The 72089-nt window shown below is 40.2% G+C and overlaps 2 protein-coding genes across 3 annotated transcripts; both read left to right on the plus strand.

The window, feature by feature from the left end:
* Positions 1–19890: 19890 nt before the first annotated feature.
* Positions 19891–20397, plus strand: LOC149206306 (uncharacterized). Its single transcript, XM_089397652.1, has one exon. It carries the CDS (start codon positions 19891–19893, stop codon positions 20395–20397), a length of 507 nt encoding a protein of 168 aa, XP_089253778.1.
* Positions 20398–39905: 19508 nt separating this feature from the next.
* LOC149206307 (cysteine-rich receptor-like protein kinase 2) lies at positions 39906–43442 on the plus strand. Of its 2 annotated transcripts, none has more exons than XM_089393668.1 (7): positions 39906–40923; positions 41437–41574; positions 41814–41956; positions 42042–42252; positions 42368–42602; positions 42759–42909; positions 43002–43442. In XM_089393668.1, the coding sequence occupies exons 1-7, from the start codon at positions 40140–40142 to the stop codon at positions 43365–43367; spliced, it is 2028 nt and encodes a 675-aa protein (XP_089249794.1). In that variant the 5' UTR covers positions 39906–40139; the 3' UTR covers positions 43368–43442. The 2 variants fall into 2 exon arrangements, with proteins under 2 accessions (XP_089249794.1, XP_089249795.1); XM_089393669.1 differs by having other exon boundaries at positions 39906–40896.
* The last annotated feature ends 28647 nt before the right edge of the window (positions 43443–72089 follow it).

The raw sequence follows: 72089 nt of genomic DNA on the forward strand, positions 1-72089 counted from the left end.
CACTTTCTAGAGCAATTTATTGTTCCTCCATTTGCAACCATCACTTGACACTCTGGTGTTGGATATAAGAAGCAATTCAATTCTTTTGCTACCTTACAATGAATAAAATTGTGGGTACTTCCTGAATCAATCAACACTATTACCTTTTTCTTCTTGATTTGTCCTTCTATCTTGATGGTTTGAGGAGTGGTAATTCCCGCCAATGCATTACAAGATATGGTTGGATTCATTTCTTCTTTATCTAGGCTTTGTTCCTGGAGTATATCCTCTTCTTTTGACCTTTCTTGCTCCTTTTCTTCTTCCTCTTCACAATCTATGTAGAATAATTTCTTCTCAGCACACTTATGACCTTTAGTGTATTTGCTATCACAACTGTAACAAAGCCCTTTTGCTCTTTTTTCTTCCAATTTTTGTGGTGTCAACCTTATAGGTTGTGGAAGACTAGGGGCAACAACACTTCCATCTTTATAGTTGTGAGTGGTATGCTTCCTGGTTGCCATAATTTTGCTTTCCATTTTTCTTGCTAACCTGAATGCCTTCTCTAATGAATCAGGTTCCCAAAGGTGAACATCATGTTGGATATTATCCTTTAAAGTCCCTATGAACACATCAATCCTATGCTCCTTTGGAATATTTTTTACCCTTATGTTCAATTTTTGGAACTCCTCAATGTGCTCCATTATTGAACCCTTTTGTTTGAGACTTATCAATTGGCTAAAAAAGTGTTGCTTTTTGTATCCTCATAATGTGCTGTCAATTCTTTCGTAAAAATTGCCCAAGTGATAATTTGTTTACGAGAGCAAAGCCATTGATACCATACAAACTGATTTGGTTCCAAATATAAAGTTGCAATACGTACCTTTTGTGTGTTTTGCACATTATTGAGATCGAAAAATTGCTCCATCTGTAATATCCATGTTGCGGGATCCTTGCCATCAAACTTCCTCATATCGATTTTTGGAATATGGTGGGTCTTCGATCCCACATTAGAGTCTATGAAATCATGATTAACATTTCTTTTGTTCGCATCATGAGTTTCCTTTACTACCTTTTCACCCTTAGAAAGTATTTCTTGTAGAAAATTTGTCAAATCTGTCTTCAAATCTGCCATGTCTGTCTTCAAATCTGTCTTTAAATCTGCCATGCCTCTCTTCAAATCTATCTTCAAAGCTATCTTCAAATCATCCATCTTAGCTATTTATCTTAGCTTCTGTTAGCTTTTGTGCAAGTGACACTTGTTGCACTTGGTCTTGTAATTTTGATATATCATGTAGCATTTCTTCCTCTTCTTCATGAGTCATGCTAGAGCTTTCAGGTTGCTTACTAGGTGTTTGCATTTTCTTTCCTTGGGGCATCAGTTACCAATAATAATGCTCTACTATGCCCTTTGAATTCCTTCAAAATAAATTTTCAAACCAAGCTTAAGCAAAGATTTTAAAAAATCTACACACCTTTTTTCACTTTGTAGGAGCTTGATATTGTCTCTGATGTATCTTTGTACTTTCAGATCATCTAGTTCTAAAATTGTGATCTGCAGTAGCCCTCTCTGTCCTCTTTCCAATGCCACCAGTCTGATCCAAATTGGATTCTCCAAGGAAGAGTTATGCGAAATCTCCCATAGTGACCTGATTATAGACTAGTTCAGTAGAGCGAACTTGTATGACGTGCCACGAGTCACTATTTCAACCTTTGGCTCTAAAAAATATATACAAGAAACTACAATCCGTCCTCTTTCTATAGCTTCTTACGAAATTTCAATCTGATGCTTAGAGAGAAAGTTATGATGATTTTCCCCAAGTCACCTGTTTGGAATGTAATTCAGGAGTCAGCAAAAAGACCAACTTCCTTAGATCATATCTTCGCAAATATAGTACAAAAAGCTCTGAAATTCGGACTCGAGGTTCAGCACAATTTCTTTTCAAATGGGTTTTTTTTTAGCTTCTGAAACGTCGTAGAAAAAAGGTTATAACAAAAATGCCACGATGACCTATTTGGACAAGCGAAACCCTAGAATCCAAAGATTTGATACCAAATGTTATGAAACCAGCTCAAGAAAAAGATAGAAAAGATAGATCAACGCCTTCGAATTCAGCCTCTTCGAGGGGGAAACCTACTTTACATTACAGAAATGAACAATTCTTGGATGATTCAAATGACAAAACCTCCTTTCTATATGTAGGAGTCTAAGGAGTCACAATATAACCTAGCCGACCTAACAATAATAATATAAAGCCACAAAAATAACAATAGAGGGATTCTATGGGGCACAGTAATAACAATATGGGGACAATAGGGGCACAACAATATTAATAAGGGATAAAACTACAATAGTAATGGGGTAATCACTAGTATTATAGGGACCCAACATCTTCTTCCCTTTGTCATTCCCCTTCTCGGGTTCTGACTCAGAGTAATAACACACGTCTGATTCGGAAGCCTCCATATTAGCCACCAATGACTACTTGGCCCGACACTCACTCATGTTGTGAGTGGAGATCTTATGGAAATCACATCATTTTCCTATGTCCTTGTTTGTATTTTTCGTGTTGTTCTTTGCTTACGACTTTGACAAGTTGTCTTGGGTCACTTTACCTTGGCTTTGTCCTTTTCTCTATGGTTTAGGGGTGATTTTCCCTACTTCAAATTTGTAGATCCAAGGTATCGCTTCTTTTGTTTAGACTTCTGCTCAATCTTAACGGTGTATCGGTACATTGTGCCGAGTGAGGAGATATCCAGGAACTCCATCTCATCCTAGATGTACTTGTATAGATAGTTGTAATACTTGAGTACCAAATGTTGCTCATAATCCTTGATACCCAACTTCATGTGAAGGGCATGAAAAACATTGGTAACCTCTGGTACGTCTTAGTCCCTTCCCTACCATGACATGGTCCACTTTATGTATTTATCGTCATATCTCTCGCTAGGGTAGTACTAATCCTTGATGGCATCTTAGAATGAATTCCAAGTGGGTGTGGCTGAAAATAGTGAGGGTTTACTTTCATCCTTCTTCTCACAGTAGGTTTCCCACTAGTCCTTGACGTGGGGGGCATCTTTGAGAAGTGAAAAATTAATATTTTCCCAGCTGGAAAAATCATGAACAAAAAATATCCTTTTAGAAGATTTAACCATTTATCTACAGCATCCTCGTCTATCTAACCTTCGAATATTGGGATGTAAAAGTTAACTTATACCTTAAAGGGTGTGGTGCTTTCAAAATAGATGTTGGAAGGAGATGCGTTGCCTTTGGGTAGCTGCTAAAGGATCTGGGAAAAGTTATACATCATCGCATTCCTCTGTCGCTCGAGGACATCTTTGAGCAATATTTTGAAAGGATCTCATGCCCCCTCATCTTTCTTCTCTTCCGACATGGGAGGCCATCAAGATTTGCGAGGCTGGTCTTGCAAAGGTTTGACTAGTTCGAGCCCTAACTCCTTATATCCTGACCTTGTTGGGGACATGTAAAGAAAAATAGAGAAAGAGCATACCTCTCTAATACCATTGATCTGAAATTAAACATGATTGCAACAAATTACAAATATAACCATAAATACAAATATGTAACAGAAATAATACTTCATTTCATTAGTATAATATACTGAAATATGCTTACAAAAAGAAAGGAATAAAACTAGCTTAGGCGATAGTAGCTTATCTCTGAGGAGATATGTGGTAGCTACATGCCTCTAAAGTGTTTTACAATGAGGCTCGAAGGGCTATTTATTATTGAGAAACAATGGAAAACCCTAAACATCAAAAATCCTAACCCTAGGAGATGAAGCAGCAAAATTATGGGCCTCGTTTGGGTAAATTGGTACATCAACTTCCTGAGGTCGTGACTTTGGCATACGATATTTGTTTTGTGCAAATAATTACTCATTAGAAACATCTATCCGAGGACTACAACTTTCAAATGCAAACATAATCAAACACTTGTTTTTTCCTAGTTTTTCCAAAAAATGTCGTTTAGGGCCTAAAAATGGCTTCAGAAGTTCAGGACCCAAAAAACTGCCAAAAATAGTAAATTGTGCTACAATTAAGGAAACCGAAAAACAATAAGAGGAAATGTGGGGGTCCAAGTGGAATAGGCAGGTGGACACCAATATCCACCTAGATCAAAAGAGTAGTTGAGAGTGGATAGAGAGAGGGTAGAACATAGAGGGTTTGTGTTATATAAAATCCCATGAGCTACATGTCTCGCTCCTTTTTATTTTCACCATTTCTGATTTAAATAAAGAGATAGCTAAGTAGCCTCACCTTCCATTTGGATTTTCTCTGAAAAGGGTTTCCTGGATCATATCTTGGTGTCTTATGGTTTGTGAGTGTTTGTTTTATATGATTTCTATTTTCTATTTTTCTATATTATGCATGCATAAGCTAAACACTAAACTTAATAATCCATAAATCTAATGAAAAATTATCCCTCATATTATAGATTTTGGATTTGAGAAAATTTATATCAGATCTATTGTGATGATTTGTCCATTGTAATATCCATGGATGTTTATGGGTCATATTAGTATTAGAGAAGGTTTCATTAGGTATATTATGGGGATTTTCAAGGGATCCATATCATTTAAGTTGAAAGTCATAAAATGCTATCCATGGTCGAAAAATCAATTAATAACCCTTAAAATCATGTGGAGGAGAGATATCCAAGTTTGTAAGAGTAGGTCATGGATACTAGCTATAATATGAACCTTCTCATGAAAGATCTAGGAAATACTATTGGAATCACAGAATATGGAGGTTCCAACTTGTTAATTTGGAAGCTCAGGTACAAATTCCCTCCTTTAGACAGCCTTCATCATCGAGAAAGACCCATCCTAGCCCTTGGAAGAATTTAATTTGGTTAAGGAAAAATGTGTTTTTAATATGGAAATCCACATGTGCACAAAAGTATAGGTCGGACTTAAGGAGAAATTGGGCACCTTTGGAAGCATATAAATGCAATTCAATTGACCCTCATTTGGACACCATCGTCAAGCATTTTCTTCTTCTCTTTTCTTCAATTTCACTTACACATGTTTGAGATTGTTTCAAGAATTTGGTTCGTATAGGTCTAAAATTGCAGGGTTCGAGATCGCACGTGTGAAATAAAAATTTTGATCTGGGGCCACAGGGTTGGGACAAGAAAATATTGGTTGTATCCGCATGCATACTGGGTGATTCCTGCTATTGGAGAGTTCCAGCTGCACTAATGGTTACTAGCTTTGTGCAGCGATGACCTAAGGTGTTTTTACAGATAACCACAGACTTTGATCATTGACCGCGGGCTTGGGAACTTTGATTCTTATCAGTGTTTTTGTCGAGCTCATCTCTTGGATATTGTTTGGATTTTTTTGTTGGATAGTTTTTTTATTGGAGAATTGGAACATTGTACTCTCTCCTTGCTAAATTTTTTATGAAAATCTAATAAGAAGAAGAATTTGAAAGGGTTTTCCCTGTTGTGGAGTTTTCCCCTGGTCTTTAACAAAATCCTTGTGTCTCTTGTTATTTTTCCCTATTATCTATTGTCTATTGCATGTACTATTCTATCTACAATTTCTATTGATCATTGGAAGATTAAATTGTTTTGAAAGATTCCTAATTGAAGATAAGAATTGGGCTAGAGTAATAGTAACAAAATAGAACAATGGAAAATTAACATGGTATCAGAGCTAAGGTGAAGTCAATCCCAAGGAGACAAGAGACAAGAGAAATCATTTTTGAAAGAAGTTAAAGGATCCTATTTGATTTGGTCAAGATGTCTACCTCTTACTTCAAGGATAATGAGAAGCTTGGTGACTCATCTAACTTTGCTACTTGGAATATCAGGTTGGAAGTTATATTAGATGACAATGATGTTTTAGAATATGTGCAAGGAAATTTTCTTGAGCCTTCGACGAATACTTCTGCTGCTATCAAGTCCAGGTATAAGAAAGGTGACCTTAAAGCTAAGAAAAATCTCATTGATGGTTTGCAGGATAATTTACTTGTTTATGTTGGTAATTTGAAGAGTTCTAAAGACATTTATGATAAGTTGGTTGGGATGTATCAAGTCAAAAATTTGAATCATATACTCTCCTTGAAGAATAAGCTCAAGGAATTGAAAATAAATACAAGAGAATCTATTCAATCCTATATCATGAGGGTATCTAAACTAAGGGTTCAACTACAGACTATTGGTGAGACTATATTTGATAGAGAGTTGGCGATGATCACTCTTCAAGGTATTCCTCCTATTTGGGAAACCTTCATTACTATTATAAGAAACAACAATAAACTCCCGACATTTGATGAGATCATTGGACAAATGCACTCAAGAGGAAACCAGGATGATTTCCCATGGAAGGATTCAAAAGCATGAAGAAGGACAACCCTCTACATTTATTACTGAAGACAAGAGGAAGAAAGTTAAAGGGAGACCATCCAATTCAATAAATTTATCTCCTAGATCAACAGACTCCAAAATAGTATTGAGAAGGGATATGCCTCAAGTTGAATGCTTCAACTGCCACAAGTATGGTCACTATGCCTGAGATTGTTCGAGAAAGAGAGATTCTCCAATATCCAACTAAGGCTACAACAACAAGTACAATGACAGAATAAGAGGATATCGTAGAAGAAGAAGGGATGATAGAAGGAGAAGAGATACTCTGATTGACTATGAATAAGGCCATCATCCTCAAAAGAGAACAAGAAATTTCATATATGAAAATAATGCAGCTACTAGTCAATTTGAATATATTCTTATATTTTCTCTTTCTATTTTTTCTCCTCCATATTCGTATGATAGTTGGTTGGTAGATAGTGGGGCTTCTAGGCATTTATCTTAGTAAAAGGAAGACCTCTCTACCCTGGTTGAGAGGGAGACACGTTTGACACTCATCCTTGGAGATAAATCTACTCATCTTGTGAAGGATTTTGGTTTTGTCAAATTTCATTTGAACTCTAGTGAAGTCTTTCTTCTTCATGATGTGATGTACATTCTAGGTTTAAAGAATAACATGATATCTATTTCTACTTTGGAAGACAAGGTCATGAAAGTATCTTTTATTAATGGAAAAGTCCTCACTTTGCCTAAGGAATATCGCATGACAGATGCTATTACATTGGGATCTAGAGTTTAAGGACTCTATAGAGTCAATGGAAGACCTCTTCAGAAATGGTCCATGACACTAATCATCAAAGTGAGCCATGGAACCAAAGGTTAGCACATCTACATTATGAAGCCCTACCAAAATTGAAGTTAGTCTCTATGATGCTTGATGTTAAAGCCATTCATGATGGAGCTTTCCCGAGATGTGCCAGTGGTAAGAAGACAAGGGACCATTCCCCTCTAGCATAAATAGTACCAATGATATTCTTCAACTTATTCATTCTGATCTATGCAGACCCATGCCTATGCACTCTATTGGTGGACATCTCTACTACATAATATTCATTAATTATTTCTCCAGGAAAGCATGGATATATTACTTAAAGCACAAGGATGGTGCTTTAGGATATGTTCAAAGAATTAAAGGTGCTAATAGAAAAATTGAACAAGTAAGAAGATCAAAGTCTTCTGATATAACAATGGTGGAGAGTACATTTCAAATGATTTCATTGACTTCTACAAGTATGCTGGAATCAAGAAGGAAATTATTATACCTTACAACCCCAAGAAAAATGGAGTGGTCATGTTGGCTTAGTGGGTCTTGACCCAGGTTCATAGTTAGTTTCGCCAAAAAAATCCCTACACTACTGGCCCTTTCAAAATCAGTTCGCAGAGCACGGACTGAAGTCTCACACGAAGCAGTATGGGGGAATGCTGGAACCAATTTTCTGCACCCAGAGATGAATGTGATTTCGTTTTATGCCCTAAATTTACCTTTTCTTGGATCGATAAGCCTTTACGGATTATCGATATAACTCCCCTTAATCAACTTCTATACCTCTGTGAACGTTTACGACTGTCTTTCGCAGAACTTGATTATGCGGATCAAATACTTACGCGCATCAAAGATGACTTATAACCTAGTAATTACTCTGATCGGCTTAAGTGTTCAATAACTTCAACATACAACAATATATTCTTCGCGTAAACAGTTAACAATAATTGTGTTCATGTATTAATATAAATCACATAAATTCATGCATAAATACATCATTATTTCATAAACCCATTATAACATAAGGCACATTCTTATAACAGAAGTAAAGAGATAACACAAGTATTTCTACAACAATCTTCTTTATTGATAATCAATTCAATATTATAGAATTGACACTTCCCTGTGCACTTAGCTGCAGGGGTCCGGGCACTCAGCTACAGAATCTACTCTAGACCTCTGCACACACAGCTTCAAAGCCTTCCTTCTACTCTAAGACTTCTTCGCTCTTACTCTTACTGACCCATTACATTCATCTTCATCATTCGTATTCTTATGCCTTAGACTCTCTTAGACACACCTACTTAAACAATCCCATGGTCCACGGACCATGGGTAGAACTTTAAAAGCTGACTCAACTTACATAAAAGAAGGGTAAAACCCTTTATGACACTTTAACTATCTATGTGCTCCGTGACCACAACTTGCAAAGAATTTACATTTTATACAACAAAACTTGGTCTTTTGCCCCAAAATTTACCCTAGGGGACCCCATCCCAACAGGCCCCCAACACAAAGATAATGAATCGCCCTTGAGTCACTCTACTGGCACGGATATCTTACTCCGGAGACCTCCCAACTTGGCTTGTTCCACTGCCACTTCAGCCGCACTCTGCGTGGTTTCCCGTTTGATTTCCTCCACCAGCTGCTTTGTTGCCAGTCCTGCACTATCTTCCTTGATTTTCTACTGCGTGCTCTGTAGGCTTGCTAAGTTCTCTTGAATGTTGGCGGAGATAATGTAGGCCTCATCTAGCCAAGGCCCCAATCTGGCCTTGAGGACCGCCTCTTTCTTTTGTGTTGCTTCCACCTGTAGATGCAGGCACCTAGCCTCCTGCAACTTAGCAAGATGTTGTAAGGCATCAATGCTACGCGCCATTGCTCTGACTTCATCATATTTTTTCTGGATTTTTCAAGCTTGTGTATTCAAGGCTTATTGGGTGGGATCTTCTTACAAAGTCGTGACTACCTCCATTTCTTGTTCGAAGAGTGCAGTGCAGTCTGTCACCGCAGCATCCACTGTCACAACTCCATCCTTCATAGCGCATTCGCATTGTTCCCTTATCTCTGGTAGAGTTGAAGGTTGTGACCTCAACTCTAACTCTGTGATCTTCAAGTTTAGCTCAAACTAGCCAATTTTTTCTTGGTGTTGTGCAATCTTACAACCAACTTTCTAATTTTCGCCTCCAATGACGCTTCCTCTGGTATATGAAGCTCAGGTACTATTTTGCAAGGTTTTGCCACCGCAGCTACAAGCCGGTCATTCCTAAGCCTGGACTTTCTTTTGTGCCTCTAGCACCTTTGATTTCTCAATGAACATCTATTCGTGTTGACTTTGTACTCGCTGATAAGGCTCAGTGCACGCTGCTCTCAGGCCTTAACTTTTGTTATCACACTTTCTTGCAACGTGTGAAGAAACTCACTGGGGAGTGCGGCCAAGTTGAGGCTGATGTTCTTCAGAGATTTGACAATAGCCCTGTCAGTGGCTGCCTTCATGATCAAAGATCCATCTGGAAGTGCAACTACCCAGAGATCTAGTGACCAAAACATCTATGTTGTAGATGCTTGAATGGGCCCCATTGCCAAATTGGTTGATGTAGTGTTGCTCTGTCTTACATCTGCCTAGATTCTAGTCTTCTGAATCTGTAACTTGTGTGGATCCTTCTAGATTGTGCTCAGTGCCTTCTTTTGTTACTACTCAAACTGCTGCAGAATTTCTGTGGTGGTATCCCATACCTTATCACCTATCTCATCCAGGTCATTTTCTATTAAGGTGATCAGATCCAGTGATGGCTTTGTCGCCTTTGACTTCTTCCGCGGTCCTTTCTTCCCTTGGTCTCTGTATCTTTCGATCTAGAAGGGAGTGCTATCTTGCTCCTCCTGACCACTGTCACCCTACTCGGACTACTCTTCCTCCTTCATTTGACGTGAAGGAGACTTATCACTCTACTCGTAGCCGCACTCTTCCTACTCTTCCTACTTCTTTGCGGCATGCTCCGCTTCTACCCTGGTCGTCTCTTTGGCCTCCTTCCTCCTTTTCTCAGCCAACTACTGCACCTTTTGTTTGGTTGCATCCTTCTTTCTTACTTCATTTGAGGTGAAGGACACTTATCACTCCACTTGGAGCCACGCTCTTCATACTCTGCCCGCTTCTTTGCGACATGCTATGCTTCTACCCTAGTCATCTCCTCGGCCTCCTTCCTTCTTTTCTCAGCCAACTACTACACCTTCTATTTGGTTGTGTCCTTCTTTTTCTTCTCCGCAAACTTTCTAGTCCCTATGGCCAGATCACAAGAAGAATGCCAATTTTTTGGCCAGTGCTTGATGACCTCCTTAATAGCATCATCTGTAGCAAGGTAGGGTAGGTCGAACCGCTTTTGCTCTGGATCCTTTCGTGCCTAGATGTATACGCAGTGGAAGTCAACTTTGAACTCCGTGTACCCTGAAAGCTGTCTAAACATAGTTGGTGACAATTGAGGCTTCTAGTTGATGGCCATGTGAATGATCACCTCCATCAGCATCCAAAATAATTTGGTCTATCTGACCCGTGCAACATCTTTTATGGCCCATAGAGATGCAAATTTTGCAACCTCCGAAAAATATTTCTCTACAGGAGGAAATTGGTTGTCCTCGGGCAAATCCCAGGCGACCAGCACAATCGAGAGCAACAACCATGAATAGTGGAATTTTTTACTCTCATCCTATGCCTCTCTACAATTCGCGAGGAACTCATTACACAATTAGCGCACCCAGTTGAACTGCATGCCCTCCGTGCACTGTGCAGCCAAGGAAACCACTGGCACAGAACCTCATTCACACGACATTTTCTCATAACCTTGCCAGCCAAAATTCGCGTGGCAACCTTTACCGTGGCGGGGTCAGATTGAGGTAATAGAGTACCAGCGTGACTTCTTCACAAGTTTAAACTTGTCCTTCATCTTCTCAGCAAGGTCGCGCTCGCTCGTCTTTTTGTCAAACTCCTTGGCCAGATTTAACCCTAAATGTCGCAATAGCATGATCTGATGGATCAGCATATCGGTGATGGGGATCGGTGCATTTAGCCATAAGCACCCATCATGCACCAAGCATAGCAACTGCTTGATGACGATCAGGTTTATGTTGGAGCGGTGGTAGTCGGGCAGCCATAATAGGTTCAACAAGCCCAACTGGTTCACTCCACGAATCCACTCCATATGCTCAAGCACGGTGACACCAGACTAGCAAGGTGGGGGAACCACTTGTGGTTCACCAAATCCCGATCTTCTAGCTTCAAATGTAGGATCCACACTCAAAGGTTAGGTTCTTCAGTAATAGGGGTGTGTTGAGGAGGAACTTTCATGCATCTAGGTCCTTAGGGACCTTCACTTTTCCCTTGCATAGAGGGATATACTCCAACAACTTAGATATGGGATCCACCCCCTGAGTATCTATATCTTTCACACCTTCCTCAGCCTCCAGATCCACCACTTTCCCCTTCTCTTTCGCGCTCAGGTTTTCCTTCCTCTAGGCCTGTGTAGCGGCATGCTTCCTCAGTGACTCGCACATCAGCACCAGCTTCTTTTGTTTATCTTTCTTCAGCTTGGGGACCTCTCTTACCGGTGTAGGCTTCGGCCTAGGAAACCTTAGCGTCGTAGGTACTGCAGTTGGAATCTTCATGCTCATCACCTCTGGAGCAGCCCCTTGATAGGTGATAATACCTCTAATGCTAGTGGTCTCTCTTGGTCCAGACATCTTGCTGGGAATGAAGTGTTGGGTATGCTCTGGTAACGTATTGAATATAGAACTAGTGACCAAATTAGCGTAAACCTAAGGATTCATATATTATCGGCAGCTCAACACAGAAAGTCTAAGAGTGAAAATTGTTTTCTGCTGGATAGCCACGCGTAGTTTATAGGTGAATTCGAATTCAAATCTGATCGTTCACCCCAAATTATGTCCATAAATTCTAAATTGGCAGCAAATTTTCCAAGATTTCACTCTTAAGTTTAGCCTTAAATGCCTTAAATCCCCCCCCGGTTCCTCTTAACCATATCCTTGCATTCAAATCATGAACAATGACTGTAATGGTTACTTTCTGGCTGCGCTACGCGGTCTCTCCCCTTATATTGCAGCTCCCTTCGTGCTTCGTCTGGTACTGTGACACCATCTTGTTGCGCGCAGACCCCGTATCACACAGCTCAACAAACCAGGCATTATAGTTTATAGTCCTGCGCCTCCTTGCAGCTACCTGGAGTGCTAAGATTGTGCTATTGCCATGTAGTCATTGGGTCAAATCCTTGGTGTATGGCTTTAATCATCTTCCATTTACCTTTCCCAGAAATGGATCTCCATTCAACTTCACGAGCTGAACTGCCCCACCATCTGTAATCTCCTTGATAACATATGGCTCCAGCCATTGCATCTGAAATTTTCATGAAAACTTATCAAACTTACTTTCATATAATAAAACTAAATTGTTTACCTTGAAGGTGCACAGTTTGATGTTCCAATCGTGCTAATATTTTTCACGTTCCTTTTGAACCTACTGATGGAATCCAGCCAAAAACCTATCTTCCTCAAGCTCTATTATCTTCGCGGGCCTCTCTTCTAAAGCTTTGTGATCTTCCATTCCTGTGGAAGCTTCTATTCGTGGACTAGGCACAATGTAATCCATAGGCATTACAGCTTCTACGCCATAGACCAACCTAAAAGGTGTCTGACAAGTAAGTTTCTTATAGGTAGTTCTATAAGCCCATAACACTGTCGGTACGTGCATATCCCAATCATTCCTTTTCTCATTGCAAACCTTTGTCAGCGCATTCTCCAATATCTTATTAAATGCCTCAACCATCCCACTGGCCTAAGGATGAAATGGTGTACCCTTTTGATGATAAACCTAGAACTCCTCTGTCAGTGCACTAATCATTTCATTGAGAAAATGCGTACCATGATCACTCATCAAAATCTCCGGGTAACAAAACCTAGTAAACACATATTCAAACAAGAATTTCGCTATTGTTGCCCCTATAGAATCCTTCATAGGTTGTGCCTTTGCCCACTGGGTCAAATATTCAGTCGCGGTGATGATATACCGCACACCTGTCTTCTTTCTTGGAGGCTGAATTGGCCCTACAAAATCAATTGCCCACTTCTCAAATGGCTGCAATGACACTTGCAGATTCAGAGGTAGCTCATCCCTTTGTGATGGCCTACCCGTTCTATGACATGCATCGCATGCCCTACAATATGCTTTGGAATCCTTATGCAGCGTCGGCCACCACAACCCAGCGCATAAAATATTCTGCGTTGTTACTTTTCCTACATAATTCCCTCCCGTAGCTCCTCCATGAGCTTCAGCGGGGATACTATTCCATTCAAAATCAAGCACATAACATCATAGTATTTCATCCAATCTTATCTTGTAAAAATGGCCTGCAATAACTGAAAAGTCTATCACGCGCACTACCAATTCTTTCTTCTGTTGACTCATGTATCCATCTAGCGTCGTTCCTCTAGTCAGGAAGTGGATAGCATCTGCAAAGTAATTATCCGCTATGTGCACCATGAATAGTTGCGCGTCGAGCAACCCTTCCACCAAATTGGGAGGCTCTTCTCCTGTTTTAACGCATGACAAATGGTCTAGCCCTACATTCAACCTTCTTGTTTTCACAATTACTTTGAAATCATACTCCTGAAACAACAACAACCATCTGCATATTTTCCCCCCAACATAGGCCTATTAACTAGGCATTTCAATGCAGAATGGTCTGTGTACATCTTAAAATGTCCGCCTAGTAGGTAATGTTTGAACTTCTAGAGCACATACACCATTGCCAAGCCTTCGCACTCTGTCGTCGAGTAATTATTTTCAACCTTAGACAAATTCTTGCTTGCAAACGCTATAGGGTGATCCATTTCTCCTTCATTGGCTTGCGTCAGCACTGCTCCTAATGCAATACATGAAGCATCCACATGTACATGAAATTCCTTCTTCCAGTTCGAGAAGACTAGGATCAGCACGGTGACCATTTTCTCCTTCAATACATCCAAACTTCGTTGACATTCTTTGCTCCAAAAGAATGTAGCATCCTTTTTCGATAGCTTTTCCATAGACATGGTAATCTGAGCATAACTTTTGATGAACTTTTGATAGTATCTAATATGTCCCAATGTTGCGTGCAGCTGTTTAACACTCTTTGGCACCTCCAAATTGATTATAACCACAATCTTAGCAGGGACCACCATTAATCTTTGTTTGCACACCACATGACACAAAAATATTCTTAAAGGGACACGGAACAAGCATCTCTTCAAGTTTAGTGCAATCTGATACCTTCGACATGTATTCAACATTAAGCGCAGACTGTCTACATGGTGCTTAACTAGCCCAAACACTGTCCAATCGTCAAAATATACCTCCAAAATTTTTTGAATGAACTCTTTGAACTTTGCGATGGCTACACACGAGTAGCTTGCCAACGCATTTTTAAGTCCAAAAGGAATTACCATATACTAAAAGCATCCCCACTCAGTCGCGAAGGTAGTCTTACTCCTGTCTTCTAGCGTGGTCTTTATCTGATGGTATCCAAAGAACCCATTAGTGAATGAATAAGCCTCCTACTCACCAACATTGTCCAATACTTCATCTATGAACGGAGTTGGAAAAGGTTCATGAATGCAAGCATCATTCAACTTCCTGAGATCTACGCAAATCCTTATTTCGTCCTTCTGCTTCTTTTCCTGAATTACCATTCGACTCACCCAATCAAATTCCTCCACTGGTTTAATAATACCTGCTGCAAGCATCTTGTCCAACTCTAAACGGACCTTTTCCTTGTACTTGCGATTAAGGCAATATGGCCTCTTCTTAACAGGATTCGTATCTAGTTTCAAAGTTATTTTCATCACTCCCAAATCATCTATGATTCCTTTCAAGTTTGAAAACTTTGTAGGAAACAAATCCTGATATTCGTGGAGAAACTCAACGACTTTGTCCATCGTAGCATCATCCAAATAGTCCCCTATCTTTACAAACTTCGGTTCTACCTCCATGCCAATGTTTACCTATCTAGTTTTCAGGGGCGCAATGATATCAGGATTCTCTATCTGCGACCCCTCAACTTCGTAATGGCCTTCGGCCTCTGGGATGTTAATGTTCCTTGGATCCTCTTCTTCATCTTCGGAAGTCACATTATAGCACTCCAGTGCATGGCACAGATCGATGCTCCAATCTGGTTGAATTAATTCCAAGGGATCATGTGGAATTCTGAAGATTGTTGCCTTAACTTCTTACATCACTTCATCAATATTTTCGAATCCATCTTCAAAGTTTAATGTTCTCACAAACCTTTCTCTCAAAATATCCCATTCCATAATGCCAAGGCGGAGCTCCGTCTCTAAATTCCAGTTCATAGGGATGATGTCCAAAGTTGATAGAGAATATGCACCCACTATGGCTGTGGCTCCGTCCCATAAGGCTCACTCCACTTTGCCAATTGATCGCATGGATCATCTCTCCCATCATACTTCTCAATCAACCATACCTTGAGGAGACCAAATCACATCCGCATCATCCTCCTATAGTCACGCCATTCTTCAAAACTATCTTTATGCGTGCCCCACCATCATGCAGGCGTAGCACCCAATGCCAAATCCAGCGCTTGGAAGTGATGCTTTTCAGGAACTTCCCTTTCAAATGTATCCAAAAATTTATCCACGTTTGTTAGACCATCATAATAAGGAAAAGTTATTACCTCGAATGATACACAACATAGCAACTTAGTCATCATATTATAGTGCAGCATAGATACTTCGTGCAACCTATTATGCCAGTGCTCCAATTCTTCGTCTGAATCTAATGTATAAGAGCTTTCACGGTCCCATGCAATTCATCCATCGGTTGCCAGATTAACCTAATCTTGGTCTCACACTGTTATCTTATAGATCTGATCCAAATCATCATCTCTTTCCTCATAGTCACAGAATGGTTCAGTATAGCGTGGTCCTTCTGCAGGGTCCAATGGTACTACCACGTGGATCGTTTTCCTCTCAAATGACATCATCCGATTCTTCAGATTGATTACCCTATTCATGTAGATAGCCCAATTAATTCCAAGGAGCGCGGGGTAAAAATTGCTATCATAAACAATCTCTATCACTTCAAAGTTAGCCAACGCGCTCCATGCAATCTCCCCATAGGGATAATCTTCTGTTGATTTTCCATTCTTAATTGAATCAGAGACCACTGCAGCCCCATCTTTTCCCAAGTCTGTTTAGGCAAAACATTCGCATCCGACCCTAGATCCAAAATAACGTGGTCCATCTCGTATTCTCCTATTTGCGCGATGAGCCTCATCTCGCGTCCTATCCTTGTCTTGTGTCTACCGATATTTCTGACCGTGCAGTGCCCATCAGATGCATTAACCCTGCCAACACACTTATTTATCAACTCTTGTAATCCTTTCATAGCCTTGCTATCATGCAATAGTCTCATGCAAGTCTCCAAGAAAGTAGTAAGCATGGAGGGATCAACTTTTTCAGATAGTTTATCCAGTCTTCCTGAGGTAGAGGCTTCAACGAAGCTTTCCTTTGCTTCCATGAACATCTCCTTTGTGCACTCTGGATCAAACCCAACTTCTTTTTTTGGAGCCTTGTAGACCCATCCACCTTCTTCAAGTTGTTTTCCCTTATCGTCACTAGTCGTCACACCACTTCGCAGTATGATATTGACATTGGGATCCTCTTCGCGAGGCTCTGCCCTCATCATCTGTAGGTTCTAGATAGGTTGTTGAGGTTGCGCCTTCTTCTCCTGCATCTCGGCTATCAACGTAGCGCATTCATCTATCGTGTGGTCAAACTGAGTACAATACCCACATGACAGGTGTGTCTGGATCATACACTCCCTCACATAGTGTCGTAGTACTCCGCAATTATAAGAAATAACTTGCCCTCGACCTCTCGCATGTCCTCCTCCTCCTCGGCCTCGTCCGCATCCCTGATATTTTCCTCGCACTCCCCCGATGCCTTGAGCTAGAGATAATGTTTTTGTTTGCATCCAATACACAAGTTTTCTTTCCATCATCAATTCATAGCTACGGCAATTACGCTCATCATGGCCTACCGATTTACAGAATTTGCAGAATAATTGTTGCGGCATCTATACAAATTTTTGCATTAAGTGGCAATTGTTTGTTGCATGTTTTCCTACTACTTAGCAGATAGTACACCACAGCATGGGCGCTTTACTTGGTCCTGCTGGGGCTTCCTGCCTCAAAGGCATGGGCCCTCCCCTTGCCATATAGTTCGGGAAAACAGGGCAATGATCCTTATCATGCCCCTAGTTCTTACACTTGAGGCACCAAACTTCTTCGCACACCTCTAGCCGAGTCGCTTTCTCCATTTTCAAGCTCTGAAACTCCAAGTAGAGGTTCTACAACTCGCATGAATCTGTTTAGCTCCCAATGATGCATCCTAGATAGGTGTATCGTGTAATCTCATTGAAATCTCCAGCGCTTCCGCCTGCATTCCTATCTTTTGTTGTTACAAAGCAATCCTTAAGTGAGGCAGGAGCGCAGCTATAAACCAATCACTGTGTTGACTGTCTATGAGATTCATATTGGCATCGCAAATTCCATACTTCAATCCCTGATCCAACTCCTAAGATGTTTCACTGATCCTCATCGTGATTTCCTTGAATCCCACTACTAATTGCGTTTCAGATTTAGGCCTATCGAATTCCTTTTTCAACATAGTTTGAGTATCTCCTAATGATGCCATCAGGTTATCATTGCAGTAGTTAATATACCATGTCAACGCACGATCTTGTAGATAAGTAACCAACTGCGCTTTCTTCATGTGATCATTTGTAATATTTTGTGTTGTCCCGCGGCCTTCACGACAAACCAAAACTAGTTTGGGTCCTCATTTCCCAAGCCCTTGAAAATGAGAAACTTCATTGTATTTGACATAATGAATTGTGGCAGAGGTGCTGCTGGTGTGGGCGAAGGTGTATGCTGTGGAGGTGAGGGTGGAATTGGTGTGGGTGGATTAGGTATTTACGAAAACCTTTGTCTTATTAACTAGACAGTTCTCTGCGGTGAAGCCTGTGCTACTCCCTCATCGTCACTTAGAGGAGGATCAATCAACGAGCTATATTCAGGGCCTGCTCTCCCTCTATCCCTGAAGAACTTTCCACTTCGCGTAGCTCCAAACATCAAGGTAATGGCATAACTTGCTTTTCACACAAGAACATTTTAATCGAAGTGTTTAAGGATCTTAAATACTTACCTTGCAATCCTTTGAAGAAGCATCGCTTTGCTTCGTTGTAGTTGACTGAGATATCAACCGTGAATTTTGTGACAAATCCTCCTAAGACTCAATCAAACTAGTGATCGACTGCGCATGCAATTTTCTCTTTAAAAGCTTCAAATATCTGCACTAGCTCCGGGATCCACACTATTGGACCATCAAGCCTCTACCTTCCTTGGTCATCTGCAAATTTAGCGATCCACTCATATAGTTTGATCGGGAAGGTGCAGAAGAAGATTTCGTGTATCTCTATGTATAGGTATCTGTCCAACCACGGTTCTTTCGTTAGGCACGAATTTTTGTTTTCTTGCACCACAAATTCGTGGATCTTTCTATCCAACCACCCCTCAATTTCTTTCTTTGTTGGATTCCAGTGATGCGACATCACACATCTCTTTATGCAGATCCTGGTCCCAGCAACAAAACCATTTGTTATCTTAGTGGGTCTTGACCCAGGTTCAGAGTTAGTTTCGCCAAACAAATCCCTACAGTACTGACCCTTTCGGAATCAATCCACGAAGCGCGGACTGAAGTCTCACTCGAAGCATTATGGGGGGATGTTGGAACCAAGTTTCCACACCCAAACCCTAAATCTGCCTTCGCACAGATCGATAAGCCTTTAGGGCTTATCGATATAACTCCCCTTAATCAATTTCTATACCTCCGTGAACGTTTACGACTATCTTTCACGGACCCTGATTAGGCAGATCAAATACTTATGCGCATCAAAGATGACTTATAACCCATTGATTACTCTTATCGACTTAAGTGTTCAATAACTTCAACATACAACAAGATATTCTTTGCGTAAACAGTTAATAGTAATTGCATTCATGTATTAATATAAATCACGTAAAGTCGTCCATTAATACATCATTATTTCATATACCCATTATAACATAAGGCGCATTCATATAACAGAAGTAAAGAGATAACACAATTATTTATGCAACAATCTTCTTTATTGATAGTCAGTTCAATCTTACAAACTTGAAACTTTCCTGCGAACTCAACTGCAGGGGTCCGCGCACTCGTCTATGGACTCTACTCTAGGCTTGTGTGCACACAGCTGCAGATCCTTCCTTCTACTCTAAGACTTATTCGCTCTTACTCTTACTGACCCATTACATTCGTCTTCATCATCCACATTCTTATGCCTTAGACTCTCTAAGACACACCTACTTATACAATCCCATGGTCCGTGGACCATGGGTAGATCTTCAAAATCTGATTCAACTTACATAAAATAAGGGTAAAACCCTTTATGACACTTTAACTATCTATGCACTCCGTGACCACAACTTGTAGAGACTTTACATTTGATACAACAAAACTTGGTATTTTGCCCCAAAATTTACCCTAGGGGACCCCGTCCCAGCAAGTCGAAAGAAAGAACAATTCCATCGTAGAATCTACCTGACCTATGTTTCATGATCAAAAGTTTTCAAAAATTAGGGTTCCTCATCAAGTAATGGACAACAAGACTCAGGAAGAAGTATTCACAGGTGTGAAGCCCAACATTCGACATCTCAAGATATATGATTGCCCCATATACTTTAATGTGCCGAAGGAAAAGAGGAACAAGCTAGAAGCCACTAGAAAGAAAGGTAATTTTGTTGGTTATCGTGAAAATTGTAAAGCGTTTAGAATATACATATCAGGTCAAAGTAAGATCGATTTTAGCACAGATGTAACTTTTGATGAAGATGTCACTCTTAGAAAAGCAAGGGACCTTCCCCTAGCTAAGAAGGATGATGATGACATACTAAAAGGTCATTTTGTACCTAAATATAAGAAATACATAGTTGATGATCTTATGGAGCCTATGGACCCCTTCGACCGTCCTCCAAGTGATCCCCCTACCAGAAAGAGACCACCATGGCTTCATGATACTTTACAAGACGTTGAGAGACATGTTCCTGTGAAAATGACTTTAAGGAGAGTAAGAATCCATGCCGATACCAAGGATACATTGTAGCTATGAGCACTATGATCCAAGTTGAGCATTCTACATTTGAAGAAGTTGTAAAAGAACAGGTTTGGAAGGGTGCCATGGCTGAATAATATGAATCAATTATGAAGAATGATGTATGGGATGTTGTGCCGAGACCTAAGGGAAAGTCATTCTTAACTTTAAAGTGCCTATATAAATCAAACATGGAGCTGATGGAATCATTGAAAAGTACATAGCAATATTTGTGGCCTGATGTTTTCCCCCATTGTCCGCTACACTACCATTAGATCGGTTGTTTCTCTTACTTCTAACTAAGGATGGACACTTCACCATATTGATGTAAAGAAAACATTTCTTCATGGAATGCTACAAGAAGAAGTACATGTTGAGAAGCCTCAAGGATTTGAAGTAAAGGATAGGAATACTCATGTCTACAAGTTTAAGAAAGAATTATATGGTTTGAAGCAAGCTCCCTAAGCCCGGTATGCCCATATTGACAATTACCTAGTGAAGCTTGGATTCACAAGAAGTAGTGTTGATCTAAACACCTATTCCAAAGTGGTCCAAGGTATGCCTTTGATTTTGGTTTAATATGTTGATGTTCTATTCATGATAGGTATTGAGCCCCTAGTGATCAAATTTAAGAGGGAACTGGAATCTGAATTCAAAATGAAGGATCTTGGTATGATGCATTACTTTCTGGGACTAGAAGTTTGGCAGAGACCTAGAGAGATTTTCCTTTCTCAAGGAAAGTATGTTGTGAAGCTATTGGAAATATTTGGAATGACTGAATGAAAGTCTCTCTCTACATCAATGAATATTAACTTCAAGAAGTTATGTGGAGATGTTGGTGGACCTGACTTGGCAGACCCCTATGAGTATTGAAATTTTTGGGGCATTGATGTTCCTTGTGAACACCCATTCGGATATATTCTTTGCAATGAACACTTTGAGTCAATTCATGACCAATCCTCTTCATGCGCATTGGGTTGATGCCAAACACATTATGAGTTATTTGCATGGGAAAATAAATATTTGTTTGAGATATACTTTTGAAGGTGTGAGACTACATGGATACGCTGTTGTTGACTAGGCAAGAAATGTTATTGACAGGAACATCACATCCAGGTGCAACTTTAGCTTGGGATATACCATGATATCTTGGATGGGAAGGAAATAGAGGTATACAAATTTGAGTACGGTAGAGGCAGAGTATATTTCTACTAGCATGGCTCGCTGTGAGGCAGTTTGGTTAGGGAATCTCTTTGGAGAGTCATTTGAGCAGGTCCTGGATATGACTGTTATATATTGCAAAAACAAAAGTGGGATTTGATTGGAAGAGAATATAATGTTTCATGAAAAGTACAAGCACGTTGAGATTAGATATCATTACATACATGACATGGTGCATAGAGGAGTTGTGAGACTTTGTCATACTTATATTGATGAGAAGATTGCAAACATACTTACCAATGCTTTGCCAAAAGGGAAGTTCTTGGTCTTTAGAGAGAAGCTTGAACTAATGGATGTGACCCTCCCAAGTAAGGGTCCCAACTAATTGAGGATATTGAACAATGATATTCCCCCTGTCTAAGCTCCTAGGGTGAGGAATTGAGCCAAAAATCTCATGGGGTTGAGTGAGCTCATGGAAAATAGGTGTGTCTAATATTTACCTCATGATAAGTGTGTATCTCCCCTATTTCCATCTCATGGAATATTTTATCCTTACCTCACGGTAAGTGTGTGTCTCCCCCTACTAAGTATACCCTAGTATGAATCCTACCCACAAGTTGGGCTTATTGGGATTGTTCTTCCCCATCTGGCCAATGGGTTGAGAAGATGACTTAGGCGTGTCTGATCCTTACCTTGAAGAGTAAGTGTGTATCTCCCCCAAGTTCCTTGGGTTGTTTCTAATTCTTACCTTATAGGGTAAGTGTTTATCTCCTCACATGGTAGTGGATGAAGGTGTTCTACCACTTGACTCTCGAGGGTCCTGATGGGAAGATTAGTAGACGATAGTATAGTTGTGATCCTTACCTCACAGTAAGTTGTATCCTACCTATTATACTTGGATAGTGGGTCAAGCTAGGATCCCCTATGATGCGGGTTGAGTGTGAACTCCCCTATGAAAATTAGTGGATAGAGGACGGTAGCTTGAACTTGCCTTCGATGTTAAATTATTTTTCTTTTACATTCGAGAGTATTCAACATATGAGCAAAGATGAGCAAAGTTGATATTTGATTTGATATTTGAGATGGGACACATGTTGCAGTCAGTAATTTTTCCCTAGCTGAGATGGATTGTTAATTTGGCACTCGGGGAAAAATCCCCTCCTTTGGAAAACCCACCTCATCAAGAAAGACCCCTCCTATCCCTTGGAAGAATTTAATTTGGTTAAGGAAAAATGTATTTTTAATATGGAAACCCACATTGTATAAAAGTACAGGTCAACCTTAAGGAGAAATTAAACACCCTTGGAAGAACATAAATACAAGTCAAGTGACCCTCATTTGGACATCATCATCAATCATTTTATTCTTCTCTCTTCGTTGGTCTGGCTCGCACAAGTCTGAGATTGGTTTGCGAATTTGGTCCGTATGGGTTCAAGATCACACGTGTGAAAAGGAAATTTTGATCTTGGGTCACAAGGTTGGAACAGGAAAATATCGGCTATAGCCACACATATATAGGGTGCTCCCTGTGGCTGGAGAGTTACATCCGCACTTATGGTTACTAGCTTGGTGTGGCTGGGACCTAGGGTATTTTGACATTTGACTATAAAATTTGATCAATGACCACAGGCTTGGGAACTTTGATTTTGATCAATAGCGTTCTTGGGCTCATCTCTTGGATAGTGCTTTGATGTTTTTTCCGAATCGTTTTGTGATTGGAGAATCAAAACATTATACTCTCTCTTTACTGAACATTTTATGAAAATCTAATAAGAAGAATAATTTGAAAGGTTTTTCCACCTTGTGGGGTTTTTCCCTACTATTTCAGCAAATCCTTGTGTCTCTTGTTATTGTTCTTGATTGTTTATTATCTATTACATCTATTGTTCTATCTATAATTTCTATTGATCATTGGAAGATTAAATTGTTTTGAAATATTTCTAATTGATGATAAGAATTGGGCTAAAGTAATTGTAGCGACATAGAACAGTGGAAAATTAACACAACTCAAAGGTCAAATCAAAGGGAAAATTAGGGGATAAAAAATAACCAGAAAAAAGATGCTAAGAGAGAAACTCAAAAAATAACAACCCTTTTCAAGTTACATGAACCATTCATAGTCCCTATTCAAGGTGTAAGTGAAGGTTGACATCAAGCCATATCAAGGTGAGATTGATGACTTAAATTAAATCATTAATTCTAGTAGTTTTGAAACTAGAGGGTCATGCCCTAACCTGGTGGGAAAACCATATGAAAACCTTGAGGATAGAGGGGGATCCTCCAATAACTAAGTGGGAGGATTTAAAAACTCTCGTAAAGTCTTAGTTATAACCTATCAAGTATGTAGAGTACCAATGGATCTAGTGGAATTACTTCGAGCAAAGACAAGAGCAGAGTGTATAGGAATACACCACAAAATTAAATAAGATGGCAATAATGTTGGGTATCTCTCCCAAGAACCTAGACATACTCCTCAATTATATGGGGTGTCTACATAGCCATTCACAAAAGCAAGTGATTATGTTGAAATCCAGAACAATGGATGAGAATTATGTATAGGAGAAATACCTAGAAAGCATAGGCCAAAAGAAACAGAAATAAAGTGGTTCAATGCAAAACGAACAATAAGAAGCTTCCATAGAAGGGAAGAAGAAATGGAAAGGAGTGAAGGAAAAAAACAAAGTTGATCCAGACTTATACAGGAATGCAACAGAATACATATACAAACATAAACATCGAGATGCAACAGAAATAAAACTTCATTTCATTAATATCAAAGAACTGAAATATGATTATATACAAAATGGAAATAAATTAGCTCAGGCAATGGTAGATTATCTTTGAGAAGAGATGTGGTAGCTACATGCCTCTGAACTATATTAAAATGAGGCTCAGTGGCCTTTTTATCATTGAGAAATAATGAGAAACCCTAAACATCCAAAAACCTAACCCTAGGAGATGAAGCACCAAAAGCTTGTGGGCCCTGTTGGGGTAAGTTGGAATGTCAACTTCCTGGGGTCGTAAATTTGGCATACGATCTCCATTTGGCTATCATAATACCTTGTTTCGAATATCTCAAAGAGGAGGCGAAAAATAAATTAGTAAACCATTTGGGCACTTTTCTAGTCTCTCCATTTTCCCTAAAAACGTCTTTTAGTCCTTCAAAACAACTCTATAAGTTTAGGACCCAAAAAATTGCCAAAAATATTAAGTTGTGCTACAATTAAGGAGACTGAAAAGAAACAATGGTAAGGGTCCAAGTGGAATAGGTGGTTGGCCACCAATGTCCACCTGGATCAACAATGGTCACCCCATGCTTGTGCAAATATCCTAGCAACCACTATGACATTAATGGTCATATAGAGGAGAAGGATTGTATACATCTAAAGCTCAACTCGAAGAACTAGAATAATGACAAGAAGAAGAAAAAACTCATGGACATTAGGTGGAAAGAAACTCAAATATTGATGACAATATTGTCTACACATCGATGAGTGTAAGTGGCCTTCAACGAGAAGAAGAGAGGGACATGACCAAACTCTTCCAAACAAAGATATAGGTCGAGAAGATGAAAATTTATGGTTGTTCAACTTAGGATCATAGGAAAATATAATTGCATCAAATATGGCCAAAAAATGGGATCAGAGATTCATGACCATACTAGGCTATATCCATTGGGATGGGTCAACAAGGAGGTGGAAATAAAGGTAAACAAACAATGTAGAATCAAATTTCCTACCAATGCTAATTTTATTAATGAAGTAGAATTGGATGTAGTTCCACTTGATGTATGTGGAGTTATGCTTGGGAGCTAAAGAGATAACTACTACCACATAATCAAGGTTGGAAAATCTTTCATCATCAACATACATAAGGGTAGGTCAAATATCTCGTTGGTAGATGCCAACCAGGCTAAGAAATTGATTAGTTCTAGCAAGAATTATGCTTTGTTATTTTTTATAGAAAACCAATTTATAGAAGAGTCGATGAGGGCCAATTCATCCCCATAGTGGTATACTAAGGAACAAAAATAACAATTGTACGAGTTGCTACAAGAATATATGGGTATTTTTTAGGAGACTAGATGTTTACCACCTAATACAGAAGTGGAGCATGAGATCTAATGGTTGCTAAACTCTTAATTTCCAAAATTGGGCTATATAGGTAGACCATTATAGAAGAAAACAAGGGGAATAAGTAGTTGCAACAATTGTTGGAACAGGGTGTCATTCGATCAAGTGCCTCACCATCTGGCTCACCCATCATAATTTTACCATAGAAGGATGGGATTTGGTGGATTTGTATTGATTAAAAGGCATTAAACAAAGTACACTCTAAAAGAGGTACACCCTACCTAGGATAGATGATTTGTTGGACCAGTTGCAATAATAAAAAAATTTTACCAACCTAGACTTAAAGTATAGGTAACACTAGGTTCACATTAGAGAAAAATATACTGGGAAGATCTCCTTCAAATCCAGACAAGGTTTGTATGAGCGAATAGTTATGTCATTTAGCCCGTGCAATGTACCATTGACATTCATGATATTAATGAATGATATACTATGCCCTATTATAGATTCATTTATCATTGTTTATTTGGATGATATATTGATATATTGTGATACATGGGAGGAGCACATCTCACATTTGATGCAAGTGCTAGAGACATTAAAAAAGCATCAACTGCTAGAATATATGAGGAAGCGTAAGTTTTCACACCAGTCTTTGGTGTATTTAGGATATTTGGTAGGTGGAGGAGAGTTGAAGATATATCTTGCCAAGATGGAGGCCATTATGAAGTGGTCAGTACCTACCAATATTTTTGAGGTTAGGTGCTTCTTTGGGGAATAAAGTACCTAAGGAAATTCATAACCACATTTTTAGTAGTAGCGGCACCACTAAATGTTTTCAAAGTGAGTGGAAAGAGTTTCCAGTGGGAAATTGATCAACATAAGGCATTTGAGTAGTTTAAGAGGAAAAACAGTTGAGCATTAATTATTGCATTGCCAAAATTGCATTAGCCCTTTGAAGTGGAGATAGATATGAGTGGGTATGCCATGGGAGTAGTGTTGATGAAACAATGAAGGTTTGTATGGTTCCATTTTGAAGTATTTCATGGGCTAGGTTTTAACTACCCTACATAATCTGAAAATCACTCGTGAGTGATCTCAGTTAATTAATTACTGAATGAAGGTATTACAGACTTATGTGCTGATGTGTGTCTATGTTATCTTAGGCAATGGATCAATCAGATTGCAAAATACATAGACACTGGAAAATGGAAAACAGTAAGAGAAACACAATAAGCAAATACAAGAACACAAAAAATTAATAAGGAGTTCACCAATCCTCCTGGGTTACGTCTCCGATCCAGCTCTCAATGGTGGCCTTTTCTTATTGTGTCTTTAAAGCAGATTTTTTACAATGAGGAGTTCAATTTGAGTCTCTTGAAACAAATGATGCTTAGCAGGGTGGTTCTTGGATTCCCCAAGCCACTAGAGTGCACAGACTCTTCCTTACTAAGTCTCGACCTCAACTAGTCTTGAATGGGATGAGTCCAATTTGGTACCCAGCTCCCGGCAGATATCCTCTCAAGGATTGCTCGAACATCTCAAGCCTTCTGTCTACCTGCTGTTGTTCGCTTGGAGTTCCCTGCCTCTGCGTCATCGCCACTGTGTAACGTCTTGCAAGGAAGTGGCCACTTGTCCTCTCACGAACTACGCCAGCTCTTCCTCAAATGGTTCAGTATTTCGGTTATGCTATGTAATGATTCATCTGCCAACTCAACGGTCAAATCGGACTTCAGAATTTTATATGTCGTAGCTTAATTCTCCCTCCAGATACGACCATTCATCGGGCGCAATCTCTGCTGTCAGATCTAGAGCCCCCAGATCCTACGGTGTTCGCTCTTATCGCGTGGTTGACTTGCTCGACCGTTAGCCTGCGATGAGAGGAGGTTTTTTCTCTTATTCGCTGGACACGCATCGTGCAATGTGTGGAATCGCTCGTTCTCCTACCAAATCCGCTTACTGCCCAACATGCCTTCGATATTCCACCAGTTTTGGAGCACGGGGCCCGCCTTTTGCTTTAGCGCTTTCCCTATGGTTTCCCGGCTTCCCATGCGACCGAGAACTTCGAGGCTTTTCCTTCTCGAGGGGTTTTTCCCAGCGATGCACGATTAGCGCAACAGAAACGGCCTCCATTTTCTGATCCGGACTTCCTAACTGCTAGTTTGCGTCCTGCGTGGTCTCCATGGGCCTCGATCAGCATGCTTTGACTAAGGTCCTCGTCGTTCCTTGCCAACTACAAACTGCCACTATCCAGAGGTCTTCCTAATAGCTCTTTGTTCACAAGTTTTTTGAAGTCTGTCCTAATTTAATATAGTCATAGCACTTTGATGATTTTCATGGATCCAATTCGGATCATGGTCTTCCCACTGAAAAAGCTTTTGGACCACCAAAAGTTGGTTTTCAAGCATCGACTAAGTGAGGGTACAATTGTCTCACTTGTCCAATCTCTATCCACTTTGCACTGCTCGGATTTGAACCCTTGAGCCCAACTCTAAGGTACTCAATATCTCCCCTGTGCGTCGTCCTCACCTTCCTGTCCAGAACTATGTCTTCCTGCAATTCATTAAGATATTCAGGTAACAGGTCATCAACAGAAGGCAATTGACTCTGCTCTTCGGGATCTTCAATTAGTGAAGGTTCAAACAACCTCAAGCAATCTGCATTTACGACTGAGTAGATGTGCATGTAAGCTGGTAGATCAAGGTGAAAAGCATTCTCACCAATCTTCTCAAGTATCTTGAAGGGTCCATACTTGATAGGCTTTAGCATTTTACCTTCACCTTGCATCCTGTCCTTTCTGATATACAACCAAACTTGGTCACCAACTTGAAAACTATGCTCCATCTGATGCTTGTCATGCCTTGCCTTGTATTTGGCTTGGCTCTTTTCCAGCTATTCCTATACTATCTGGTGGATCTCTTGGATCTGTTCAATGAACCTAGTTTCCCTGTCCATGTCACTGTGTCCCTCAACTGTGGTGTCTTTACCAAAGAAAAAATCCAAAGGAGACCTTGGTGTGAAACCAAAACAGGTCTCAAAAGGAGATCTCTGTGTAGAAGAATGTGTTGCTCTGTTGTAAGCATGCTACACATAACATAAATGTTCATCCCAAAGCTTAGGATGCTTGCTGCAATATCCCCTGAGTAACTAGATCATTGTCCTATTAACTACTTCTGTATGGCCATTAGTTTGTGGATGAAAAGCTATGCTTTTCTTCAGTTTGGTGTCCATCAGTTCCCACAGACTTGACCAAAACTTCCCCACAAATCAGGTGTCTTGATCAAATACAATGGAAGTGGGTAATCCAAAATGAACCCATACATATTGAAAGAATAGTTTTGCAGTTTGTTCAGCTGTAATTTGTTTATTACAAGGTATCAAAATACACATTTTGTTGAACCTATCCACAATAATATACAGATAATCATGAACTTTCCTAGATTTAGGCAGTCCTCCAACAAAATCCATGGAAACACTTTCCCAAGGGTGAGAAGGAACTGGTAATGGAGTGTACAAGCCTAGTTTTCTGTTGCTGGGCTTGCTTTTTTCACACATAGTACACCCTCTCACATATCTAGAAACCGTCTTGTTCATTTTTGGCCAATAACAAAATCTTTGCAGCTGTGTAACTATTTTACTTACCCCAAAGTGACCTAATATTAGAGAAGTGTGTGCTTCTCGAATTATCTTTACTCTTTCAGTTTGTGGAAAGCATAAATTCCCACAATGGTATAAGAGCTAGTCCTTTACATGATAATCCAATTATTCTACTCATTTTCCTTGACTTAAAGTTGCATATACATCTTTAAAGTCTATATCTTGAGCATATTGTTCAATGTAACTCTCATGTAACACAGAATTATGCTTAAGTATAGTAGATGCATTTATAATGGGTCTAGATAACATATCTACAACTTTGTTATGTATACCCTTTTTATATCTGATGACTAAATGAAACTGTTTTAGAAAACCCATCCATCTATAGTGCCTTGATTGCTTCAACTTAGTTTGGAAGTGTAGATATTGAAGTGGTAGATGATCAGTATGTATTACTGTCTCTTTGCCCATTAAGTAATGTTTCCACTTTTTCACACTCTGTACTAATGCATACAATTCTTTATCATATGTAGGATAGTTAACTACTGCAGAATTAAATGTCTTAGAATGATAACATATGGGTTTACCGTGTTGTGTCAACACTACTCCCATGGCATAGTCACTGGCATCCATTTAGATCTCAAATGGTCTTTGAAGATCAGGGAGTGCTAGTACAGATGTTGTACTAATCTTTTCTTTTCAAGGTGTCGAATGCTTTATGTTGTTTGCCTCCCCACTGAAACACCTTGTTCAATCCTATTAAAGCATGTAAGGGAGCTGCAATTAAGGAAAAGTTAGAAATGAACTTCCTCCAATATTGTGCTACTCCTAAGAAGCTTCTAACTTCTGTAGCAGATTTGGGTTTAGGCCAGTTCAAAATGACTGCCACCTTAGAGGGATCTATCTTCAATTCACCACCCCCTACTATATGACCCAAATAATTCAAAGATGTTTTGCCAAATTCAAATTTTGAGAGTTTAACATAAAGTTTTTCTCTTTTAAAAACATCTAGTGTCTGCTTAACATGCTTTAAGTGTTCTTCCCACATTTTACTAAATATCAGAATGTCACCTAGATACACAATAACAAAATCATCAAGAAAAGGTCTTATTGCATCATTAATTAATCTCATGAAAGTAGCAGGAGCATTAGTTAAGCCAAAAGGCATAACCAACCACTCATACAATCCCTTCTTTGTTTTGAAAGTAGTCTTTCATGCATCTTGTTCTGCAACTCTGACCTGATGGTATCCACTATGCAAGTCTAACTTGGAAAAAATAAACAGCTTCTTTCAATTGATCTAAAAGATCATCGATGCAAGGAAGGGGATAACGATTTTTTATTGTTATCTTATTTAGTGCTCATTAATCAATGCACATTCTCCACGAGCCATATTTCTTTCTCACCAAAACGATTAGTGACCCACATGGTGATGTGCTAGGTCTGATGAACCCTTTCTCAAGAAACTCCTACACCTACTTCTTGATTTATGTGTTCTCTAAAGCGGAAAACCTGTACATTCCAATGTTAGGCAATGGAGCATCTTGCTGCAAAATAATATCGTGCACTATTTCATTTTTTGGTGGTAGACCTTTAGGTTCTTGAAACAAGATATCATACTCTGAAACAACCTTTTCTAAATCATCTTGTTGTTTAGCATTACAACCCTCAAATACATTGGTTTTATCAGGTTTCTTTTCCTTTACAACCATCAGTAAGAATTGTTTGCATGAATTTATCATTCTTTTCATCTACCTTGAGTTTATGAGAGTATGATTATTCTTGAGCTTATGAGCTCTTACAAAGTATTCGATTCCATCTTTAACAAGTAAATACTTGGTCTCAGATCTATAGAAAATAGCTTTTCTGTCATACAAGTGAGGACTTCCTAAAACAATTCCACATATATCCAAAGGAATTATGTCTAACTCAACCTCATCTACAAATGCTGACCTAAAAGAAAACTTGAGTTTGCATTATCTAGTCACTTGTAGTTTTTCTTTATCATTTAACCATCCTAATGGGTATGGTTTCTTGTGAGGTGTAGTCACTAATCCCAACTTCTTTACAATTGCTTCAGAAATTAAATTTACTTGTGAGCCACTATTAAACAAAGTATCAATCTTTTGATGTTTGGAAATAACTCGAACATGGAAAAGCTCATGTCTTTTTCTCTCATTTTCTTCATCAATAGTAGATTGTGCAAAATTACTAGTAGAGGCTTCAGAATTCTTACCTCTTATACCTATGGCTGCAATAGTTGTTTCATCTCCCGAGTCTAACCCCAAATCTTTCTGAATAGATGTAGCAATCTTCTTCTTCTTGCCCTCGAACTTCTTAGGCCTTGGCTTCGGATGCAGAATCCAAAAGTGCTCATTATCATGCCCATCCTTTTTACAGTAAGTGCATGAAGCCTTTCTTTTCTGTACAGTGTTAGCATTCCTTGCTTTCCATTTCTGCTTTCTTTTCTCCTTATTCTTTCTTGCAGTGGGTTGGGATGATTCCCCAACTTCTGGACTTCCATTCTTTCCTCTAGCTTCTGCATGAGTAGCTTGAACAGATACCTCATCTATACTAGTGGGATTAAACATGAGGATAGTGTGCCTCATGTAGTTGTGTAGACCACCAATGTACTTCAACAGAGTCTCAGGTGAGTCTAATGAGATTCCTAGAATCAATGCTCTCTTTCTAAATTCTTGAGTGTATCCTTGTACAATTTTCCCTTTCACTTGTCGAAGAGTTTGCCAGCGCATCATGGCTTGCTGCATGTAGGCCAATGGATAGAACTGTTTTTTGATTGCAGAAACAAATTCACTCCAGACAGAGATAGTCTTACCATGTCTCTTCAGGTCAGCTTGGGTCTTGCATTCCCACCAAACCAAGGTAGTGCCTCCAAGGCGTAGGCTTGCCAGCTGAATCTTGCTCTTGTCTGAACCGATATTCTACACTCTGCAATAAACATCAATTTGTCTAATCCAATTGTCCAGCTTTTCTGCATTCAACTCTCCATCATATAGGTAAATCAAATTTGACATCTATTTTAATCAAAGATGCTTTCTTTTTAAGTTCAGGGCTATTAGGAGGTGTGAGGATGCTTTCTTCTTTCCCCTTTCCTTTTGAGTGGTCATGGAAGTGAGACTCATCTTCTCCTTTATCTTGTTTGGAGCCTGATGAATCTTCATCTTTATGTTTCTTAAAATACCTATCTATTTCCTCTACCATGGACTTTATGGCTAGGAAACTATCTATGAATTGAGGGTCTAGCCCCATAGAACCTTCCTCTGATATTGTCTTCTGAGGATAGACTCTCCCAATTTCAGGATTAGTTTTGACCAACTCTCCTTCTCCTAATTTGAGCTTTGATCTAGTTAGCATTCAACAGCTAAATCCAACACAAGATTTTCTAACCTTAACAGCCTTGGGATCTGATACCACTTGATCTAAAAATCACTCGTGGGTGATCTCAGTTAATTAATTAATGAATGAAGGTATTACAGACCCATGTGCTGGTATGTGTCTATGTTATCTTAGGCAACGGATCGATCAAATTGCAAAATACACAGACATTGGAAAATGGAAAACAGTAAGAGAAACACAGTAAGAAAATACAAGAACACAACAAATTAATAAGGAGTTCACCCAATCCTCCTGGGCTACGTCTCCGGTTCAGCTTTCAGTGGTGGCCTTTTCTTATTGTGTCTTTAAAGTAGAGTTTTTACAATGAAGAGCTCAATTTGAGTCTTCTGAAACAGATGATGCTTAGCAGGGTGGTTCTTGGATTCCCTAAGCTACTAGAGTGCACAGACTCTTCCTTACTAAGTATCGACCTTAATTGATCTTCGATGGGATGAGTCCAATTTGGTACCCAGTTCCTGATAGATATCCTCTCAGGGATTGCTCAAACCACTCAAGCCTTCTGTCTGCTTGATGCTACTTTACTCTACAGGTTAGCTCGGCTCTCTGTTTTCTGCTTCTTGATTATTCTATGTTCTATCTCTTTGTCTCATTGTCTCCTTATTTCTTACAGTGTTTTCTTGCTTTCGCTTCGTGCTCTCTCCTGTCTCTGTCTCTATCCGTTCATGGCTTAAAGCCAACCCATCCTCTGACTGTTCACTTCCTCTTCCACCCCTTCAGATCGCTTGCTGCTGTTCGCTTGGAGTTCCTTGCCTCTGCGTCATTACCACTATGTAACGTCTCGCAGGGAATTGGCCACTTGTCCTCTCATGAACTACGCCAGCTCTTCCTCAAACGGTTCAGTATTTCAGTTACGCTGTGTAATGATTCATCCAGCAACTCAACGGTCAAATCGGACTTTAGACTTTTATATGCTGCAGCTTAATTCTCCCTCCAGATACGGTCATTCATCGAGCACAATCTCCGCTGTCAGATCTAGAGCCCCCAGATCCTACGGTGTTCGCTCTTATCGCGCGGTTGACTTGCTCGACTATTATCCCGCGATGAGAGGAGGTTTTTTCTCTCATCCACTGGACACATATCGTGCAATGTGTGGAATCACTCGTTCTCCTGCCAAATCCGCTTACTGCCCAACATGCCTATGATATTCTATTAGTTTTGGAACATGAGGCCCGCCTTTTGCTTTAGCGCTTTCCCTATGGTTTCCTGGCTTCCCATGTGACCGAGCGCTTCAGGGATTTTCCTTCTCGAGGGATTTTTCCTAGCGATGCGTGATTAGTGGTAAGGGCTAATCGTCCATAAAAAACGGCCTTAGTTTTATGATTCGGACTTCCTAACTGCTAGAATTGTCCTGCGTGGTCTCCATGGGCCTCAGTTAGCGCGCTTTGACCGAGGTCCTTGTCGTTCCTTATTGGCTATAAACTGCCACTATCCAGAGGTCTTCCTGATAGCTCTTTGTTCACAATTTTTTTGAAGTTTGTCCTGATTTAATACAATCATAGCACTTTGATAATTTTCATGGATACAATTCGGATCACTACCTACAACAAGGATCTCTATGGTTTGGTGTAAGTTGTGAAAAACTAAAAACATATCTAATGGGAAATGAAATAGTAATCCACACACATCACCAACCACATTTCACATGTGAACTCTATTTGATGAAAACATACCATAATTGGGGAGCTCCCAACATGTAAAATGTAATTATGATATAGAAAAATACATATCCTTGAGGTCTAAGACCCCAAAATCCCAATTCTTTGACTGCACGCCAAATAATTTTTAGTTCTAGTTTATTAATACGATTTTTTAGATTTGATTCAAAACAACACTCCTAGGTATCAAATCCCACTTCCATAGCATTAATAAAATCATATAATAATTATATCAATCCATTTTTAATCAAATTAACCTTGAAAAAATAGAGAATTCAAATGTTTATATACATTCATGTTGGTTTGAATGGAGATTTGATAAAGGTTACTTTGTGTCATGTGGTTTTGATAGTCTATATATTTAAAGCAACAAGAAATCAAAACTCAAATCCAACATTGAATGCTCTTTTATATTCCACTATTCATGAAAATATTATGACATGAAGCTAGTTCTTATTGCAGAGTATTCTATGTACTTAGGTGATCGCTTTTCAATAAATATAGATTATTTTTCCATTTTCTAATTGATTTACACAATAAAATTCTAATATTATTTTGTTATTTAAATTTTAATAAATAATAAAATCATTATAATTCTACTTCAACAATATATTTAATATCACTATAAGTGTGTTGATGGTGCTGGACCCACCAACATTTAGGGGATAACCCCAGTATGAAGTCCCAACTAGACCTCACGCCGTTTGGTGTGGGAGTCCCATCCGATATGATGGTCCGGTTGTCATCATCTAAAATATTTGCCTCAGCTCTTGCTTGTAAGCACAGAAGAGTGGTTTTCTTTATCTTCGAGTAGTGAGGTTTGTGTGCCTGGTGATTTCTAGTGTTACTCGTGTCAATTGTTCTTTCACCACAAAGGGAGAGGATGGGAGTGAGTCCCAAGTTAGATGGGAGGAAGCCCCAACTCTATTAGGAACACACAACACAACATGACATGCACAACTTCCGAAAGAGCAGTCCACATGGATGCAGCAGTCACAACACACAAGGAAAGATAACACGTACAACACACATTGGAGGAGTCTACACAAGTGCGATAGTTGTTATAGAAAGTTTACGTGAAAGGTTTGTCTGATGTCTGGGGAGGTAACCAACACGAGCAAGACAATGTTAACAACTCATACAACACATTTTCATTAATATATATGTATTAGAACAATTGAATGAGTTCAAGTGTTAAACAAAGGTTAAAGCAACATGCATTACAAGTGTTCAAGATCAGTCTTACAATAGTTAAAATACATGTGTGAAAATGTGTTGGCCTGTTAGTAGGCTTCTGAATTAAGCTAAAGTTCCAAGAGACATCGTGACACCATACAACACTAACCCCATGGGAGGGGCGTTGGAGCCACTACTTACTCCTCAAAGAAAATATTACAGACTCTTAAGGCTATGTGGGAGGAGCCGAGGTTAAAAGTCATTTGCATGTACAAATGAGGGGGTATCTATAGCCAAGGGTGAAAGTGACCCTTGTGGTTGTTCAACTACCCTCATGGTTGTTTGACTTCCATGACCTTTCGACTTTACATGACTCTTCATATGACAAGTGGGTCTCTTGGACTTGCACGTTACATTACATTGATTGACAGTGTGGCCCACAGTAGAGACGTGGACGACATGACTCATGACGACTTGACATGACAATGCTGGTACATTTGTACTATTGCTGGTGTGCATGTCGAGCTGTAGTGTTGCTGGGTGATGGATGTCATCATGGTGTGTCACAACTTCAACTCCACATGGCAAAGTGCACGAAGTCTTCGATGGTTGTTGGGTTCGCTTGATGTTATCTTTGCACGTTGCTCCTTGCTTGCATGTTGGCATGCTTGACAGGTTCGCCCGTTCATGAAAAGTGCATGCTCGTCTGTCCGTGAACACATCTTGCATGTTTGCTTGTCCATGTGTGAACACATCTTGCATGTTTGCTCATCCGTCCATCCACGAACACATCTTTGCATGATCGTTCGTTCACAAGCACATCTCTTTGCATGCATCGTTTGTTAGTCCATTTGCGAACATGTCCTTCTGCATGTACTTCCTTCGTTCATCCCATCCGTCGTCATGCCATGTTTGTTCGTGTACCTGTATCTACAGTCACTCCTGGTGAGATGACATCAAATCCATAAACCTCCTAGTCTACCATGACGCATGATGGCTTTGGATGCAAGTGACCAGGAGAGGAGACAAAGTTGTGAGGTGTGAGCTGAGATGGAGGCTCCGAGCATTGCTGGTGAAAATTGCGCAACAGTCACTGGGTGATGGAGACGAGAAATCTAGATCGACGGTGACTGTCCGTGGGGTCTGGCTCAGTTAAAGGGAAAAACTGTGCAATTTTTTAGAGGAGAAGTTCGGGGTGCTGGAAGGCTTGGAAGACAAAATCTACACAATTTCTGGAAGGAGCAAGCAACGGGAGCCAGGAAACCAAAACTATGCAATTCCTGAAGGGAACTGGCAGCTGGCTGCTAGGACACTGGTAGCAAAAACTGCGCCAATTCCTGGAGGGAACTGGCAGTCAACTGCTAGCGGGGAAAACTGCGTTGATGCTGGGAGGTTGACCTACTGATCACCCCTACACAGTTTTTGAGCTGAGCAAACTACTGGTTAGCATAGGGCTTGCTCAATTTTCTAAGGGAGACAAGGACGGGAACTGGGTGTTTGTCTAGCCTCTCTGCGCAATTTTCTCAGTCAATGGAGTGGGCAAGGTCTGCAGCCTCTGCGCAATTTTTGAGGGGAGTCAGTCCTGGGGTGACTACTGGGTCAAACTCTATGGTTGACCAGCATGAAGGTTGATTGATCTGCTTGCAGGCAGCACATCTTGAAATGGATTGCTTGGTGATTCTGTGTTTTTCTAGGTGACATTTGATCGAGTCGATGGCAGGGTGAAGTTCTGGTTGTATGAGGGGAATTCGGTCGTCATAACTTCAACAAAATGGTTAAGTGTGTGAACGAGTGAAAGGTGCATATGTTATCTTGCAAACACACACTTACATGACTTGACGACGAGATGGCTCAAGCCATCCAAACACACATTCTCAACATGACTAACTGACGGTGTGAGCAAAAAGCGCGACACTTGTGATTGATCGTTTGACGACCGCGACGACACTTGCATGACATTGTATGTGACTCCATGTGTTAGCGGGACGGATGTTTACATAGCAGACACAACATGTACACACGAAGCGAAGACTTTGTGTATAACCAGAACATGGTCGCAAGCATGACATTGAAATCAACATGCAAAATTTGTCGGTGGAATGATCAAGCAAGGTGGGTGCGAAGACTCACACGAGCTCATAAAGTGAACCCGAATGCATGCAGTCATCAAGTAAAACTCTCAAAGGAGGCTCTGAAATTGGATGCAGGCCAAAATTTTGGAGGGTGTTGCAGCCGCTACAACTAAGTGGAAGAGATCATCACCTTAAAACTTTAAATGGGAAGTATTATAACTCCATATAGTATTTATAAATTCTAATAAAAGTAATATAACTTTTCCCTTCAAATATATTAGAAATGATATTTACTTGAACACCTAGTAAATATAAATAATATTTTAAAAATAAATCTTCATACTAAGTTAGAAACAATCATTTTGAAAGTTAGAAAAAATCACAATGTTATATAATATTTTGCAAATGTTTATAAAAATGATATAATATAAGAAAAAAAACTTTAAGGTTAGTTTTTCCAAGGAAACCATATAAATAGAGAGGGTTGTAATGTTAAAGAGAAGTTTATAGGTTGTCTTAGTAGTTAAAAAAGATATTAATTTTTTTTCAAAAGGGAATTATGATAAATTAAAAATTAAAATTGTAAAGGTCCATTAAAATTATAAAACAATAAATTAAAAATTAAAATTGTAAAGATCCATTAAAATTATAAAACAAATTTTCCATCAATAGAGAACTTTTTTATTAGACAAATTAAAATGACAAATAAATAACTCAAGTCAAATCAAATTTAGAAGTCAGGACTAGAGGAACTTGGGATGCGTCCCATCAAAAGTGTCCATAGATGAATGGATTGGGATGAGATTGTCTGGAAACCTATGTAGCATAATCGTCTAAAAAAAATCCCTTTTTAAGAACCAACTAGGAGTAGAGTGTGGCAAATAAGTAGGTTTTCCACTCCATTGTATCTAGGTGATGGCGAAATTCCTAATTATCGATGTTCATGGCTAGCAAGACTTGAGCAACAAAATATTTAGTATGTCAGTATAATTTGATAGCCCTAAAGAATTTGGTGTCTTTGGTGCGACTGAAGCCAAAGTCTAGAATGAAGTTCTCTATCAGATGGGCACATAATTCCATCCTTTGTATGAGCATGTTAAACCTTCACATATTCTTCCAAAGCCTTAATGGATTTTCGAATAACATATCGGGTCAAGCCTACATAAGACAACCACATTCACGACGTCCTATGTAGCTCTAGTTATGCATTGTTGTCATTGAGTAGGGGTCTTCCCCCCACTATGAAATTATTGGAACCATGAGCACATAGACAAGTATCGAACCCATGTTTTCTAAGTGACTAATAACGAACCAAATAGAAAAGTATAGTTGTCAGCGTTCCAATTGGGGGACTAAAACTAACCAAATGGTAAATTTATTTGATAGTTAACAACCTTCCAATCAAATGACCAACTTAAAATCTTGGTTGTTGCAAATCTCAAGACGTTGAATCAACATGACCAACCAAAATCAACAAATCTTCATGTTTCCAGTTTCACTCATAATCTTTATCAATATCATCTACATAATTTATACAATATTTTGATAAAAATTATTACCTCCATACTATTTATGATTGTAACAAAATTCAGGCACCAAACAATTCACACACCAAATACAAAAACATAATTTATACAATATTTTGATAAAAATTATTACCTCCATACTATTTATGATTGTAACAAAATTCAGGCACCAAACAATTCACACACCAAATACAAAAACACATACCAATATACATATCTTCTCTCTCATTCATATATATATATATCCCAACCACTCAACTAAAACCATGAATTGAAATGTAAAAACCACATATACATTACCATCACCATACCATCACCATAGGTTGATTTAATTTCCAAACTTTTGAATACCATTGGTAAGAGGCCCTCAAATTAAGAGTACCATTACAATCACCATAGGTTGATTTAATTTCCAAACTTTTGAATATCATTGGTAAGAGGTCCTCAAATTAAGAGTACCATGACCTTTATGGTGTTCGACAAGGTAGATGCGACCTCCACTTATGAAAGCGCTTCACAACTGCTCCAGTTTTGAATATACAAAGGCTGGAATCTGATGGTATAATAAAGTTCCTTTTGATTATACAAATATTAAAATTAGGAAGCTTAAGAAAACAATAGGTTTTATTCATTTAAAATATTGATAAAGGTTTCTGGTGCAGCGAAGTTAGGGTTAGTGTGAAATGGGATACAGAATTTCCACATAGGTTATAAAATTGAGATTGACCTTATGGATAATTCAACCTTAAAAAATTCCGAAAATAGAGCCTTTCTGCTACAAGACAAATTTACTCCCAAATACAGCTCATCAGATATTGAAGTTTCAAAGAAAACAAAGAAATTCTCTTTACTGACTCCCAACAACACCCCATCAGAAATTGAAGTTTGAAAATAGGACACAATTGGCCCTTCTCTTTACTTCGCTGAAACTACAGCACTCCACACTACTGTGGCCTTTCAAGCAGCGTGTTGTTCAGAAAAGAAGGCAGCGCAGAGTGTGTCTAAAGTTCAGATTCTACAGATTGATTTCAATTACAAAACGGCCCCTTCCAACGTCCGACAATTGCAGAGGGAAAAATGATCCAATTTACTTTCACTGCAGAATCCAAATTATTTCTCCCCTTCATGTTCTTGCTACCAGTATTAGCATTAGCTCAATTGGATATCCTTGATGATTTGCAGGGATCCAGTTGCTCTGGCAATGCTACTATGCATGGCTTTGCACTGGAAGGGAACCTGAAGTTAGTTCTGAATTCACTGGTTCAGAATGTGAACAAGACAGGGTACAATATTTCATCTCATGGAGAGAATGGAGAGAAGGTGTATGGTCTTGCTCAGTGCAGGCTAGACCTCAATGCCTCTGCTTGTGGGAAATGCGCTTCAGCGGCTCAAGAAGATCTTTATAAAAGCTGTCGCGGTTCCAGTTCTGGAAGCGTTCTTCTCAACGGATGCTTTCTGAGATATGCCAATCACAAATTCGTCTCACAATTATCGAATACGCCGCCCGCAGTGCGATGCGTACATAGTCCGAACAGAACAGATGAAAATTCGGAGGGTTTGGATTGGTCGATTGCCAATCTTTTGACCACGGTTGTGGATGATGCTGTGTCTAGTAATGAGGGTTACAGTACTGGAAATGAGCATGGGTTATATGCTCTGGCTCAATGTTGGAGAGACCTTAGTATGAATCAATGTGGTCAGTGCCTCGACACTGTATACAAGAGTCTCCTCGACTGTCCCCGTGGAGAGGGCTTCACCGAGAACTGCATAATACGTTACGGGGCATACAAGTTTTACGGTGATGGCGTCCCTTTGGCCTCACCCTCAACTGGAAGTGATATTTCTATACCGCCATCTACTGGTTCTGTGCCTCAATCAAATTAAATTTTCATTTAATTTTTTGGGAATTTCTCATTAAATTATATTTTCTTTCTTTCTGAGAATGCACATTTTCACATTTCGCAGTTGCAGATCATATTTTTCGAGTTTTCTTTCTTTTTCCTTTTTTCTCTCTTTTTTATTTATTTATTCTCTGGAAACACTTTATTGTATTTCACCTACACATGGGTGGTTTCAACACTGTATTGTAAAGCTTTCACCTACACAATGGTGGTTTCAACACTGTATAGTAAAGCTTTCACCTACACATTGGTGGTTTCATAAATGATACACAGTGTTTTCCAAAAGAAAAAATATTTTTTCCTGAAAAACAGTGTGTATTGTAAAGCTTTCACCGTTCACATGCACATTGGTGGTTTCATAAATTTATACAGTGTTTTCCAAAAGAAAATTTGAAAAAATATGATTTCTTTTCCTTTTTTGTGAATTTTTCTTGCTAATTCAATTCATTAATGCGGATTGTTATTTGCTGCAGGAAAAGGCCACCCTGGTCTACCGGCATTACTTGGGTTGACCATGGCTGGTGTGGTTATTCTTCTGCTACTGCTGCTCGGAGTGTTTTTATTTTTTAAAAGAAAAGTCATTCAGCACTTCTACAGGAAACCACTTCCAGGTAGTTCGGCTTTTCTTCAATCTCTCTGGAAATGTGACTTTTGTTTTTTTAATGAGAAATTTTCCAGATTGAAGAAAATCTGGGGCTTAAACTTTTATAAATCGCAAAACAACAGTGCAAAGATAACGGAAATTTTGAATTTTCAATATGATATTTAATTGGTGCATTAACCTGGAAGTTTGCTGCAGACATTGTTGTACATGATTTCCTGAATCATTAACCTGATGTTTATTTTGCAGGGCATTTTAGACTGTCAAATGAACTGTCAACAGCTATATCAAAATCGAAATTAAATTACAAATATAGTACTCTACGAAATGCTACTAAAAATTATCACCCAGCAAACAAGATTGGGGAAGGAGGCTTTGGTTCGGTATATAAGGTGATCTCCGAATTCTTTTTATCCTATGTAGAGTTATTAAATAGGAACCTGAGTAAGCTAAGCAATATAAAGGATATGTTGACAGGGGATTCTACCAAACGGCAGTGAAATTGCTGTAAAGCGACTATTTACAAACAAACAGCAGAGTGTGAGCCACTTCTTCAATGAGGTGACTCTGATAAGTAATGTTCAACATAGAAACCTCGTCAAACTACTGGGATGCAGTGTGGATGACACAGACAGACTCTTGGTCTATGAATATCTTCCCAACAAGAGCCTTGATCTATTCGTATTTGGTAATCTTTCTCAACCCTATAAATTGATTTTTGCTACAGTCAATCTTTACCAGTCAGTCTCTGTTGTTTAGTCGGTGAATATAGTTATTTCAGACAGGATTGTCATTTGCAACAGATGAAAACCGGGGCAGGTTGCTGGATTGGCAGAGGAGGTTTGAGATTATATTAGGAATTGCTGCTGGGCTAGCTTATCTTCATCAAGAATCAGATATACGCATCATCCATCGAGACATAAAAGCTAGCAATATTTTGTTGGATCAATATTTCAAACCCAAAATTGCAGATTTTGGATTAGTTAGATACTTCGCTGAAGATCAAAGTCATCTTAACACCACAATTGTGGGAACTAGGTGAGAATAAAATATTTGGAATAATAATAATAACAACAACACGAAGAAGTTGGGATTGATAATTTTATGCTTTTGAATTTGCAAATTGGGATTGATAATTTTATGTTTTTGATTTTGTAAGTTGGGATTGATAATTTTTTGTTTTTGATTTGGCAGAGGTTACATGGCTCCAGAATATCTTGTACATGGCCATTTGACAGAAAAAGTTGATGTTTATGCTTTTGGAGTGCTAGTTTTGGAGATTATTAGTGGCAAAAGGAATAAACCCCCTATGTACATCAATGACATGCCATCTCTTTTGACAGTGGTAATGGTCTCATTATAAAATACACAATATTACTCCCTTCTAACTGAGAAAGTTGTGATGATATTCAAATTTATAATTGATTTATGATGCAGGTTTGGAATAATTATCTGTCTGGCGCAGTTCCAAACATTATTGATCCCAACATCAAAAAAAACTGCAAGGAGGAGGTACTGCATGTTGTTCATGTTGCTCTTCTTTGCACACAGGGGTCTGCAAGACTACGTCCTCGAATGTCTAAAGTCATCATGTTCCTCACAAGCAAAGACATGGATCTTCCAGCAACTACTGAACCCCCCTTTGTTGATGTGGACTATTCACAATCAAGTGCTTACACTAGTGTTACATCAGCATTTGCATCTACACCAGAAACATGTAATCCAATGTCAAACAACGCTTCATCCTCTGCCACTCCAATGTCACTAAATACTATTTCAACCAGCTCTTTTGGGCCAAGATGACCTTATACAAAAATGTAAAGAGCTGAGGAGTTTAGATAATCCAAATCACTATTTTTTTTTTAAAATATTCCTTTAACACAGTAAAAACTCTCTTGCATATGGGTGTCAAATCTGATTACAATATTCCAACCATCTTTATCTAACTTTGAATTTAGTAGATCTATTTGCAATTCTTACATTACATTTAAGAAAAAAATAACTTATCCTTTTCATATATCTAACTGTAACAGGTACAAATTGAAAAGATCTATTAAATGTTGATTTGTGTAACTTGGGAGGTACTCCAACCCCTAGGGTTCGAGATTTGGAGGGAAAAGCGCCACAAGAGTCACTTGTGGGTTTGGAACCCAACTATGGGGTTTTGCGTCAAATCATGTTTTGGGCATTTCCATAAGCACATTTCTACATGTGATGGCATGAGATGATAGAGGGCAGAGAGGAGAATCCAACACTTCAAGAATCATGGAATTCTGAGTTGTAGAAGTGGAGATATGAATTTTTGAAGTTATATTATGGGGTTTACACATGTGTGTCAAGGTCGACTTGGTGTAAACATGACCTATGATAGTTGTAGAAACCCCTAATCATGAACTTAGAGGAGCCTTTGTGGATAGTATATAAAGAAGGTGAATGTGAGGACCTAGAGCATCCAAAAGTGCAATGCATACCTTGAAAATAGTTCATGGAGGAGAGGGATATCTCTGTGTTGAGGCCGCAGCAAGAGAGGCTAGGGTAACGAGGTTGGAGGTCTGTTTCAAGGGTTGAACAAGGTCCGAAGGTTGTTGTAGGAGGCCGAGTATGCTTGCAGGTAGGCCGAGGCTTTAAGGGCTGAACGCAGGTCTGTTTGAAGGCTAACAAATGGCCTGTTACATTGTTTGAAGGGTGCCATGAGCAACAGTAATGTTGTGTGGTAGGCCGCAAGCCATATCACTACAACAAGGCTAGTGTGGGTAGTTTTGAGGGTTGTTTTGAGCCCTTACCTTCAACGTGGAGGAGGAGCATCTCTCCTTTCCTAGGCCACAAATTTTGGAGGGATGTTCAAGGACTGTTCAGAGGAGTTTAGGGCTATAGTAGTGTGCCAAAGTGCCCTAACCAGAACAATCAAGAACAACAAAGTGACAAGCAGATTTGGAGCAGCGTTAGATGTGTGTTGGGTCAAGGAAGTGACCAGATTTGGATTAGAGTGTTGGGCAACCTATGGGGGCCAATTTGGAGGCTTGATTGGGTAATCGTGAGCCTTTATCGATGCAAATCTTGCAGTGTAATATTGGGTGCCATTGATCTAGTGGAGGGCAGTGTGTTGGCTACCCAAAGTAGTCATAGACAAGCTATCTTGAAGTGATGAAGAGCTAAAGGTTGCGTGCAGATTAGTACCAAAGTGCAGTACTTTGATGGACAAAGGTGACTGTTAGCTTGACAGTTTGGAGCTCGGGAATTAGGCCTACCCAGAGAGCAGATTAGATCAGCCCGTGTACATACTACAGAAGTGACTTGCAACAGTGTTAGTGTTGAGAAATGACAACAAGAAATTCTTGTTTAAATTTGTCATTGAATTTAAAATGTGAATTAAAATTGAATTCTATTATCATAGCAACTTGAAAATAGTTAATTAAATTTAATTAACTTAATTAGCTTAGGAATTTCAAGTTGGAAGTCTTTCTGAAGTCATCTATATATTCTCCCTAAGTTTTAGGAGTCTAGGAGGAGTTAAATTGTGAGTTGTAATTAGATAACTCAGTGTACTGAGTTATGTTCAGTTAAATTAGTTCCAAATTGTGTGTGGAACTAATAGAGAGTTAACAGTCAATTGGTGCACTAGTGCATCCACAAGTGTCACTCTAGTTTATTGAAGATTCCCTCATCAGAAACTCATGTATGTTGATTATGAGAAAGATTCAGATGAGACTAGAGTGCAGGGACAATGTATTATCAGTTGTATGATTTATTGAGTTGTATAGATCATGCATGCAATCAGGAATTCAACTTAGATTGGATTGCGCAGTTTTGGAAGCATTGGATTCCCATTAATATGGCTATTCAGCCATAGGAATTGCGCAAGGAAATAGGGGCTTGGAGGGCAACAAAAGAGGCTATAGATTGGCTTGAGCTTGCTTGTGAGCTGGGAGATTGATTATACTTGTGCAAGGATTGTTCTTGTGAGAACAAGCATTGTATTCTCATCTTGGATTTCTGATTTAATGCAATACAAATAGTAGCGGTTTTGAGTAGTGGCTTTCCCCATATACATCTTGTGTTATGTGTCATTGATTTATCTTCTTCTTGTTCATATTGTTTTCATCGATCTATTGACTTCTTCTTGTTGAAAGTAGAAGTAGATTCTTGTCCTGTGCTTTAGTAAATTGCATGAGCTTGTGAATCTACAAGATTTTCTACAGTTAAGTGGCAGCCCTCCTGGAGTCTCAATGTGTTGTCCTTTCAAGGACTAAGGGGTAGCTAGTGAGCAATACGAAAGCGAAGGACCAATATGACAAGATACAACATAGAGTCTACACAACAAAGTTTGTCATTGTATCTTGTATATCATAGATTGTTGTATCATTCAAAATTGGTTTAATATAACGAAGATTTGGTTGTACAATATTGTTAAAAATTGTGTATATTTGTGTACATGTGATTTACTGCTTTATATTTTCCACTGTGCAAAGTAGTTCTAATTGAGATTCTTGGTTTGGTAGCATCGGTGATTTTAAGATTCTAACCTAGACCCAAGATCATGGAAATTCAACATGGTATCAAAGCATGTATGAGCTACTTTGGAAGTCATTGAATTAGAGTTGTGCACAACGAAGTACAACTTAAGAGGGAGTTGGTCACATTGTAGGTGATAGTGTCAAAGTTGTAGGTTGGTATTCAGTATGAGGACAGGTTGGAGGGGTTGTCCAACTATAGTCCATGGAAGGAAAGGATCAAGTTGGTCTTGCAGGTCAACAGGATTTGGGAGTTTGCCGAGAAAGCCATCAAGAAGCCAACTGACCCAAAGGAGCTGGAAGTGTACGAGGATTTGGATACGAGGGTGAGATTGATCATCCTTGATGGTGTGAAGGATGCCCTAATACCTCATTTGTCCGGGAAGAACATCGCACATGAGATGTGGATTGCTCTTCAAAATTTGTTCCAGAATAAGAACGAGAACCGAGTATTGGTATTGGAGGATAATTTGAAGTCCACCAAGATGATAAAGGGTGAAGGCGTGACTTCGTATTTGACGAGATTGTCTCAGGTCAAAGATGAGCTTGTTGCCATTGGTGTGACTATTTCATATGGAGATATGGTGAGGAATGACTTGAAAGGGTTCATCGAGGAATGGAAGCCTTTCATCAAAGGAATCGTTGCCATACTGGAATAGGCTATGGGATGACTTCATTGAGGAAGAGTTGTGATACAAGGATCTTCATCCAAATAAGAAAACTTTCGATGATGACATGGCACTTGTAGTGCGAATGAAGGGTAAGCAGAAGAAGGACTTAAGTAAAGTCAAGTGTTTCAACTGTGGCAAGATGGGTCATTTTTCGTCAAGATGTTCGATGAAGAAGAAGAGAGATGGTGAGAAGAAGAAAGGAAGCAAGCCGTCGGTGTTTCCACTTATGCCGAGATAGATGATCTCACCAGGAGATTGGAGGAGGAGGACTTTGCTATGATCTCTCATTTCTCTTAGGGTACTTGTTGTTGGGAAAAGTATCCATTCGGAATGCCCCTATCCCACTCTAAGGTGTGATAGTGCCTTAGCAACAAACAAGGAAAACTAATTGAGTATTCTTCTTTATGGAATGTAAATGAGGAGAAAGGATGTAACTAACCTGTGTCTTCCGCTAGTTTGTCGATCCAATCGCTCCTCTCTTCAATAGCTCCCAGCTCTCTGCTCCCTTACCGGCCCAGCTTCACCGAATTCCTGCAAGATCACAAGAGAGAGAAACTACACGAAGATACAGATATACATTCATAAAAAGCTCAAGATCAGATTAAGCTAAACATGCAAATATAACAAAACATCATTGATACACAGCACGTAGGAGAAACTCATATAGTTTATTGATAGAATAAGAAAGTCCAAGAGGAGATACAACCAAGTGAGTTCCGATCCAGCATCTACCTCCCAGCAAAGGAATCCCTTCCTCTCCTCCAACAAAGCATAAATCACCCAATGTACTAATCTCAATCTCAAACCAACGACATTCTCTGCAAAGTACAAAATTCCAGCCTCTGGATCTCTGGGATGAGGGATCCATATATAGATGTAAGCAGAGAGGATGAGTCAGCTTATGTTTTGACATGTGGCTTCTCTCTGTCAGTTCTTTCTTCCACTTGGAGACTGAGAGCCTCTTACTCATCACTTGGTCGAATTCAGTGAGGCAAGTGTCATTGGAGAAGATTCTGGAAGATTCCATGGTCTCTCCACCTCATTGAATGACTCTGCCACTTGTCATTTCCCGCTCATCGCACCCTGGTAGTGCATCCAAGTGCGTTGCAACGCACCTAGCCAGTGCATTTGGGTGATTTGCAACGCAAGCAGCTAGTGGAGCTTCTGAATTGATCCTGATTTGACTAGTTCTGAGTGGTTTTTTGGTGGAGAACTTCTGGGAGAAGTTGTCATTGGTTGACCTTGTTCCTTTAGGAGTTGTAACAACATATTTAGGGACTTTGGATCCCTTGGATTATGGACATTTCATGCTCAAAGCTGTAAGGCACAAAAATGTCTATAACATTTGCCCCCTAAAGTATGAGGCCGTTTATCGGGTGAAATGCTTTATTAGGAGGATCCGAAGTTCATTCAATGCTGGGAGGAGACCTGTAATAAGATACAATACAACACATTATTTTTCATACTGTTTTCATGATCTAGCTGAGGCAGGCATTCCCATGCTCAGCTTTATAAATTCATTTTTATGTACATAGGACAGACAATCGTCTGATGGTAGACTGATGATTCTGATGAAATCATCATCCTTTTGGTAGGATGATTATCTGTTCTGCAGTGCTGTACATGTCAATGTCTTTATTTTTCCTGAATATATATCGCAGCCCGGATGGATGAAACTAGATCCGGGGTCTTCAATCTCGTCCGATCTTCACTCTAAGTACAAGTCGATCCATGTGAGAAATGTTTTGAAGTCGAACATGGAAAGACATCGCTTGATTACCAGTCAATGATGTAAACTGTTAACAAGCGCGAGAGGAATCACCGATAATGATAATGACCCTCAAGGTACTGCAGTACAATTCACATGGTGTGAATAAAGGACTTGGCGTCGAACACCATGCAAAATCTTTCGGTCGAAGGTCATTGATGTATACCTGTCGCCGGAAGTGAGAAACTTGCCATTGAGGCATGCAAGCTTCAAAGTACTGAAGGGGGTGTTCCTAGATCAACTTCTTGGATAATGAGCTAATGTCGACAAGAAGCGATCCATCAAAGGAGGGCCTTGATGTATCCCACATCGGTGACACAGAACGGAGTAAATGATTTTGATGGAGGTGAAAACGATCTGATGATATATGGTTCAGGGTGGCGGTCATGAAAGAATGAAGTATAATTTATGGTAGTGGATGGGACACGGTTGACTTCTCTGGATGACTTCTATTGAACATATCGGCGATACTTATGTGATGGATTGGTAGCATTTACCCCAAAGGTGGATGGTATGGCGAGACCATGGTAATGTGACCGGTGAATGAAACAACCCAACCGGACTCAGGCATGGAGTGGAAGTGTCATGTTCAAGAGCGACTTGCTACCAATAACAGTTCTTTGAGTTTCTTCCCAATTTTTCCCCAGTCATTGCTGACCAGTACCTCTTTATTTTTGTCAAGCTTGAGGAGGATAACATATGCTTGTTCTATAATTTGCCCTTCGGGCAAACCCATCGCTATGTTTTAACGAGCCTAGCGATAGTGAAACTCGTTCTCATCTAAAGACAAGTTTGTCGATATTAATGTTTTTAACGAGTCTAACGACAAAGATAACTCGGTCCTTTTCATTTTTAGAGAGTCTGAAAATGTACGTAAAGTTAACTCCGAAAGTCCTTTTTCGTCATCTAATCCCTTAAGCCCGAAAAAGTATAAAACAATACAGAAGGGATGAATTTTCGATAGTTTTAACGAGCCGAGCAAAACAAGCGCTCGATCTTTTTGTGCAATAATCCCTCAGGTCCAAAAAGATTAAAATCTAGAGGAGGGATAGCTCTTCCGGTCGCTTTAACGAGCTGGGAGGCCAAAACTCGGCAATATTTTCATATTTTACGAGTCAGATGAAAAGAGCTTAAAGAAGACTCGTCTTTTGAGGAACGAGTGATAAAATGGGTAGCAGCTGATTCCAGGTAAGGGTTGGAATTTTCCAAGCACGGCAGTGTCACAAGGATGGCTAGTGAAATCACTCTTTGCAACTGTTCCTCAAAATGGGTAAACAATCAAATGGAGGTGAACGATCGGCCAATGGAAAAGTGGAGGTGACGGTGCAAACACGACCAAGGCTTTAATGGCTGATAATGTTTAATTCACGGTGGTTATTTACTGGAGGATAGTTCATTTTTTAACGAGCTTAAACACGGGTTGAAACACTTGCTCGATCTTATGTTTATTTTTTAACGAGCATGAACTATGTGCTAAAACTGCTCGATCTTATGTTTATTTTTTAACGAGCATGAACTATGTGCTAAAACTGCTCGATCTTATGTTTATTTTTTAACGAGCATGAACTATGTGCTAAAACTGCTCGATTAATCCAATCATATGATAAGAATGTCTCATGTAAGATGCCATTTTTTTATGGAGCTTGCGCCTTACAAAGCTATGCCCCAAATCCTTTTGTTATGCAAGTTCGGAAATGACTAATCCTACGAGTTTAAAGGTTTAGACCTACGGGTTTAAAGGGAGGACCTAAAAATTTAAAAAATAAATAGCCGCCCCTTGCTTGCATTCCAAAAGGTTTGCATGCCCCCAGGTATAAAGTAGAGTTTCAAGGTCACCCCTCAATTTGCAGGAAAAACATTTGTTTAACCGGGAGAGGCCTACCTCTTTTAGGTTACCAAAGATTGTTTTATTAATCTTTCAAACAAAACATTTCTTCAGCGATGTCTACTGAGATAGACAAAGGTGAGTGACAATGAGCGCCAAACACATAACTTTGACAAAAGAATCTTATTCTAGAATAACCCCTCTTCCAAGACGGACGGGGTACAGACTAGTCATATTCTCCCGCGGAAACCTACCCTATACTCGAAGTTTTCCTGCCGAAGCAGACCAGGACGCATGCTCCCTGGGTTCCAGTCATATCCCTCCGAATTACTCGCGCTCATTGGGAGGACAGACCGTGGGTTGAGACATTTCTTGCGTGAAGAGACCATTTAGGGATGGTATATGACTATTTGCGATGCGTGATCCAGGAAACGAAAGCTGGTCCACGAGCTTGACCACTCTTCCTTCGTGCGGAAAACACATTACTCTAAAGAGTGAGGAGACGATGGCTCCCATGCAATATATATAGTCTCATCCAAGGAGTAGGTTATAATCCAAGGGTCCTTGAACGACCATCACGTTCATTTGAACGGTCTTCCCTTTCAATGTGATAGGCACATTGGGGAGGATCCCTAAAGGTTGACTGGTTCCTTTATCAAAGCCTGTCAGATTTCTCATTTCAGGCAAAAGCGTTGGCGAACCAAGCGCTTTCCAAGCAGTAGAGGAAAGGATACTCACAGATGCCCCCTCATCAATGATGGTGCCAGCCATGACCATTCTGTATATTTGGACGATAATTCTGAATGGTATGCTTGCTGGCAAACGGGGTCTGCCTAGTTGGTTCCAGTCGAAGGAGACAACTAGGTTGCTTGGTGGTGGGACCGAGTAGACGGTCGGGTATCGCTCTGACGAACTTCCTTCCTGCGATAAAGGAATGGGGAGATTGCCCCCGTGCTCGTCGGAGTCTGTGTTGATGAAGAGAAATTGGATGGTGTCATCTTTATCCTCTTCAGTGACTGTATCATTCGAAGACAAAACCTCTGAAGGCAAGACCGGGTCAACTGCCGCCTCGACCTTTTGACTTTCGTCGGGTATGGATTCAGCTGGTTCATCTTCAATGACCGGCGCTTCAGCTGACCACTTGAGCGGGCCAACTGGATTTTCAACTAACGAAGGACTCGGCAAGAGTTTTTTATATCCAGGAGGAAGTCGTAACAGTGAAACCGGACGATCATCCAAAACTCTTTTCGCTTCATCTAAGAAGGGACAACGGTGGATGGCGTGGTTGCCTTCGCACAATTTACAGGGAGATCTAGCTCTCCCTTTTTGTCCTGGGACTTCACTTTCGCTAGTTGACGGTAGGTTTTCAACATGGCTATCAGAGGTTGACGCCACCGAATTGTGCAAACGGGGAGACCAGTCCCTTAGTATCCGAGGGATGCAGGGACAATCTCTGTGAAAGTGGCCTCCCTTGCATATGACACATGGCGATTTAGGCCTAGTCAGTGCTGTGTGTGGATTTTCGTTAGATGCCACTCGTTTGCCCCCAGTTGCTTTTGGCTCCTTCTTCTTCTTTTCCTTCTTCTCCTTAGGAACTTGGTTTTTATCTTTACCAGTCCCGTTAAGCGAAGAGGAAGGAGGAGAGGAAGAATTAGAGGAAGTAGAAGGCTGGTGGGTAACTCTGGACTGGTCTAACTGCTGATTCGACTGTTCAGGTATAGTGGTGTTCTGAACGACATTGGTTGAGAAGAGCCAGACCGGCAAGCCAATTGTCAGACCTGGAAGCGACAATGTGGCCATATGGGGCACACCAACATCTCCCCAAGAGGAGAAGGGACTAGGATTTCCACCAAGGGAAATTCCTTGGTTGGCGGGCTCCATTTTCTCAACCTAAAGATCAACGCAGGAAAAAGGGTATGAATATTCCGTTTAAAATAATTTTAACGACGCTTGGACACAACTTGCTTTTTCAATTTTAAAGAGTCGAGAAAAAGCAAAAGATGACTCTAGTCTCCTTCGATGTTTTAACGAGCCCGAAGTGACAAATGCTCGGATGGACTTTTTCCGTTATAGAGTCTGAAAAAGGCCAAAAGGAACTGCTCTGGAGTTCTAGGTAGAGGGTGTGCCAAACTTTTCGCAAAATAGCAGAATACTTTTTAAGGTACGGGCGGTCAATCTTCCCGAATGCTGTGTTCAGTGCATTGCGATCAGTAGGGCGGCCGACACGACTTCCTATGGATAAAGGTTTTATGCCTATAGGGGTCTCCCAATATATACTCGACGGGGAGCACAATCCGTACTGGCGCTTATCGTCTCTCAGGAGGAATCACCCAACCATCAGCGAGATCGACAGTCACCAGGTTTTACGACGCCGGAACACGTCTCTAGCCTAGACCTCTATGTTGTGCGTTAAGTTACAAAGCGTTGTTAAGTTCATTCAATTTATTTTAGGTTGATCTTTTTTAGAAGTTTGCATTTTTGGATCACCACGAGATGTATGATACAATTCCTAAATGCAGTCTAAAGATGATAAGCAAGCTTTTATATCTTTTCAACAATGAAAATCCTAGCTACAAGGGGAAAAGAAAGACACAATCTTTTCTCAAAGAGCATAGAGCACACTGTAAATGCACTTTTCCTAAATCAACATACAAACTGTCAAAATGCAAATGCACATATGCATGTATTTGTTTTCACTTTCTTAATATTGATGCCTAAAAAGAAAGCTGTTGTACAAATTTGAATTCGATTTCAAGTGAAAACACAAACAAGTTTCTTTTTGAAATCAAAAAGACGATTACGACACTTATGATTTTGAAGTAAACACTTGTTTCGACACTAAAAATTCATAAATTCAAACCAAAAGACAAAAGTAAAACCGTAATCAACTGTGAACAGCAAACAAACTCACACCTAAGATCAAAGCGACACTTACGACAGGTCTAGATCTAAGGGCGACAGTATGACTAGTTTAATTTTGTAATGGGAAACTGAAAATGATGTAACAAATACACAAAGAACAAATACAACTTCTTTATACAACTGAGGCGGAATTAAGGCAGAGAAAAGGGGTTCTCAGATAGGTACACACACTGATAACAAGCTGCAAAAAACAGAGATAAAACTGAGCAAAAGGAAGCAGGGGACCACAACTGCACAAGGCAAAAAGGCTGATCAGCGCACCCCCAGCACAGAGAAACTGAACTTCAGCGTAGGTAGACCTCTCGGGACCTGCGTTGAAATGCAGAACCTCTTCACAGAGTCTGCACTGAAGCAGAAACGAGAATTGTCTCTAGGTTCTGGGTCATGATTTGCAGTTTAATCTACATTTTTTGGCCGGATAAAAGCTATCAATTAGGTACAATTAGGAGGATGATTTAAAGGAGGACTAAGATCTATCAAAAAGGGTTGTTAGAGCACTTGTGGATCCGCTGTTCAGATCATAAAAACAGGCCCAGTGAATGGACTAGAGTAGCAGATCTCTACTTTGCATTTGTAAATGGAAAATGCAGTTCGATTCGGCACTCCTGAGTTTATGAGAAGAACAACAATAGAAACACAAATAAACTAACAAGATACGATCCCCAGCGGAGTCGCCAATTTGTTGTTGGGAAAAGTATCCATTCGGAATGCCCCTATCCCACTCTAAGGTGTGATAGTGCCTTAGCAACAAACAAGGAAAACTAATTGAGTATTCTTCTTTATGGAATGTAAATGAGGAGAAAGGATGTAACTAACATGTGTCTTCCGCTAGTTTGTCGATCCAATCGCTCCTCTCTTCAATAGCTCCCAGCTCTCTGCTCCCTTACCGGCCCAGCTTCACCGAATTCCTGCAAGATCACAAGAGAGAGAAACTACACGAAGATACAGATATACATTCATAAAAAGCTCAAGATCAGATTAAGCTAAACATGCAAATATAACAAAACATCATTGATACACAGCATGTAGGAGAAACTCAAATAGTTTATTGATAGAATAAGAAAGTCCAAGAGGAGATACAACCAAGTGAGTTCCGATCCAGCATCTACCTCCCAGCAAAGGAATCCCTTCCTCTCCTCCAACAAAGCATAAATCACCCAATGTACTAATCTCAATCTCAAACCAACAGCAATTCTCTGCAAAGTACAAAATTCCAGCCTCTGGATTTCTGGGATGAGGGATCCATATATAGATGTAAGCAGAGAGGATGAGTCAGCTTATGTTTTCACTTGTGGCTTCTCTCTGTCAGTTCTTGCTTCCACTTGGAGACTGAGAGCCTCTTACTCATCACTTGGTCGAATTCAGTGAGGCAAGTGTCATTGGAGAAGATTCTGGAAGCTTCCATGGTCTCTCCACCTCGTTGAATGACTCTGCCACTTGTCATTTCCCACTCAACGCACCCTGGTAGTGCATCCAAGTGCGTTGCAACGCACCTAGCCAGTGCATTTGGGTGCTTTGCAACGCAGGCAACTAGTGGAGCTTCTGAATTGATCCTGATTTGACTAGTTCTGAGTGGTTTTTTGGTGGAGAACTTCTGGGAGAAGCTGTCATTGGTTGACCTTGTTCCTTTAGGCGCTGTAACAACATCTTTAGGGACTTTGGATCCCTTGGATTATGGACATTTCATGCTCAAAGCTGTAAGGCACAAAAATGTCTATAACAGTACTATCAATGAGGATGGATGGTACGTGGACAGTGGTGTGATGAAACATATGATACAGTCACTCTCCAACTTCAAGGTTAATGGGACTCGAAGTTGCACAGGCTGTTAGGTGACAAGAGTCAGTTGGAGATCTGAGGATCGGGTGTTTTTTCATTAAAGATGGAGACAAGACGAGTGATGCAGGTCCAAGATGTATTTTTCATACTAAGACTTAGAGTAGTGTGATTTCTGTCTTGATGATCGAAAAGAAGGGTTTTGAGGTCTTGTTCCAAGATGGGAAGTCAAAACTCGGGCCTAGAGGCTCTAGCTCTGCTAGTATCGTACTTGGAGTTAGAGAGCATGGTCTATATAGGCTGACAGGAAAACCTATGGATCATGAGAAGCAGGTGCAGGTGCAAAGAAGTAGGCGCAGGTGTAGGCTTTAGAGGAGCAGGTACATATTCCTGAGAAGAAGGTACACCTTCCCGAGAAGAAGGTCCAGGTTCCAGAGACTCAGAGGGAGTCGAGTTCGAGAGGGAGCTTTCAGGTTCAAAAGGAGACTTTGTAGCCCAAGAAGAGCGCGTGGTCAGTGGGGAGGAAGGGTGCTCCAACAAATGCTAAGAAGGAATCGTGGAGTTACTAGAAAGCGATACAAGAAAAGAAGTAGACGTAGGGTGCTTCTAGCAGTGACAGTGACACTTCTGAGAGTGGTGTAGTTCAAAAAATAGGGATTGCTGCAATTTTGAGCGCCAAGAGTTGGGCAAGTGTTGCGAGTAGTGATGATGATGATGATGAGTTACTTCCTAGTCTTGGAAGTACCTCCCTCGCTAAGAGGGAGTGTTGATTTGTGTAGCTTGGGAGGTACTCCAAACCCTAGGATTCAGGTTTTGGAGGGCAAAGCACCACAAGAGTAATTTGTGGGCTTGGAACCCAATTATGGGGTTTTTCATGAAATCGTGTTTTGGGCATTTCCATGAGGATGTTTCTACCTATGATGGCATGAGATGATAGAGGGTGGAGAGGAGAATCCAATGCTTCGAGAATCATCGAATTCCGAGTTTTAGAAGTGGAGATATGAATTTTTGAAGTTATATTATGGGGTTTACACGTGTGTCAAGGTCATCTTGGTTTAAACATCCCTTATGACAGTTGTAGAAGCCCCTAATCATGACATTGGAGGAGCCCTTGTGTATGGTATATATACAAGGTGAATGTGAGGACTTAGATCATCCAAAAGTGCAACGCATACCATTAGAACAACTCATAGAGGAGAGGGATATCTCTGTTTTGAGGCCGGATTAAGAGAGGCTAGGGAAGCGAGATTGGAGGTTTGTTTCAAGGGTTGAACAGGTGACCGAAGGTTGCTGTTGGAGGTTGAGCATGCTTGTAGGCAGGCCATGGATTTAAGGGCTGAACACAGGTCTGTTTGAATGCTAATGAATGGGTTGTTAGATTGTTTTAAGGGTGTCGTGAGAAGCAGTAGTGTTGTGTGGTAGGTTGCAGGACATACCACTACAGCAAGGCTAGCATGGGAAGTTTTGAGGGTTTTTTTGAGCCCTTACCTTCAACATGGAGGAGGATCATCTCTCCTTGGCTAGGACACAGATTTTGGATGGTTTTTTAAGGATTGTTGGGAGGAGTTTAGGGTTGTAGCAGTGTGCCAAAGTGACCTAACCAGAATAGTCAAGAACAACAAAGTGATAAGAAAATTTGGAGCAACGTTAGATGTGCATTGGGTCAAGGAAGTGACCATATTTCGATCAGAGTGATGGGCAGACTGTGGGAGCCAATTTGGAGGCGTGATTGGGTGATCATGAGCATTCATCGGTTCAGACCTTGCAGTGTAGTATTGGGTGCCATTGATCTTGTGGAGGGCAGTGTGTTGGCTACCCAAAGTAGCGCTAGACAAGTTATCTTGAAGTAACGAAGAGGTTATGAAGGTTAGGTGAAGATTGGTTCCGAAGTGTAGTACTTTGATGGACAAAGGTGACTGCTAGCCTGGTAGTTTAGAGCTCGGGAATTAGGCCTACCCAGAGAGCAGATTAGATCAACTCGTGTACATGCTGCATAAGTGACTTGTAGCCATGTTAGGTGGAAGCCCTCCCGGAGTCTCGACGTGTTGTCCTTTGAAGGACTAAGGGGAAACTAGTGAGCAATACGGAAGCGAAGGACCGACATGACAAGATATGACATAGAGTCTGCAGAGCGAATTTTGTCATTATAGCTTGTATACCATATACTATTGTATTATTCAGATTTTTTTTAATATAATGAAGATTGGGTTGTACATTATTGTAAAATATTTGCTAAAATTTGTGTATACTTGTGTACATGTGATTTACGACTTTATATTTTCCGCTGTGCAAAGTAGTTCTCATTGAGATTCTTGGTTTGGTAGCATCAGTGATTTTAAGATTCTAACCTAGAACCAAGATCATGGAAATTCAACATGGTATCAATGTGTGTTTGAGATACTTTGGAAGTCAATGAATCAGAGTTGTGCACAACAAAGTACTACTTAAGAGGGATTTGGTCACATTGTAGGTGAAAATGTCGAAGTTTCAGGTTGGTATCCAGTATGCGGATAGGTTGGAGGGGTTGTCTAACTATAGTACATGGAAGGAAATGATCAAATTATTCTCGCAAGTCAATAGGATCCAGGAGTTCGCCGAGAAAGCTATCATTAGAGGAAATTTCAGCTTAAAAGTGGTCTCCTAAAGAAAAATAATAAAATAAGAGCTATGAATTTTGGAGGGAAAATAAGAAAACTACCTTTTTAATTGTATTTTTGGCTTATCTCCTTATGTGTTTAATCAAATTTCAAGTGTAGACACTCGTTGGATGCATAATTAAATTCCACATCCAATGAGTACCCATCATGCATACTTTTGTGAAGACCCACATAGATAAAAATTAAAAGTACATTAAAAAATGTGTTAAATGTGTTTTTATAATGTCTCTTCAATTTTTATGAATGTGGGTCTTCTCAAAAGTATGCATGATGTGTACTCATTGGATGTGTAATTTAATTATGCATCTAATAAGTGTCTAAACTTGGAATTTAAGTAAACCTATAACGAGATAAGCCAAAAATATAATTTTAAAAAGTACTTTTTCTCTTTTTTCCCTCCAAAATATTTACATGTACCTTTTTTTAAATTTAAAGGATTTTCATAAGTTTACATATTATGACATGAAAATTTCACGAGCACTTTTAGGTTGAAATTTACTCTAAAGCAAGAAGCCAATTGACCTAAAGGAGTTGGAAGTGTACGAGGTTTTGGATACGAGGGCGAGATTGATCATCCTTGATGGTGTGAAGTGTTAACACCCAGGTTGTTCCCTTTGACTCTAAGGGAATACGGCCGGGGTAACCACTAACCAATCTTTGGATTACAGTGCCTAGCCACACTGTAATCGAAGAGGGCTCTCTCTTTATAATTTGTCTCTGTTCTGTGGAGATTTTAGGCTAGCTATGAAATGAGGGTGTTTAGTTTTATGCTTTGGTTGAGGGATATCTTTCTGTACTTGAAGTGTGCAATCTGCAGATGAGTTTATTTCATTGGGCAATGGAGTCTGTGGCTACAAGTGTTTAAAAACCTTGAGATGATTTACTGGAATTACAGGGCCATTTAAATACTTCATATAACAAATTTAGATTATGATGGTGACATGTGAACAACCAGTGAAAAGCATTCAAGAATTTTCCACTAAGCTGGGGTGTGGGAAAGAGATAGATGCCTCAGGAGCAAACTTGAATTCCTGAAAATATTTATCACAGTGAGAGATATAGCTTGAAAGTGTAGCAATTAAGAATTACACCTTATTTACTCTATCTGGAAGAAAACATTTATAACAGCTTAGATTGAGTTCAGGGTAATCTGTGATTAAGTCCAGGAACTATTCTTTTACTTTGCCATTAAGTGTAAAACTTACAAACATGAAAGAAGATGAAAGACTAGAAAACATATAACGCAAAGGTTTAAAGAAGACTTATTGTGCTATGAAACATGCAGGAATCCTGTAACATTCAGCCAGCCACCACAGTGCATCAAGGAACACAGAGCTTTGGAAATTCCATCCACCTTTGGATTATTTCTCTGAGAGTTGTACAGCAACAGAAATATAGAAATGAAATCAACAACAACCCTTTGCAAACTCATGCGAAGGGGACTTTATAGAAATGTTTATACAAAATATCTCAGGCATTGAGTCATCTGAGAGAGAAATATCTTCATTACTTCGTACAGAAAAGTAGAAAAGAAGTTATTACAGCTTTGAATATAACATAACTGCTCTTTAAGTCTGTCAGAGGATATTTTTACCTTTTGAGGTCACTGAGTCGGTTGGAACGCTTTGCTTTAATGCTGGAAAATGTGCCTTTACGTTTGCTGCGCTGTATCTTCTCGACCCTGCCACCTGTGACTGTGCTTGCTGCTGTGGTGACCGAATAGCCCTGCTGAGTTGGCTCAGCCTTTAATCCTTCCTTTGTATGCTTATCTACCAAAATTTTCCCTGTGTATGATCACTTATAAATTTGAAAAAAGTTGACATTACAGGTTCTGGCTTGATAATATTAGCTGTGTCAATCTATTCCAGACTTCCTGTGTGGGCAATTGGTGCTTCACAATTGCCTCTATGGTTTCATCTGCTTCTGTATATTTATAGAAATTTGAGGCACATCGAACAGATGATTGATCTCGTTCATGATGAAGAACAGGTTTTCCACCCTATTGTAGAGAGTCTGCCCTGATGCTGGCCTTGATTCTGCTGAAGTGCTGGGCTGTCCTGCAATTTGACTTGCAGCAAAGGCATTGACCCTTTTAGCATAATTTTCATGGGTAAGCAGTCTTCCCACACTGCTTAGTATGCTGGGGAGGCCTCTGTTTTGTAATACCTGAAACCTGTCCATGAACCTGTTGATTTCGGTCTGCATATCTTGGCTTCTCCTTTCTAATGTTCCAACCAGGTTTCTTAATGTCAGGACCCTTTTAACCATTGAGATTGTCTCAGTCCTGTTAGCAATTCCCATGGTGGTCAGTTGAGAGCTTGTCCTGTTATTTAATATGTTGATCATCCTATTGGCAGCATCAGGCATGTTGCCAAGGCTTGCTCTTGCTCTGTGTATCTCCCTATTTGCCTTTGTAATGAGCGCTGACTGCTCATCTATGGTCTCAATGAATTGCCACTGATCAGTAATGGACTGGCCAATATTGGCCCATAGGACTGTTTTGAGCTCTCCTGTCACCTTATCAAGTGTGAGCTCTTTGTCAAGCTCAGTTATTCACTTTTTGAGAGCTTTTATATCTCTTTCTTTCTCAGCCACATTATGTTTGCTCTTATCATACCTTTCATTTAATTTAGCCAAAGATTCTTTGGCTTGATTGAGCTCTAACATTTGAGCTTCCAGGACTTGAATCTCATTTGAAGCTTCTGCATATCCAGACTATGAGTCTGCTCTGTTGTTGGTGCAGCTGTCGATGTAGTTGGTGCTGTTGGTTCTATTTGTTGAGGAGGAGGAGCAGTAGTTGGAGCAGCTTCCTCAAGGTTGATTACTTCAGGAGGAGGCTGGGAGGTTTGACCTTCTTCTCTTTGTTTCAAGGCTGCCTGTAATGCTGCCTTTGCAATCTCCGATTCTCCCAGCTTTTCTTGAGTTTGGATTAGCTGCTTGTACAGATATACCAACAAGGTTGTGGCCTCTTGATCATGTCTTTGCTGGGCAACATCATCTGTTTGAGGGTGAATTGTGGCTGGGAGTTTGATCTTTCTCCTCAAAGCTGCCATGTCTGCATCCCTCAACTTTAATATCTCTTGTATGCCCTTGATATCTTTGGGATCATGCCCAATCTCAATAATTATATCCTCTAAGGACCTTATTCTGTTGTCCTTTACCTGGGATGATGCTCTCTCCAACTCTAGCTGAGAGGCTGTATTGTTAAGGCTATTCTCTAGCCTATAGTTATCAAATGTTTTGTCTGCCAAGGAGGCATACACCATCTCACCCGTTTGCTTATGCAGTTCTATTTTGTCCATTGGGTGGATATCCTTGGCAAGGACCTCAAGGTTGGTCCTCAAGTAGTCAGAGGCAGATTGGGGCTGCACTGCTGTTGGCATAAAATGACTCATGATTATTTTGCCTTCCTGCACATCATATGCAGACATGAGTCTTTGTTGATTGGTGGGAGCCATGTTTAACAAATGGTTATACAGCTGTATTTTGATGGGCTCATTTATCCTCTTAATGTCGATGAACTGCTGTTTAATGCTGAGTCCACCTTCCCTTTGCTGACTTGAGGAATTCACTTCTCCTCCCATTGCTCTGTCCTGTTCCTATTGAAAGGAACTTGCTGATGCTTCCCTGCTGGGTGGGACCATACCAAAAGACTGTCCCATTGGCATTTCTTCCTCTGAGAAGGGATTGATTCTCTATCTTTTCTCCCCATGAGTTGTTGATGTTGTAAGGGGAGTCTCTCTGTCCCTTTTCCTGCTTGTATCCTCCTTTTGTAGAGTTTGGAGGATTGATGCCTCAGCTGAAGTTTCTTGCCTTGGAGGCACAGTTTGTTCAGTGGATTTAGGGGCTTCCACTGTTTGCTCTTGCTGGACAGGCTGCTCCTGTCTTTGTTCTTCTTGCTGTTGGTGTTGTGTTTGTTGCTGCACTTTTTGCTGCATCATTTATTCTTGTTGTTGCACTAGTGTTTCCATTTGCTATTCAGTCATAGGAGGTGGCTGTTCCATCTGCTTTTATTTGCCTTTGCTGGATGTCCGTGGAGTATTCATGGCAGCTTGCTGATGTGTTGTTGAAGATGAGGCAGCTGCTCCAAGTTGTCTTTGATATGAGAGGGGAACCTGTCCACAAGTTTCCAAGTCAGCTTCTTTTTGAATATTTCTAGCCTCTCTTTCTAGCAGCTCTTCACTAGTAATTTCCTCTTCTAGGGTGCCCTTTTTCCAGCTCAATGCATTGGCATACTACTCAATCTCAGGCAGCCTCATATGTGCATAGGTACCCAATTTGTATTTTATCCTCCTGAGGGAAACAAAATGATTGGGGTCATAGGGTATCCATTCAAAACTAGTTTGCAGTTTGAGGGCCTCTAGGATCCTATCTGCCTCTTTCCATCCCTCCTCTCTTCTGTTATATAGGAAAGGGCCCAGCTGGCTCCTTACCTTCAACTGCGCCTTCTTGTTCTTGCTTTGGAAGTGGAGGTAGTCGGCATTTCCAAATTGCCTGAAGTATTCTAGGGCAAAAAGTCTCATAGGGACATACCTTGGCAGCCTATAAGGCTTCAACTCACAGCCATATACTCTGATTACTGTGTGGTGTTGGTAAAAGTACCAATTACCAATGCTGTAGGTTTTGGAGAGATGGAGAACTCTCCTCATGTCATCAGTCAACCTTGGAGGAGAAACACCATACAATAATGTCATAGCTGGATGAATGAACAAGTCTATGAACTCACAGTATGTGTATGGTGATACAGAGGTGCAATGAAAAACTGAGGTCCAAAACACAACTGACCTTGGATTCCCCTGGGCATTAACTTGCTTCAGGGGAATGAGGAAGCTGTCTGGTTGATAAAACAAGAATAGATGGTAAATGTATGAAGTGTATCTGAACAATCTTTCCCTTTGCAGATTCATTAGCTGGTCATGGATCCTATCTGCAATATATGTGGCATAGTCATAATGTACAGCTGGAGGCTTCCCAGGAGAGAATATAGACAGCATTGCCATTATACTATCATCCACATCCTCCACTCCCCTGAACCCTAGGACATAGCTGATCAAATCCACTAGCATTCTGCCCAATTCATTTAAGTATGCATATCCAATAGGAGGAGTTCTGATGGCTTCAGAGCTTGGTTGTATGAACAGTTGATTGATTTTGATGATTTGGTCATTTGACAACTTAGTCCCCTTCTTTATCAAGTTCTGCATGGAGAGGGGGTTCAATGGTTTTGCAGTGTGGAAATGCAGCATCTCATTTATGCTCTCTTGGGTGATATGGAACAGAATTGAGCCTGTGGGGCTGAGAACAGCTCTTTGGCATGGATCATAGCACTCCTGGCATCTGTGGATCAATTCTGGCATAGGATTTACCTGAGGGAGGTTGTAGATGGGCAAGTTTGAGTCCCAAATCCCTAGGATATCAGCTCCACTAAGGTGTTGGGCTTTCAACTCATTTAGCATCTGAATATTATATTTAGAGCCTAATGGAAAATAGTCTAACATCTGATAATCCACATCTCCCAGAGCTTTCCATTCTAACTCCCTTTGAGGGGTATTGAGAGGCTTGATGTTCAGTGCAATTGGAGTTTCCATGGTTTTCTAAGCTTCTGACTTGCAGGTGAACTGGTTGAAGTAAGCAGAACAACACAGAGGTGATTCCTTACAATGGAAGTGTGAATTTTAAGGACCAGAGGGCGAATTGAGCACACAGCAATTGAAATACTGTTTAACGGATTGATAAAAACAAATAGCAGGGCTGACCAGAACTTTTCTACGGTGAATTTAGCCAGCAGAGGTTTCTAGCTCACGATTGCGCGAACTACCTGTGAATTCAGGTTGATTAAGTCAAATGCAGGTTTTGCAGACTGTTTGTTGCCTTGCCAGAGGGAAATAGGTACAGGTTACTGGATACCAGATGGTGAATTCAGTGTTTTAACACTCCCTTAACAGTTTGTTTGTAGAAATTTGGATAAAAACCAGGTGCAGAGAATAATTTCGAGAAATACCTTGCGGATTGCCAATGACAGTCGCAAATGCAGGTACGACGGAGGCGCCCGCGGTTTCAGAGTCGAACTGTGCAGGTTGGCGCTGGTATGGTCGTCAAATACATGCAGGAACAACAACAGTCTCTTTCGGCAAAAGTAGAAAAAAGACGAAATTTTGGCCTAAAAATAGATTTTTGGCAATATTGGCGCGTTTTTGGGATGACGTCAGCATGACGTCATCGGGTGGGGTCGGAGTCGGATGACGTCAGCATGACGTCACCGGGTGATGTGGCAGGTCCTGGTTGGTCCATGGATATGCTGAAGTGGCGGACATGTCAGCGGAGGGACGGACGAATGAGGTGATGCGACGGCGGGGTGGTAGCGACGTGGCTCTGACGTGGGCATGAGATGGGACCAGCAAAACCCGGCGGTAAGCGAAACAGCGGTAACGGTTTTCTCGGACCGCTTACAATACGGCCCCGGTTTTGTCAGAGGCCGACCCGAGAGACTGAGAAGGTGACGCGTGGCCGAGGACTGACGTAACCCTTCGTCAGTTTCTCGGGTGCTAACCGTCGGGCGTCGGGACCAACCTGATATGCATAAGGGCCGTCCGATCAGAGGCGCTCGATCGGACGGCTGACGGGTTGATGAAGTGATCGAGCGATACGGAAGGGGGGCGGGATTTAAAAAAATATATTTTTTGGGATGCGCGCTTAGCGGAAGACCATTGGGGTATGAAGGATTTCGATGTTTTTTTAATGTATTTTCAAATAAAACCAATATAGCGCCCGAACCATTGGATAGCATAAAAATGGGTTTTTTATGAATATTTTTGCAAAAATGCGCCCGGTGCTTAGACTTTGGATAAAGGAAGAAAGTGGGTTTTTAGAGTATTTTTGCCAATGAAGCGGGTTAAAGGGACAAAAGGGGTTTTTAGCAAGGTTTTTTGGGGATTTTTGGGTTTTTGTGAGCAGAGGGAAGGTGAGAGCTTAGGGGAAAGGTTGTTGCTCATAACCAGAGGTTAGAGCAGCCCCAGGACAGGGTTGGCCACAGTCCCAGGTGGACTAAAGTCTCCCTTTAGACAGACATATTTAGCTATAATGCTAAAAGGAGGATATTTATAGAATGCTTGGGGTTTTATACACCATGGTGTTAATAATACTAGGGAAAGGGTAACATATGGGAATTACATAATAGGGTTAGACTTAATATGGGGGAATATGTGAATGAAGGGGAAAAATCACTAAGCTTACTTGAAACTTACTTAGTTCAGGGAGTAGATCAAAATGAAAAGAATTTTTAGACAAGAAATGTGGCTTTTCAATGAATGAAACCACCATCAAACCTCAAATTTTCTAAGCAATTCAATTGATGAGGGGATGTTAGTAATGAGTGGGAAAAGGGATAATTGGGAAGTTAGACATGCTTCTTTGTTTTTCTTTTCTCATCTTGACCATCAAGGTTAGATCTGAAATAAATACCACTTCTGCAACCCCATCTACTTACCCAGTTACTTTGCCTAGCATGTTTTGTTTCTTCTTGGAGGGTGCACTTAGGATTGCAGACCCTTACTTGCCTTTTATTTTCTTTGGCTTTTTCTTTTGTTTTTCTATCTACTTCTACCCTTATTTCTTCCAAGGTCCCAGATTAAGCTGTTGAGAGCCTTTTCTTCTCCACCTGAACTACTTGTCTGCCAAGATTAAACAGTTTGGACAGACTTCTTTCACTATTCTACAACTGAAAATTTAAAACATGACATGATCCAGATTAGACTGTTGGACCATCCATCAAAATTTGAGTCCATACCAAGCTATAAGCACAGATTGTGTTCTTATGGAAATATGTGATCTTTGCATCATCAAAGCAGAGCATATTTGGACCTTTTTAGTGCCAATCATGAAATATGAAACCTATTGGTATAGGTAGCTAACAGTGGCTCCACATGGGGATGGTGTTTCATTTGAAAGACCAAGAACAGCAGGTCAGATTGCCTTGCTCCTTGACTGCTCTTGCCAACCTTGAAGTTTGCTGCTTTGAAATGCCAAAATTGTGTGCTTCTCTTCTTGGTAGACCTCTGATTCTATTTACCTTTTGCTGGCAGTTTTAAGAAAACTTTGAGAAATTGCATCTTTACATGTTGACAGAAAATAATATATACATCTGGATATGTACAAGGGAAAACTCAGGCTGCACTTATGGGTGATATTCAAAATAGTGCTTCAGCATCCTGCCATTCACAGGACCTTCATCCAAATCAGTTTCATTGAGACTCTTAAGGAAATAAGTGTTGTTTCCTTGTACTGCTTGGACAGCAAATGGTCCTCTCCAAAGGGAATCAAATTTTCCATGTTTTCCCTTATCCTCTCTTCTTGAATCCCACTTGAGGACTTTGTCACCAATGTTGAAATCTTCTGCCTTAGTTCTTCTATCAAAAGCCTTCTTTAATTTTTCTTGTAGAACTTGAACTCTACTGAAAACTTGGTCTCTAGTTTGCTGTAAACATATGATTTGATTGATTCTTCTTTGCATATCATTTGGTTCAGCTTGGCTTTCTTGAAGAAGTTTCATAACAGGTACCCCTAGTGATGAGGGAAATTTGGCTTCTAATCCATAAACCAACTCATATGGGCTGGTCCCAATTGATCTTTTGGTTGTTAGTCTATCTGCCCATAGAGCATTTACAAGCTTCTTATGCCAATTCTTTTTGTTCTCTTCTAGTACTTTCTTTATGATGTTTACCAGACTTTTATTTGATGACTCAGCAAGGCCATTTCCTTGGGGATAGTATGCAGTAGAATGGCCCAAGGTGATGTGAAATTTATGGCAGAAATTCACCATTTTCTTGGATCTAAAAGCAGCAGCATTGTCTGTTATTATTTTATCAGGACAGCCAAATCTAGTCAATATTTGTTCTGCAAATTCTTGTTGCAGAGTAAAAAATGGTTTATTTGCTTGTCATCCTCAAATACTTGCCAATCATTAACATTGTTTGGAATGGAGGGTCTGTGTTTTCCTCAGCTGTAAAACAAAGATGGGGCTCAAAAGGCAGTTTGCAGGTACTTGCAAAGGTGGCCAAATATGAGCGTGCAGATTGTGGGTTCTAGGAATTTTAGTGATTTGGAATTCAGAAAAAAGTTTAGTACCTCAGCAACAGCAGACCTATAAGTCCTTAGTCTTTTGTCATTGGTGACAAAGTTTCCCTTCACTTGTTGAATAACTAGATCTGAATCACCCATGATTGAAACCCTGGCAGCTTGTAAGAACTTTACTAGCTTGAGGCCTAGTAAAAGAGCTTCATACTCTGCCATGTTATTAGTACATCTGAAGTTTAATCTATAGGCTCTGCCTTCCGCATGACTATTTTCTTTGTTATGTACCTAGACTCCAGCTCCTGCCCCTAACTTGTTGACTGAGCCATCAAATTCGAGGAACCATAGAATATCTTGTTGTGGGGGAGATTTAACAATCTGTTCATGGGCTGGCAAAGTAAGTTGAAGTTGTGGTTTTTCATCTGGCTTGTATTTTAGGACAGTCTCATCGTTTGATTGGATATTTTTGACAACTAGGGCAGCAACAACATCTAGTGTTTGATTGACTGTCGTTTCATTGGAGTCTTCCTCCTGTATGAGTATCTTGGTTTCATCCTCATCTTTTGAGGGAGTTGTGTTGTCATTGAAGAGAATGTATGAGTCTATGTCTGAATGGACAACATATATGGGAAAGTTTTGAGGCTTTTCTTCACTGCTGACCATGTATTTCATGAGTGTTTCTCTGTACAGTCTTTTTGGTTGCCCAAAAACAGAGATGGTGGCATATGACATGTCTAATTGCAGGGAACCTTGGAGTTTAGCTCCCCAAGATCTTGATAACAGCATCCCATACTTAGGTGGAATATCAGCAACTACCACATCCATTAGGATTGTCTTGTTTGGGTATTGAACCAGAGACACACATAAATCTTTTATGAGACCTAGACACTTGACTTGGCTGGAGTCAAAGGAAAACAGGTCCTTGTATGGTCTTGTTATGTCTAGATTCAATCTCTCCATGACTGCTTTTGGCATGAGATTGTGAGAGGCACCTGAGTCAAACATTGCATTATGTAATATTTTATCATGAATATGTAAACTGACGTAGAAAGGTAATACCCCTGTGACTACCGTTTTTCCATCCACTTCTGGGCCAAACAGGAGTTCTGGGGTGTCATCCAGCACATTGACATCATCTTTGTTGCTAGTGAGTTGAAGGGACTTCTTAATTTGTAGTTTATAGATGTCATGCTTGGCTAGTTCTGAGAGAGGGATTGCTATTTTTAGTTTGCCAATTTCAGTTTCTAGGTCAAAGGGTTTTTCAGATTGGGTCTTGGGGTTATGGATGACAGTCCTTTCCTTGTTCATTAAATCCTCTTCTTCATTTTTATCTTGACTTTGGGACTTGCCTCTTTTACTCATCTCTTGGGGAGTAACATTCAAATTAGGATGAGAAGGTGAAGTAGCCACAGGCTGCTGTTTTAAGGACAGTGGTTCAGTGATCTCTACAATAATCACTTCTTCTGCAGGTGAATTTGTTTTGTCATTAGGTTCTGTGACTATGACTCTTTCAGGCTGCTGATTATCCTTTATCTTTTCAGGCTGGTTTACATTCACAGTTCTGCTCCTCAGCTTGTATTGTTTATGGACCTCATAAACAGCAGTGTCATAGCCTTGTTTAAAGTCAAAGGATTCACCTGATTTAGTTTGGAACAGTTTGATTTCATCATCCTCATGATCTTCTTGTGTTAAGAAAACTTGACTTTCACCATCTAGACCCATTAAATTAATCTCAGGATCTTCATTGGGCTCTGTTGATGTGGAAGTTTCTGCATAATTTTCTTGGAAAGGGGGTCTTATGTCTTGATCAGCACTGGGTTTGCCAATGCCTGGGTTTTGAGTTCTCCTAAAGTTTGGATTCCTAGGAGGGTTGTTTTGTGGTGCTTCCCATGATGATTTTCTTTCAACCGATTCCACTCTATCACCTAATCTTTTCATTCCAGTGAGAATTGCATCCAGCTTCTGATCAAAGGCAGAGGGTTCCTCTTTGAAAACAATCCTCTTTTCCAACCTTGCCCTGTTTCTTTTGGCAATTTGTTTGGCTTCCACTATAACAGCAACCCTTTGGGCCTCTGCAAGGGATTGAGGATCTCTTTCCTTCAACTGATAGGCCATGTCAGGGTCAAAACCATCAGGGAATTTGTACAAAGCTAAATCAGGAGGAGGTCTTAAATTTTGTGGGATCGCGTTATATACATTGTTAAATCTTGCACAATACTCCAAAACAGTCTCTTGGGGACCTCTTTTGATAGTGTCATATTCCCCAAGTATGTGCAGAGGATCCTTCTTCTTCTCCCATCTGCTAGTAAAGGCTTGATACAGTTCATCAGGAGTTGTGATGGAATTTGCATTCAGGGATCTAAACCAAGTTCTTACATCCCCAGTTAGGCTTTGAACAAACATCCTCATTCTGACACTGTCATCATCTATTTCATAGGTCTCAAAATGGTCTTGCATCCTCTTAGCATGCTGGACAGCTGTCAGAGGGCCATTGGAGTCAAAATATGAGATTTTGGTTTGGTAATCTTGGGGTAGAGCTGCAGCATTAGCTGGTATCTGCAAGGGTGCATATCTGTTAGCCATATTTACAGGGTTTAGAGGATTAACAGGGGCAGCTGGGATAATAGGAACAGTGGGTACCACAGGGGTGACAAGTAAGGGTGAACCTAGAGTGTTGGTCAAGGGGATATGTGTAGTGGATGAAGATGTGAGAGGAGGACTTTGAGATGTGGATGGTGAACTAGGGGAATTAGGGGTAGACCGGAAAAGGAACTTGCATGGGGTAGAGATAAGGCTGGGATGATCTGAATCTGAGGTTAGATCAGCAGGCTGCTCCTGCCTTTGCTGCCTCCTAATGTTTCTAGGGATGGTATTTGGATTCTCAACAATGATGGGTGGATTAGGGTCAGGATTTGCCCTAGTATGCCGCGGATATTTCTTGGGAGCCAGCTTCTAACTGTTTTTGGATTTTATAGGAAGTTTTTATATCTGCAAGGACTGGATAAAGATTTTGGAATGGCTATATATATTTCAAAGCTGAGATGAAGATTCACTGAAAGAGCTCTTCCCTAAAACTGTCAATGTGACACAGAAACAGCTTTGAAGGCCTCCTCACTTGTTTCAGGCTTGATTTCTGGCTTTGAGAGATGTATAGAAATTGGAAAATCCTAAGAAGTCCCCAGTGGAGTCGCCAATTATGTTAACACCCAGGTTGTTCCCTTTGACTCTAAGGGAATACGGCCGGGGTAACCACTAACCAATCTTTGGATTACAGTGCCTAGCCACACTATAATCAGAGAGGGCTCTCTCTTTATAATTTGTCTCTGTTCTGTGGAGATTTTAGGCTAGCTATGAAATGAGGGTGTTTAGTTTTGTGCTTTGGTTGAAGGATGTCTTTCTGTACTTGAAGTGTGCAATCTGCAGATGAGTTTATTTCATTGGGCAATGGAGTCTGTGGCTACAAGTGTTTAGAAACCTTGAGATGATTTACTGAAATTACAGGGCCATTTAAATACTTCATATAACAAAGTTAGATTATGATGGTGACATGTGAACAACCAGTGAAAAGCATTCAAGAATTTTCCACTGAGCTGGGGTGTGGGAAAGAGATAGATGCCTCAGGAGCAAACTTGAATTCCTGAAAATATTTATCACAGTGAGAGATATAGCTTGAAAGTGTAGCAATTAAGAATTACACCTTATTTACTCTATCTGAAGAAAACATTTATAACAGCTTAGATTGAGTTCAGGGTAATCTGTGATTAAGTCCTGGAACTATTCTTTTACTTTGCCATTAAGTGTAAAACTCACAAACATGAAAGAAGATGAAAGACTAAAAAACATATAACACAGAGGTTTAAAGAAGACTTATTGTGCTATGAAACATGCAGGAATCCTGTAACATTCAGCCAGCCACCACAGTGCATCAAGGAACACAGAGCTTTGGAAATTCCATCCACCTTTTGTATTATTTCTCTGAGAGTTGTACAGCAACAGAAATATAGAAATGAAATCAACAACAACCCCTTGCAAACTCATGCGAAGGGGACTTTATAGAAATGTTTATACAAAATATCTCAGGCATTGAGTCATCTGAGAGAGAAATATCTTCATTACTTCGTACAGAAAAGTAGAAAAGAAGTTATTACAGCTTTGAATACAACATAACTGCTCTTTAAGTCTGTCAGAGGATATTTTGACCTTTGGAGGTCACTGAGTCGGTTGGAACGCTTTGCTTTAATGCTGGAAAATGTGTCTTTACGTTTGCTGCGCTGTATCTTCTCGGCCCTGCCACCTGTGACTGTGCTTGCTGCTGTGGTGACCGAATAGCCCTGCTGAGTTGGCTCAGCCTTTCATCCTTCCTTTGTATGCTTATCTACCAAAATTTTCCGTGTGTATGATCACTTATAAATTTGAAAAAACTTAACATTACAGGTTCTGGCTTGATAATATTAGCTGTGTCAATCTATTCCAGACTTCCTGTGTGGGCAATTGGTGCTTCACAATTGCCTCTATGGTTTCATCTGCTTCTGTATATTTATAGAAATTTGGAGGCACATCGAACAGATGATTGATCTCGTTCATGATGAAAAACAGGTTTTCCACCCTATTGTAGAGAGTCTTCCCTGATGCTGGCCCTGATTCTGCTGAAGTGCTGGGTTGTCCTGCAATTTGACTTGCAGCAAAGGCATTGACCCTTTTAGCATAATTTTCATGGGTAAGCAGTCTTCCCACACTGCTTAGTATGCTGGGGAGGCCTCTGTTTTGTAATACCTGAAACCTGTCCATGAACCTGTTGATTTCGGTCTGCATATCTTGGGTTCTCCTTTCTAATGTTCCAACCAGGTTTCTTAATGTCAGGACCCTTTTAACCATTGAGATTGTCTCAGTCCTGTGAGCAATTCCCATGGTGGTCAGTTGAGAGCTTGTCCTGTTATTTAATATGTTGATCATCCTATTGGCAGCATCAGGCATGTTGCCAAGGCTTGCTCTTGCTCTGTGTATCTCCCTATTTGCCTTTGTAATGAGCGCTGACTGCTCATCTATGGTCTCAATGAATTGCCACTGATCAGTAATGGACTGGCCAATATTGGCCCACAGGACTGTTTTGAGCTCTGCTGTCACCTTATCTAGTGTGAGCTCTTTCTCAAGCTCAGTTATTCTCTTTTTGAGAGCTTTTATATCTCTTTCCTTCTCAGCCACATTCTGTTTGCTCTTATCATACCTTTCATTTACTTTAGCCAAAGATTCCTTGGCTTGATTAAGCTCTAACATTTGAGCTTCCAGGACTTGAATCTCATTCTGAAGCTTCTGCATATCCAGACTA

The sequence above is a fragment of the Pinus tabuliformis genome, chromosome 1_2 (genome assembly GCF_031772625.1).
Source record: "Pinus tabuliformis cultivar Carrire ecotype Pingquan chromosome 1_2, CPIR1, whole genome shotgun sequence".
Lineage (NCBI taxonomy): Eukaryota > Viridiplantae > Streptophyta > Pinopsida > Pinales > Pinaceae > Pinus > Pinus tabuliformis.

Excerpts from the sequence above, each read along its gene's own strand:
- LOC149206307 (XM_089393668.1), top strand. The coding sequence starts at position 40,140 with ATGATCCAATTTACTTTCACTGCAGAATCCAAATTATTTCTCCCCTTC. Across the intron at positions 42,253-42,367 it reads CCTTGATCTATTCGTATTTG|ATGAAAACCGGGGCAGGTTG; the intron begins GTAATCTTTCTC and ends CATTTGCAACAG. Across the intron at positions 42,910-43,001 it reads TGCCATCTCTTTTGACAGTG|GTTTGGAATAATTATCTGTC; the intron begins GTAATGGTCTCA and ends TTTATGATGCAG.
- LOC149206306 (XM_089397652.1), top strand. The coding sequence starts at position 19,891 with ATGGACAACAAGACTCAGGAAGAAGTATTCACAGGTGTGAAGCCCAAC.